Source organism: Schistocerca americana, chromosome 7 (assembly GCF_021461395.2).
Source record: "Schistocerca americana isolate TAMUIC-IGC-003095 chromosome 7, iqSchAmer2.1, whole genome shotgun sequence".
In the NCBI taxonomy this organism is placed as follows: domain Eukaryota; kingdom Metazoa; phylum Arthropoda; class Insecta; order Orthoptera; family Acrididae; genus Schistocerca; species Schistocerca americana.
In genome coordinates, this window is record NC_060125.1 from 484,160,233 (window position 1) to 484,232,321 (window position 72,089).

Consider the following 72,089-nt stretch of genomic DNA (forward strand, 5'->3'; position numbering starts at 1 on the left):
ATAACAATCTTCATATCAGTAAAGTATGCTTCTTCACTTTTTCAACCAGTAATGCCATCTATCACTCATAAAGTGGTAATATCTGAAGTCCCAATCAGAGTTTTCTCAGGTTTTCTGTCGAACTCATCTGGATGGGGAGAGGGGTGGGGGACAAATATTGGACAAAATAGCCCTGAGCACAGCTAAAATTTCAGACATTAACGCTAAGTCATGAAATTTAAGATTTTGTTATTAGAGTGTTAAGTAATCCGTTGAGATCAGCTCCTTACTTAAATGTCATACAAGAAAAGGCACGCAAAAGCATTTCCAAACTAAACCAAACAAAGACTCTTTGAGATATACACAGAAAGCATGTTTGTTAAAAATGTACTGTGGAAAAACTTATCTGTCAGAAACACTTTCTGACACTGTGTTTGTGCTATATTTTATACTGAATTGACATGTCAATGTACAATCGTGTTTTTTTATTCTAAAATCGCTGAAATACTCAAACTCTATATTAATTGAAGCTAAATGACGAAAATAAACTATTGTAGACTTTGTCTGCACCATTCAAGGTGATACTGTAATGAATCATTATAATACAATTTAAAGTCAGTGAGGTAATTATTCTGTAGAGACTACATCACTAGTGTATATTATAAAATCTCTGCAAAATTCGTGGATCATCTGTTTCCAAGAAAAATTGGTGCAAAACTTACCCTTGCGTTTAACTGTTCATTGGCTCTTTTGATTGGTTGTGGAGAGGAGAAGGTTTTGTATTTATGTCGTTAATATACTTGACATTTAAAAATGTATTGTGTTTTATTCATTACTGCCCTATCAATTGTAAACCATTCATTTGATTTCAGCTAATTAATCCTGTTGGAAGCAGTCGATTTGGTGCTATGATGACCACACGCCACCAGCACACTATTGAATGTGCATTTACATTTTCCAAAGTTGAGCCTAGAGTCTAATATTTTTATGAAGTCGAATTATCATTGCTATTATCATGCAAATCACTTGTCGTATTGCAATTCAAGATCTGCATGCTAATGTGACACCAAGCTTTTCAAATCTCTAATAAGAACTTCTGTTACTGGCTATTTCAAGAATTTCAGCTGTCAGGTATTCCAATATTAATTGATGCAATAGGAGTTTCAATTTTATCACTAATACAAAAAATATACAACTCCACAGTGTTACTACACTCCTGCTGCTGTCAATGCGATGTGTCCCACTACTTGAATAGTTACCACACAAATCACATTATCTCACTCTTTACATTTATTTATTTGTTAAAGGGATACATTACACTTGCTCCTGAGCAATCTTTTCAAGTTAAACCGTAAGGAAATTACTAAATGTGACATTTTGCAAATAAGTAATACCTGTTTTTCTTGAGATCATACTTAGTCCCATGAGTCAGCACTGGACGAGACCTCAATAGCGAATCAGCGACATTTTTCCGATTTGGGAATTGAGACAGCTGTGAAATTAAACTCATGAAGAAACAGTACCCACTTGACTAAGTGATCCTGACTCAATTTCTTACACATTAACGACTCAAACGCTCTGTGGTCGGTATAAACTTTAGTAGTCTGGCCACATAAGTAACAACTAAATTTCACAAAGCCCCATAGGATGTCTAGAACCTGAGATTCAGTTACTGAATACTTGCATTCACACTTTGTGAGCGTCTAGCTCACAAAAACGGTAATATGACAGTTCACCACTCCATCTAAACTTCCTGTAATAACTCAGCATCGCGACTCATCTTAGAACTATCCGAACTCAACCAAAAATGCTGACTAAAGCCTGTATGTACTAGAAGAGGGCTTTGCAAAAGAAGCAGTTTATACTCTGAAACTTTGTTTCAGCTTTGGCGTCCCAGTCCCAGACAGTCTTCTTGGCTGTCACTGCACACAAATGTAGCACAGCCATAAATTAATGTTTATAAACCTTTTGCAAAAGTTGATCAAACCCAAAACTAAACTAAACTACATTCTCTTCTTAGGGACAGGAAAGTCTCTGATTGCATCTTGTTTCTATTAGTCAGATACAAATCCCTGAGGTGCATAAGAAATTTCACTTGTTTCTATATAAATCTTCTTTTTTCTAGTTTACATTTACACCAAATTCGTTGAACATACTTAACAACCTAACCAACACCTCATGTAAACAAGAAAGGCTTATTCAAATCTAAAATTGACATCTAATTAGATTGTAATCTTCAACTGGTAACTGTCTAGAGAAAATATTGTCTCACTGGAATTAGGAACAGATTCATATGCATGGAAACAAATTAATAGTGGAGTTTGATAGGATTGCCTCTTACCTCCACATTTGTATCAGTACAGTTGTAAGACAGTGGAGATTAATAATCCAAATAAGCTTAATAACCAATTGTATACAATTCACAATCTTAAGTAATATTTTCAAAACTATGAAAGTCCAAAGACAAAAAGATTAACAGCATATCAAGGAATCGTTTAGTAGTCACTGAAATGAAATTCCATGGGAAAACTGAAGATAACATTTTCTAGATCATACACACAATAAATCCACATCCCAAGAACTTAAGATACCACATATACCAGGTTACCTCTAAGAATAAAAACAAAATTGGCTTCAACATATTAGAAAAATGACACTCTCTAAATTGCATACACACACAAAGGGTATCAGCGTGTCAAATGGACTGTAAAATTCCACTTGGTCTATTATTTGAAACGATGACGAGAATGGAAGTGGAAGGTTGCGAATTAAGGCACAAGGAGAGGATAGAGTTCTTGATTTTGTAGGATGTGCACTACCAAAGAAAATCCAAGTGGCAAATATTTTATAGAGGAACATATCACGTGGGACACGAAATTAATGAAATATATAGGCTAAGTGATCGACTGTTCAGAGCTGCATGAGTAACATTAATGCTAACTGAAGATGTTGCTGATGTGACAGCATTTGTTATTAAAGGCTTGTGAAATCACGAAAGCTGGGATTAGCGAACATACATACTAACCACCAATAAAGATTTTTCTGGTCAACCTGAGCTAATGAAATATTATAAATAGAAGCTGTATGAATTTTTGAAGAGCATACCCAGACTACTAGCTCCACAGAGGAGAGACAGATTGAAGAAATGTATGATGAGATAAGACAAATTATTCAGATAGTTAAGGGAGATGAAAATTTAAATGTGTTGAGGAAATGAAAATCCAAAGGACCAAATGGATGAGAAGTAAAAATAGTAGGTGAATGTGGGCTGGGGTAGGTGGGGGGGGGGGGGGGGGGAGAAATGAAAGAGGGAGCCACCTGCCAGAATTTTGCACAAAGTACGAGTATATTTTAATCATCGGTAACACTTGGTTTAAGAATCATGAAAGGAGGCTGCAGAAGTGGAAACGACTTGGAGATAATAGAAGGTTCCAGACTGATTATATAATGGCAATACAGAGAATTATGAACCAGATTTTAAAATGTAAGACATTCCCATGGACAAACGTAGATATCAATTATAGATTAAAAATGGAAAAGTTGCGAAAAGGTTGGGTGTTTAGGAGATGGAGAGTTGAAAGAATGCAAGGTAGTTGAGAGTTTCAGAGGAGTGTTAAGCGACAATTGGCTAGAACAGAGGAAAGCAACACAGTAGAGAATGAATGGGTAGCTTTGAGAAAAAAAGAAACAAATCCTAGTAGATGTCCTTGGATATCACAGGAGATTTTGAATTTGATTGATGAAAAGAGAAAACATAAACATACAGCATATAAAACAGGCGAAAGGGAATACAAACACCTAAAAAATGAGGGTGACAAGGCATTCTGTCTGAACTACTGATAGCCTTGGGAGGGCTAGTCATAACAAAGCTACTCCATCTGGTGTGCAAGTTGTATGAGGCAGGCGCATTACCCCCAGACTTAAAAATAAATGGAATAATTCTAGTTCCAAGGAAAGTAGGTGCTGACAATCGTGAATATTACCGAACTGTCAGTTTAATAAGTCGCGGTTGCAATATACTACCACAAATTCTATACAGAAGAATAGAAAAACTGGTAGAAGCCAACCTCAGTGAAAATTACTTTGGCTTCCAGACAAATGTAAGAACACGCAAGCCAATACAAGCCCTTCGACTTCTCTTGGAAGATAGGTTAAGGAAAGTAAAACCTACATTTATAGCATTTGTGATCTTTGAGAAAGCTTTCCACAGTGTTGATTGTAAGAACCTTTCTGAAGTTCTGAAGGTAGCAGGGGTAAAATACAGGGAGCGGAAGGCTGTTTACAACTTGTATAGAAAGGGCATGGCAGTTATAAAGAGAGAGGTGTGAAAGGAAAGCAGTGGTTGAGAGGAGTGGGAGGGTTGTAGCCTCTCCCTGATGTTATTCATTCTGTACATTGAGAGGGCAATAAAGGACACCAAAGAAAAATTAGCAGTAGGAATTAAAGTTCAGGAAGGAGAGGTAAAAACTTTGAGGTTTGTCGATGACATTCTAATTCTGTCAGACACAGCAAAGAACTTGCAAGAGCATCTGAATGGAATGGATAGCATTTTGAAAGGAAGATATAAGATGAACATCAAAAAAAGTAAAAAAAGATAATGATGTGTAGTCGTATTAAATTAGATGATGTTGAGGGAATTTGACTGGGAAACAAGACACTTAAAGTAGTAGGCGGGTTTTGTTATTTGAGCAGCTAAATAGCTGATGATGGCCAAATCAGGGAGGATTTAAAATGTAGACTGGCAATGGCAGTAAAAGCGTTTGTGAAGGAGGGAAATTTGTTAACATCAATATAGATTTAAGTTTAAGTTTTAGGAACTGTTATCTGAAGGTATTTGTCTGGGCTGTAGGCATGCATGGAAGTGAAACTGTTTAGACAAGAACAGAATATAAGAAAGCAGCTGTGACATAAAATTTGACGAAACATCCACTAACGGCTTTTGGGATTGTTTAATTAAAGAAGCCAATGAAATAAAAATCACCGATAACACTCTCAATAGAGACGGTGGCCTGCTGCTCAGCACAGGGTGGGATCCAGAGATCGCGCAGTTGAAACGGGTGCATCAAATGCCCAGTCAACATATACCTTTACATGGCAATGCCGTAGGCACCAGCGACGACACAGCCGGTAGCTAGTGTATATAAGTGGCGTATTAGCAGCCCACTGGGATTCATACCACTTGACAGTGGCCAAGGAGTGCTTTCCGAAAGGTTGTGTAATTTTAATCGCTTGACGTGGTTGGAAACCCGAGAACATTTTATTCTAGAAGAGATTATAAGCTTTTGCAATGCAGAGCTACAGCAGAATGCTGAGGCTAACACAAGTAGATCGCCTAACTAATGAGGAGGGGTTGAACATAACTGTGGAAACAAGAAATTTGTGGCACAACTTGACTAAAAGGAAGGGATCAGTTGATAGGACAATTTCTGAGACATAAGGAGATCACCAATTTAGTACTGGAGGGAAATGTGGGGAGTAAAAATCTTCGCGGGAGACCAAGGCATGAACACATTAAGTATATTCAGAAGGATGTAAGTTGCAGTGGTTATTAGGAGATGAAGAGGCTTGCACAGGATAGAGTAACATGGTGAGCTGTATCAAACCAGTCTTTGGACTGAAAACTACAACAATAAAAATAGCCCAGCCTACATAGAAAAACTGGTGCCGACTGATAAAGATTTAAGCAAAGATAGAAATGGGAATGACTCAAATGTCACCGACTGACTCTCATGGTAGCTATGTAACTGTATTTAATAAAGACAAACCAATATGCATCAGAAGATGATTATTGCATATTACACCAACGGACAGCCAGAAATTGCTAGCGGAACTAGTACAGAAAACTTGGTAGTATTACTGTTACTATAGGTACCGATCTAACTACAGTCCATACATGATATAAACGGATCATTAGTAGAGGAGGTTCACATGCAGGGAAAGAACATGAACAATTTCACTCCCAGAATATGTGTAGGATGATCAAGAGGAAAATATTTAAGCAAACTAGGAAAGAAGCTGTTACTTAGTGGCAAATAAAGATGTTAACGGAACTTTCGATTGGTAAAGATGAAAATTCAAGCTGGACACTCAAAAGCAACGCACATCCACAGCAATTTTTTTGCAGACTGTTGCAGACTTTGACACACCGTTGCTTTGAGCCACTTTGTTTCTGCACCTGATGTGAGGCACTGTGAATTCTGCTGATAGGTCACATAAGGCTTTAGTCGTGAGTGTAAGCAATAACAGTTAAGTCACTGTTGTTACACTCCTGCTTCAGTCTTATCAGTCAACATATACAACATACCCACCAACTGCAGACGATGCTTTCTCAGATACACAGACTGAACTACTATTTGTGACACAAAAGCTGTCACGTTACTAACTCTTGTCTAATACTAATAAGCACTACACCAGCTGAGTAAAAACTAGGCAGTATTAGTATCTAATATCTACGAGTAGCAAACTTACGTAAAGATAACTATTAATATGATGGTCATATTACTGTTTTTCGTTCCTTGATTCTGGTGGATAGATATATGTTCTTTCAATTTAAGAGCTTTGGATTTAACTACTAAGATTTTTGTAAATGGTACTACCATTAATAATATAAGCATTCTCCAAAACGTAATTTTTCGGATAGTAAATGCGACTATGATCTGACTGTTATTTTCCTTCAGCTGGTGCAACACACATTTTTAATTTTTATTGATTTCAAAACCAACACCAAAGTGCATTGGTTTAATTACGCTGTCTGATTGCCTAATTACTAATAACTGCCTCCCTAACAAGAAATCCATCACAACAAAAATCACCAACTCGAGTCATCTTAATAAAATTTCATTATTGGTATTGCAAATATTCGATTCTTGTTTATTGCGTCTGCAATAGCAGCTTAAAGTCCTGTCATCTGCTGAAGAGTTTTGTATCCATGTTCTCTAAAATGTTAGATCTGATTGAGAACAAGAGCAACTCTGAAGGTAGGTTTATGTGGACAACACATGAATGACCACAAAGAATTGGACACAAGATAAAGAAATCTTAGCTAGATTATTGATGATCTTAAAAAAAATAATAGTCATATAAATCCGCTAAAATTTTGTGGTTATATCATATCAGCAGAACATATCAAACCTATTTCAGAAAAATAAAGGTAACTAAGTAGTCTTAGAGCACAGAAACAAATTTAAAAAAAAAAAAATTATTTCAGTGTTCACAGAAAATTTGAAGGAATCTGGTAAGTCAGGCAAAATATGACTACAGTTAAAAAGGAAAATTTAGCATTGGTAAAAACACGTTTTTGTAATGAGCAGCCTGTTGTTGTTGTTGCGGTCTTCAGTCCTGAGACTGGTTTGATGCAGCTCTCCATGCTACTCTATCCTGCGCAAGCCTCTTCATCTCCCAGTACCTACTGCAACCTACATCCTTCTGAATCTGCTTAGTGTATTCATCTCTTGGTCTCCTTCTACGATTTTTACCCTCCACGCTGCCCTCCAATACTAAATTGGTAATCCCTTGGTGCCTCAAAACACGTCCTACCAACCGATCTCTTCTTCTAGTCAAGTTGTGCCACAAACTTCTCTTCTCCCCAATCCTATTCAATACCTCCTCATTAGTTACGTGATCTACCCACCTTATCTTCAGCATTCTTCTGTAGCACCACATTTCGAAAACTTATATTCTCTTCTTGTCCAAACTATTTATCGTCCATGTTTCACTTCCATACATGGCTACACTCCATACAAATACTTTCAGAAACGACTTCCTGACACTTAAATCTATACTCGATGTTAACAAATTTCTCTTCTTCAGAAACGCTTTCCTTGCCATTGCCAGTCTACATTTCATATCCTCTCTACTTCGACCATCATCAGTTATTTTACTCCCTAAACAGCAAAACTCCTTTACTACTTTAAGTGTCTTATTTCCTAATCTAATTCCCTCAGCATCACCTGATTTAATTTGACTACATTCCATAATCCTTGTTTTGCTTTTGTTGATGTTCATCTTATATCCTCCTTTCAAGACACTGCCCATTCCGTTCAACTGTTCTTCCAAGTCCTTTGCTGTCTCTGACAGAATTACAATGTCATCGGCGAACCTCAAAGTTTTTATTTCTTCTCCACGAATTTTAATACCTACTCCGAATTTTTCTTTTGTTTCCTTTACTGCTTGCTCAATATACAGATTGAATAACATCGGGAAGAGGCTACAACCTTGTCTCACTCCTTTCCCAACCACTGCTTCCCTTTCATGCCCCTTGACTCTTATAACTGCCATCTGGTTTCTGTACAAATTGTAAATAGCCTTTCGCTCCCTGTATTTTACCCCTGCCACCTTCAGAATTTGAAGGAGAGTATTCCAGTTAACATTGTCAAAAGCATTCTCTAAGTCTACAAATTCTAGAAACGTAGGTTTGCCTTTTTTTAATCTTTCTTCTAAGTTAAGTCGTAAGGTTAGTATTGCCTCACGTGTTCCAACATTTGTACGGAATCCAAACTGATCTTCCCCGAGGTCCGCTTCTACCAGTTTTTCCATTCGTCTGTAAAGAATTCGCGTTAGTATTTTGCAGCTGTGACTTATTAAACTGATAGTTCGGTAATTTTCACATCTGTCAACACCTGCATTCTTTGGGATTGGAATTACTATATTCTTCTTGAAGTCTGAGGGTATTTCGCCTGTCTCATACGTCTTGCTCACCAGATGGTAGAGTTTTGTCAGTACTGGCTCTCCCAAGGCCACCAGTAGTTCTAATGGAATGTTGTCTACTCCCGGGGCCTTGTTTCGACTCAGGTCTTTCAGTGCTCTGTCAAACTCTTCACGCAGTATCATATCTCCCATTTCATCTTCATCTACATCCTCTTCCATTTCCATAATATTGTCCACAAGTACATCGCCCTTGTATAAACCCTCTATATACTCCTTCCACCTTCCTGCCATCCCTTCTGTGCTTAGAACTGGGTTGCCATCTGAGCTCTTGATATTCATACAAGTGGTTCTCTTGTCTCCAAAGGTCTCTTTAATTTTCCTGTAGGCAGTATCTATCTTGCCCCTAGTGAGACAAGCCTCTACATCCTTACATTTGTCCTCTAGCCATCCCTGCTTAGCCATTTTGCACTTCCTGTCGATCTCATTTTTGAGACGTTTGTATTCCTTTTTGCCTGCTTCATTCACTGCATTTTTATATTTTCTCCTTTCATCAATTAAATTCAATATTTCTTCTGTTACCCAAGGATTTCTATTAGCCCTCGTCTTTTTACCTACTTGATCGTCTGCTGCCTTCACTACTTCATCCCTCAGAGCTACCCATTCTTCTTCTACTGTATTTCTTTCCCCCATTCCTGTCAATTGTTCCCTTACGCCTTCCTGAAACTCTCTACAACCTCTGGTTCTTTCAGTTTATCCGGGTCCCATCTCATTAAATTCCCACCTTTTTTCAGTTTCTTCAGTTTCAATCTGCAATTCATAACCAATAGATCGTGGTCAGAATCCACATCAGCCCCTGGAAATGTCTTACAGTTTAAAACCTGGTTCCTAAATCTCTGTCTTACCATTATATAATCTATCTGATACCTTTTAGTATCTCCAGGATTCTTCCAGGTATACAACCTTCTTTTATGATTCTTGAACCAAGTGTTAGCTATGATGAATGAGCAGCCCATACCCATTAAATCACAGCTATTACATATTTTTTTCTGGCACCTAACTTTATTACGAGAATTCCTTGCAGTGACTAATATTATGAATATAGGAGAGTCCAAGAAATCTTTGGACTTATTGAGAATGCGTAAGGATAAGAGAAGAGACCCATTGCCTTTTCTGGTAGAACAGTGAAAATTGGAGTAGCAATATTATGTAAAGAAATGTAAGTGTTCACTACTGTAGGAACATTTCTGAAATTATGTAACGGATATAATAAGATGTATGTTTATCAGGGCCACAGAATATTGTCTATTCTGCCAGACTACAGAATGACACACAGTGGACTGACATTAGTTTTGCAAGAACATAATTTTATGACTAATACCAATCAGAAATAGTGAATGCGGTGACAAATTCCCTGTGCAGACTGACAAATACATAAAGAATGCAGTGAAATCGCCTCATAACACTGGAAATGGTGAAAGTTGATTGGAAAAACAGAAATGATGTATTACATAAAGACAATTTATCACGGAATGAGACAACATTTAGAAAATGTAGAAAAGAATTAGAAATCATATTTGACTGAATATGGGACTGAAGAATTGCCCAGAATGGCTTCTTGAGCTATAGATTACTTAATTTCAGATGCTACAGGGAAAAACTAAGAGAAAATTCTGAACCTGTGGCACAAGATCAAAGCTTTTGGACATAAATTCTGAAGGACAAATTTATACTGTAATCCCCAGCAAACTACTGGATTATAACTCGGTTGGTCAACATAGCTCATCATCTTGAACCAAAGAAGGAAATGTTCACATCTTTATTAGTCTAAATTTGTGAACCTGAATCTGCAAAGAAAAGTTGTAGGAGCATTCTGGTTGAAATGTGGGAAACAAAAGTGTATAAAATATTGGGAAGTGTTTAAAGATGGTATGAACTTATCGACACAGTCAATAATAGGAAAATCTCCAAATGAGGTCTTGTCAAAGAACTATGAAAATTAAGAGTTTTTCCCACAAAGGATGGATACAGCACTAGATTAAATACAAAGACTGTACTGCAAATAATGAAGGCGATGTCAGAAAAGACAAGAGAAAAGGTTGATGTATTGGTGACACTGAAGAAATTCTATGTAGGTGATATAATATTAACCAGAGCTTGGGCCATATCACCCAGATCAAATTCTGTTGATAAAAACAATTTCTGCTGCACATGAAAAAACGTACTAAACTTAAGGATGTTCCTCTCTGTAATGATGGAGAAAATCATTATGCAACCAGATGTTGGTAATATGGTATGTAATACTAACTACCTGAAAAAGTATTACATGATGTGAGTAAAAAAAATCGCTTACCATTCGGAATTCTGCCGATTTATTTGACATTTTGCTTTGTTCACAACTGTGATCAATTTACTTTTTCTTTGAAACTTTGTAACAACAATATAATCAAATATTATATCTTCTGATATTATATGGTACAAAAAGCATAACTTGGTTCAAGCGATGCATGAAATATGTTCCACGAATTTTTCAATTTCATGATGCAACCTTCATCTAAATTTGACTTTTGATTCAAGAATAATGCGAATTTTATTTGAGCAGTGCGTCAGAATCCTGGGAGTATGGCAGCCATGTTCAACCATTGTCACGCAAGGATGGTGAGGTGCACCCACAGAAGACACGAATCAGTTGAAGGGTGGAAGCAAGGTACCAAAGAGGGGCGAAAGCGAGGCACCACCCCTGCCACTGAGCTGTTGGCAGGGACACCATCCTCTTTATCCTCTTCATCAACAATTCCAGGTCCATCTCGTACACTACCGCCTCTATGTACGGCTTAAAAGGGGGAGCGCTACAATATCCAACCACTCCAGTTACGTGGAGGCAGACTCAGAGAGAGGCAGCGATGTTATTTGTGTGGCAGATAGTTCCACTTTCTACACTCGTGACTCTTGACTTCTGGTGATGAACCACTTCGTGTCGGCCATTAGGCCTCTACAGGAAATCTACAGGGTGGTGAGAAACAGTCTTAAAAGCTTGTAAGGTTGCTATAGGATAGATTGTGCTGAGAGAAAATTCTTAAGGAAAAAAAATTGATACTTTGCTTCTTTTCTGAGTTCATTAACATTGAAGTTAGCCAACCAGGTCATAGCGTGCGCAAACTCAAGTGACCCACCAGAAGCAGTATTGCCAAACGTTTTGTTCGTTTGTTTTCCTAATACAGAACAAGAGATCGATACGAAAATTTGACTTGAGACGGTAATAAGGATCGAACGCGAACATAAGGCTGGGCATTAACGTGCATTATCGTCTATGCTATGAGAACAACTGACGCTAATCGTTCCTGGCGGGCCGCTTGAATTTCGCTCGCAGCGGCCTGATTGGTTAACTTCAATGCTAATTAACTCGGAAACGGCGCAACGTATAGGATTTTTTCTTAACGGTTATTTCTCACCACAACGTTGCCCTGCAACACTCCTACAAGCTTTTTCGACTGTTTCTGAATACCATGTATACCAGGCCCGGTAAGAGGATAACAGTCGAAGCTTTTGTTACGCAGATAACCTAAGACGACTGTTACTTCGCTTTTATGGCCTCGCAGCTTAATTTGTAACTCTGTATGATTGTGTGTTGTTTACAACGAGAAAGACATTGTAAATTGGTACAAATTTGAGCTCACGTTACTTGTAGTTATAAAACCTGCTATTTAATATACAAAGCGAAATCAGTAAACCCGTACATCTTAGCCAAGTAAATTCACTGTTAGTTTGTATTTGTAAAGATAAGATTGTGGTGATTAATTCTGCCACTGACATAAACTTACGAAAATACAACTGTCACTGGGTTAAAAAAAGGTAACAGTGCCATTTATTGGTTCTTTGGTGTACTAAGAAACCAAAAGCGCCATCTATTGGTTGCTTGGGGTATTACGCCATGATGATTAAACATCCAACTACTAAGCTTAGTAGACGTTCAAAACTTTAAATTTTGATATCTTTTTTTCATGAGAAATGGTAATGAAATGAAGCCTATACCTTGCCCCAAGCTACGCTCAAGTTACCCGTAAAAAACCCTACGTAAATTCACCTAGTAGGTTTGGGTTTAGTGGTTTCAAACAGACAGACACGATGGTTTTCGATAAAACTTTAATTTACGATATCTTTCTTTCTGTGATAGTATTTTGATGAAATGAAGCTTATACATTACCGCAAGCTGCGCTCAAGTTACCAGTGAATATCCCATGGAAATTTGTAAAGTTGTTTGGGAGATTAGCGTGTCCATAGGACAGACACGACGGGTTTACAGTTTTATTATTAGTATAGATAGATCAATAGAAGCAAATGGTGCACCTGGCTGTTTAAATTTCATTAATAGATGGTTGCTAAATCTTCTCAATTAATGTCAGCATAGCTACAAACATAACACCAACTGATGCTTTACGATCGGCTGTTTTTTTTTTTTTTTTTTCGAGATCCTATGGTGCCTAGGGCTACCATCTGCAACCCGCACATCTACGCTCCACAGGCCAGGAACCGCGCCGCTCATCCACGCTACCACGACATCGCTGGACGCCGAAGTTACTGGCAAGTCACCACCAGGAGCCGTAGGAGGCGTACCGGGAGCGAGGAGCCTCAACAGGCGTAGCCACTGGTCGCTGCAGTACCGCCTAACCACACCCCTGCCAGTCACGTGTGCATGAGGGGATCATATCTCTCCCGGAAAAAAGAATATTTTTAAGCAGACGTAGCGATCAGAGGGGACAGTTCCCGTCGGCAAGAGCTCGCCGCCTCATGGCGCCGGCTACAATGCAGCTTAATAGCTTTCTGCCAGCAAAGTAGACGACGATCCCAACTGAAGCTCCGTTCAAAGTGCTATCAATGTAGATTGTTTATTTTCTGTCTGACTCTTGGGCAGAAGCCAGAGTCAAGATGGTCAGTGTATGTGTCATTCCGCAGGAGGAGCGGAAGGTAGTAACTTTTGTTCTTGGTGAACCCTGCTGAAAGGAATAAAGAAATATTGTGAAGCTTCCTGGCAAATTAAAACTGTGTGCCGAGCCGAGACTCGAACTCGGGACCTTGCGGGCAATTGCTCTACCATATGAGCTACCCAAGCACGACTCACGCCCCGTCGTCACAGCTTTACTTCCGCCAGTAAATCGTCCCCTACTTTCCGAACTTCACAGAAGCTCTCCTGCGAACCATGCAGAACTAGAACACCTGGAAGAAAGGATATTGCGTAGACATGGCTTAGCCACAGCCCGGGGGATGTTTCCAGAATGGGCTTTTCAGTCTGCTGCGGAATGTGCGCTGATATAAAACTTCCTGACAGATTAAAACTGTGTGCCGGACCGACACTCGAACTCGGGACCTTGCCTTTCGCGGGCAAGTGCTCTACCAACTGAGCTACCCAAGCACGACTCACGCCCCGTCCTCACAGCTTTACTTCCGCCAGTACCTCATCTCCTACTGTGAAGACGAGGCGTGAGTCGTGCTTGGGCAGGCACACAGTTTTAATCTGCCTAGAAGTTTCATATCAGCGCACACTCCGCTGTAGAGTGAAAATCTCATTCTGGAACTATTGTGAACTTCTCACAGGGCTAGTCGTTAATACCCAATCGAGGAACACAGTAGTAACACTTGTATCAGACAGTCATTATACAATTGGTATTAAAATATAAATAACTACAAACGTTCAATTTACGCGTAAATTTTTTCTTCATATTCAACTATTCAGGCAAAACAGGTTACAGTTGTTCTTTGTAACATTTAACAGTAAAAGATTCTGGAACCCCCTTGATTGTTTCACTAAAGAAACGCCCCATATGTAATTTTCATTATGGATATTCGTGATCTTGTGAGCTACATTGTGCAAATATTGGTAAGATTGCATGTGAGTAGTCGTATTCGAACACCAAGAGTAGTCTGTCATGATTGTACTCATATACAGAGTTGCACACAGCCCACTACAAAATCCTTGTCAATCATGACGCGTAGTACAACCATAATTTTGCAACGACATTGACTGCGGTCCCTTTAGCTCAGCTTGCTAACATTAAAATGTCGTTAAAGACGTTTGTTTAAATCTTCATTACCTTTTTAAACCTCTGAACCCTAGCATTGGCACACCTCTCTTAACATAGTCTCCTGCCTTCGTTGTCCACTTTTATTACATACACACGATTTTAGATGGCGTTCATGACACGCTCTTGTCTCTGCACCGTATATTTGTTCTCCCGAAGATAAGGAGCAACTATTTGCAGATGACATGCTTCGTAGCACAATATATGTTGACAAATGCTATAAAAATTTCCGATTTTCTACGTTCTTACTTCGATAATTAGGCATAAAATCAAAGGTGGCATCCTGGTACCTTTACATACCCAGGAAAGAAAATTACTTTTGTCCAGAATGTCTTCAATGTTTTTTTTAAATTTTTATCTGTAAAGATTTCTAGTCAGTTGTTTGCAAGCATTAGGTGTCAGATTGAACTTCTGATAATTTTCGTGTTTATCTGTTTATGCCTTCACTGATAGTTGTGTGATAATACATTGAAAATACCATTTAGGTCTCCTATTTTCCAAAATTTCGAGACCACATCAAATACCATTCTGCTTCATTAACACCGAATTTATTGTTATAGAAACAAGGCTTTCATGTTAACTAGGACAAAATTCTCTAATAATTTACAGTTGTCTGAGAGATACGTACAGGGTATTTTAATCATATTTTTAAGCCTACAGAAAATCAATGCATTTCGGGTAATTGTCTGCCAGATAACCAGTAGACTGTTTTATAACATTTTTAAGCCTACAAACATTCAGTGCGTATCAGGTAACATTATCAAGTCTAACTACATTTTGGCCTCTTTTGTACTTAGATTACAACTGAAACAGGCAAGAAGGTAACCACAGCTGCGTCTGGTAATGAATGAAAATATTTTATGACATGAAATGTCGCATCCACTGTTACACAAATAATTAAACACAAGCACCATAATATTAAGCCCTTTAAAAGTGGTAGAACTAATAACTGAGTTTCGAAATAACGAAATTAGTTTCATTAATCAATAAATAGGTAAATATATATTTTGACCACATGAACAGTAGGAAATGTTCCTCACATGACATCATCAAACATGTTCAGCCACGTAGCACCACGATATCAGACTATTCATCACCGATTTAATAGACAGTTAAAATAATTTACACTTCCCATTTAAAGTTATGTATGTTTTGTCAATACGTCCCTCCAGCATGTTCATGACCTCTTCTGTTTCATATATGCACGTGGTAAGCTTCTGCAGTAACAAATTGCCTTGTACAGCAGGTAGACCAAAATGGACGCCGTCGCAACCATGAAGACGATGACGTCGACCAACAGCAGCTGCCACCAGCTCAGGTCGAGGGCTGCAGTGCGCAGATGTGGGGCACCATTGTGGCGGATCACGTACTCGATCCACCAGACAGCCTTGTCCAGTGATCCCTCCTGATGCTCACGGAATACCGCCGAGAACCGCTTCATGTTCTCCTTGTAGCTGAGAAAAAGTGGTACAGCTTAGTATCTTACTGGAAAAAAAAACAAAAATAAAATGAGAGTTGTAGAAATGGACTATCTCAGAAGATCCTATAGAATATCTCAGCGAGATAACGTAAGAAATACAACGATCATGGAAGTGACCGAGACTCAAGATGGTTGTTCCAGCTTTCTACATACGAAGAGTTATTTATTACTACGTCCATGATATTAAGTTGCCATTCGTGTAATTAAATTTCATAAATATGGTAAAGAAAAGAGACTACAGTTGGAAATACCATAGCGGCAGACATTGGATACCTATTCGGTAGACATATAGCCTTACGTCTTTTTTTCGAATCTATACCATCCATCCAAGAAGTTCCGAGACTAATTTTATTATTGCCGTACAAGCGACGACTGTGCAGTTAAGCACGGTGGCAGCTTGAACGACCAACTGTAAACAACAATGTACATCCGATCAGTCAGTTATGAGAATGTAGTTTTAAACTGTAGACGTGCAGCCGACTACGTCGTTATGTTACGAATTACAGTGGAGGGTTGGGTTGGGTTATTTGGGGAAGGAGACCAGACAGCGAGGTCATCGGTCTCATCGGATTAGGGAAGGATGGGGAAGAAAGTCGGCCGTGCCCTTTCAAAGGAACCATCCCGGCATTTGCCTGGAGCGATTTAGGGAAATCACGGAAAACCTAAATCAGGATGGCCGGACGCGGGATTGAACCGTCGTCCTCCCGAATGCGAGTCCAGTGTCTAACCACTGCGCCACCTCGCTCGGTAATCGCAGTGGAGCAACATCTCTAAGTCAAGTGTTCGACATTCACCAGAATGTTTTGAAGAGGAGAAAAGTGTGTGCAAATTTTATCCCACAAACCTTGAGTCCCGAACAAAAATGACACATGGACACCCGCCACGTTCTGATTGAAACCAAAAATACAGAAAATTCCCTTCTGGAATGGAATTATTGCGGGTGATGAGACTTGGTAACATAACCGACATGCAAGCCAATACGACGCCCAACGTGAGCAACACCCAAAATTATGTCTTTTGCGACAGTTTCACATGAATGTATGAGCATTCTGTGCTTTGTACTCAAGTGGCGGGAGATTATGCAGCACAAACGAAGCATTACAATCATGATCTTAACTTTTCTCTGTTTATTATTAATATAGTCTCAAAGCTTTTTGGGCTGATTAAATATTTTATGGGAACCTGCAGTATTTTGACACTTTTAATTGTGAAGAAAATGAAGCAGTATTGAATGAAAGCCACAGAGGACTTTGCGTAAAGCAGGCATTTAAAAAAAATTTAGTGTACGTGATAATGCACGATAAATATTTTAGTAACTTAGAAAGAGACGCGTGATTTGAGAGATAGACTTCTCAAGTTAGTATATACATTTCTTCAGTTGTACATCGACGTTCGTAAAATAAAGTACAGGATGGAAGGAAAATTAGGTTTTAGCATCGCATCGATGACTATATCGTGAGAGACGGATAACATTATCCGCATGACATCCCTATTTTAATCATCAGGGGCACGTATATACAAGGCCATACTCACATGTTAGTGCTTTAACCTTATCTGAAACACTTCGGCTGCTTTCTTATGTCGTGATGTTATAAGCTTTAGCTATTAGATACCTGTAGAGAGGCGAGATAAATTCTCAGTATAAACCATTATTGCCTCTGTCTTTGTCCAAACAAGAGTCCAGTTACTGGAGCTAATCATAAAAATTTATTATTTTGCTGTAGTATCTGCAGTGCAGTTGGAGAACACAATTTTCGAACAACTTCTCTTAATTTAAACATACTATATGTTAAACATTTTTCGTGATGGAGCATTCTAGACGAAGTTTAATCTTATAATCTACCGTGTAATGTTGCCCCTCACCACGAGATTATTATATTGAAACTTGTGATCAACTGAATCAGAGGCATCTACCTAGTACCATGTACCACCCATCCTTGCCCTAATCACTGACTGCCTAGACTGGTCATAATATACACTCCATGAAACACTGACGATACTGGGAAAGTGCACCAAACGGCCGACACCATACACTATGAAGTAGGTCATAGCCAGTAATAAGGCACACACGCCTCTCCCAGTAGCCACCCAGGTGTCTTGAATAGGACAGAGGTCAGGTAGCTTGCGAGGAGAAAAGGAGGTCAGTAGATCTGCGCAGAATCATCCACAGTTCCATGAAGTTTTTCTCAGTTCTGGAATTGGTTGGGAAGTGCATCGCATTCTGGAAGCTATCAGTCACCTGCATGACAGTCCAGGTGAAAAAATGGATCTACGCACTTGAATGTTCTCAATTACTTGGACGATTTCTCATATTGCGTGAGCATTAGTATAACGTTGTTGGAAGAGTTCTGGGAAAGTGTGGTGCATCTAAAAAGTTGATTTGCCACAAGATGCTGCTAAGACTAATTCTTGGTTACCACTCGAGTACTTCCAGTCCTTATCAAGTAGACTTCAGTAATAGGGCAAGGGTGGCACCAGCACATTTTGTTAGTGCGGGTTACCTACATCAGGGACAGGCATGCACTCAGGGGTACTCTTATTGTTCTCCTTAGATTGACAGGTCGTTAACCTATTGTTGTGCTAAAAGGCTCCTTCCTTTTGATTCACAGATCCTTAACCTATTGTTGGCCCACCCCCTACCCCCTGCCCCACCAACCCAGGAAACCTTCAACCCATTTCCTCCCCATCACTGCTACAGGTACACTTTTAGGTCTGAGTTATTGAAATAGCCCCTCTCAGTCTTATCAGTTTGATTGACTGCATAATTAAACTGATTAATTAATTAACCCCTCCCCCCTTTGGTAAACCGCCTCTGCTCCCACCCTCCCTCCTGGAAATTGGTGGGGAAAAGACTCAGTTGATCAGACATTTAAGGGAATTCGATTGCAGTTTATGGAATATCGTTTAAACAATAGAGACAATGTACAGAATATTGCTTAATTATCTATGGCAGTGTATGGAATATAGTTTATTTATTTAGCTAAAGAATTCGTCAGGAAATAGATTGTGGTGTATGGAATGTTGTTTAAACTGTTTACACAATGTGTGGAATATTGTTTATTTAAACAATTTATGAGATTCAAGTCAGTGTATGGTAGTTCTGTGGTGGAGAGGGAGGATCTCATAACACGAAATTCAGAGGTATATTGTTTATTTATAAAAAATTCAGTTTGCGGGGGTCGAATTTCTCTTGCTCATCATTCTCTGCTGTTTGTAAAGATGGGTCTTGTAAGAAATAATTACAAAGGGCAAACATGTTGCATAATGTAATGTTCACCACTGTACTCTGGGTGTCTTAACTTAATGTTTGGCCCTTTGTCATCACTTAACCTATTGTTCTGTGAAGTAGTTTACCATGTCAAATCTATTTTCGGGTATACAGTTAGAATTCTTTGAGTGTTATACTGATGTCACATGTCTGTGTAAATAACAGCCAAGTCTCCCTCTGGACGTGCTATAGAAATCTGTTGCAGTGCTTCACAGAATAACACAGTTTGAAGTCTCCTAGTGATCCTAATGGGATATCCCATCCCACATGAGAGATGTATCGGCCATGTGCACCTGTTTACCTGTCCAGTATGGCTGATGTGTAGATGCAAGATGTGTGTGTAGTGCGGCTGGAATTTTTGATGTCCTACACCTACTGGTCTGGAGATGTCCTAATGCCACAATGGCGGATGAGAGACACCATCATGCCACAGATGGATGGCATGCTTCAACATGTCCTTGAACACTTGAACAAAGATGAAAACATCACACTACTCTCAGACCTTTCCGTAGATACCTTGCCCCCATCTTGTTTGAACCAATCTGTAGAGGCTCCTACGTCCCAGCACAAAGGATGTCTTGTGAATGAATGGAGCATTCTGATTGGCTCTTACTGAATTTACCCGCCAAATTACTGATGCTGCCAGTGTGGAAACACTCTCCATCTCTTTTTCTGCAGATGAGACTTTCAGTGGCAAAAAAATATTTTGTACAGATAGCCATATTGCACTGATAGCTAGACCCTGTAAAAGTGATCTACAGATTGTCAAATATATCCCACAGTGAGTGGGAGGACATAGCTAATTACTTAATTTGGTATCAAAGTCGATACAATAGTTTAGGGGGATGGTGGTGACATGGAAAACCACTTAACAGAACAATAGGTTAAGTGTCAACAAAGGGAGAAAAACGTTAGTTTAAGACACCCAGAGTACAGTGCCAAACAATAGGTTATGAAACATGTTTGACCATGTAATTACTTCTAACAAGACCTACATCTTTCCAAACAGCAGAGAATGATGAGCAAGAGTAATCCTACCCCCACAAACTGATTTTTTTATAAATATACAATATACCCCTGAATTTCCTATTATGACCAATTTCCAAATATTCCATACACTGCCTTGAATCCCACAAATTGTTTAAATAAACAATATTCCACACATTGTCTAAATTGTTTAAACAATATTCCATACATTGCAATTGATATCCTGACCACTTCTTTAACTAAATAAATAAACTGCATTCCATACACTGACATAAATAATTAAGTAACATTCTATACATTGTCTAAATTGTTTAAGCAATATTTCATAAGCTGCAATCGAATTCCCTCCAAGTGACTGGTCAACTGAGTCTTTTTTCTGCCAATTTTTGGGAGGGAGGGTTGTAGGGGAGGGGGTTTACCAGAGGGGGGATGGGTTAAGTAATTGATCGATTTAAGTAGGTAGTTAATCAAATTGATAAGACTGAGAAGGGTTATTCCAATAACTTGAAAGTGTACCTGTAGCAGCGAGAGGTAGGGGATGGGTTGGAGATTTCCTGAGGGGTTGTGGGGGTGCAGGGGGAGGGAACAATCGGTTAAGGACCTGTCACTCAAAGGGAAGAATCCTTTTAGCAGAACAATAGGTTAAGGACATGTCAATCAAACGAGAACAATAGGTTAATGACCTGTCAATCAAAGGAGAACAATAGGTTTGCCCCTGAATGCATGCCCACTCCTGATGTAGGCAACCCACGCTTACAAATCGCGCTGGTGCCGCCCTTGCCCTACTACTGACATCGAATGAGTTCATAATGCATTTGTAGGTATAACCTATATTAAAACCAAAGAACTGAACTGGGAATCATTACAACAAACACAGCATAGTTCTCACTAAATGTTTTTGCACAAATTTGAGGAAGAGTGAGTGACTGTTGTGGTTGTATCTTACTTAGGGGTACTGAGAATAACATATCAGAGATTATGAGGGGTACACAGCACCAATTTCTCTACATAGGCTGGGTTGTTGTTGTTGTTGTTGTTCCTGCTGCTGCTGCTGTTGTGATGGTGGTGGTGGTGGTGGTGATGGTCTTCTTCCAATGACTGGTTTGATGCAACTCTCTAAGCTACTCTATCATGTGCAAATCTCGTCATCTCAAATAATTACTGAAACCCACATCTATTTCAACCTGCTGCTTTGTTCATGCCTTAGTCTCGCTCTACAAGTTTTACTTCTAGCACTTCTCTCCAATACTAAATTGCTGACCCCTTGATATCTCAGAATGCGTATTATCAACCGGTCCCTTCTTTCAGTCAAGCAGTGCCACAAATTTTTTGACTCCACAGTTCTCTTCAATGTTTCTTCATTATCCTCCTACTCTTCACCAGTCTTATATAGCACCACATTTCAGAAGCTTCTATTCTCTTCTTGTCCAAACTGTTCATCGTTAACGTTTTATTTCCATACATGGCTACTATCCAGACAAATGCCGTCGGAAAAGATTTCCCGACACTTAAATTTATGTTCGAATATTAACAAATTTCTTGCCATTGCCAGTCTAAATTTTATATCTTCTCTAGTTCAGCTATTATCAGTCATTTTCATTCCCAAAATAGCAAAACTAATCTACTACTTCAAGTGCCTCTTTTCCCAGTCTAATTCGTCAGAGTCACCTGATATAATTCGGCTACATTCCATTGTCCTTGTTCGCTTTAGTTGATGCTCATCTTATATCTTCCTTTCAAGACACTGTCGATTTCACTCAATTGCTCCTCCAAGTCCTTTGCTGTCTCTGACAGAATTACAGTATTATCGCCAAACGTCAAAGTTTTTATTTATTCTCCCTGAACTTTAATTGCTACTTCAAATTTTCCTTTGCTTTCCTTAACTGGTTGCGCAATGTGCAGATTGAATAATATTGGCGATAGGCTACGATCCTGTCCGACTCCCTTCTCAACCACTGCTTCCCTTTCATATCCCTCGACTCTTATGACTGCTGTCTGGTCTCTGTACAAGCTGTAAATAGCCTTTCAGTCCCTATATTTTACCTTTGCTATCTTCTGTATTTCAAGGAAAGTTTTCCAGTTAACATCGTCAAAAGCTTTCTTAAGTCAATATATGCTATAAACGTAGGTTTGCCTTACATTCACTTATCTTCTAAGATAAGTCGTAGGGTCAATATTGCCTCGCATGTTGCTCTGTAATCCTAACTGATCGTCCTAGAGGTCGGTTCCTACCAGTTTTCCCATTCTTCAGTAAAGGATTCGTGTTAGTATATTGTGACCATGAGTTATTAAACTGATAGTTGGGAAATATTCACATCTGTCAGCACCTGCTTCCTCTGAAATTAGAATTAATACAGTGCTCTTCAAGTCTGAAGGTATTCTGACTGTCTCAAACATCTTGAATATCAGATGGAATAGTTTTGTTATGGTTGGCTCTCCCAAGGCTGCCAGCAGTTCTGATGGAATGTCATCTACTCCTGGGGCCTTGTTTCGACTTACATCTTTCAGTGCTCTGACACTTCTTATTTCAGTATCATATCTCGTCTTCAACTAGGTCCTCTTCCCCTTCCATAATATTCCCTTCAATTTCATATCTCTTGTATAGACTCTCTATGTACTCCTTTCAGCTTTCCTTTCTTTTCTTAGGACTGGTTTTCCTCTAAGTTCTTGATATTCATACAGCTGCATTTTTTCTCAAAAGGCTTCTTTAACTTTCCTATAGGTGTTATCAATCTTTCCCCTTGTGAAATATGCTTCTAAATCCTTACATTTGTCCTGTAGCCATTTCTGCTTTACGATTTTGCACTTCCTACCAGTCTCATTTTTTAGACGTCAGTATTCCCTTTTACCTGCTTCATCTGCTGCATCTTTACATTTTCTCCTCACGGCAACTAAATCAATATGTCCTGTGTTATCCAAGGGTTTCTATTAGGCTTTGCTTTTTACTTATTTGATCGTCTGCTGTCTTTCCTATTTCATCTTTCAAAGCTAACCATTCGTTTTCTTATGCATTTCTTTCTCCTGTTTTTGTCAATCTTTAACGAATGCTCCCTCTGAAACTGTTAGCAATCTCTCGTACTTATAATTTATACAAGCCCCATCTTCTTAATTTCCTATCTTTTTGTAGTTTCTTCAGTTTTAATCTGTTGTTCATAACCAATGAATTAAGGCCTAAGACTGCAGCCACCCCTGGGAATGTCTAGTTTACAGTTTGCTTTCATAAACTCTGTCTTACTATTATGTAATTAGCGTGAAATTTTTCTATGTCTCAAGGTCTCTTTAATGTATAAATCAAGTTTTAGCAACGATTAAATTGTGTTCTGTGCATAATTCTACCAGGAGGGTTTCCCCTGCATTCCTCTCATCCAGTGCATATTTTCCTATTCTTTTTCCGTTCTCGTCCTTCTCCTATTATCGAACACCATTCCCCATGGCAATGAATTTTTGTCTCCCTTAATTACTGAAATAATTTATTTTATCTCGTCATACATTCTCCCAATCTTTTCATCATCTGTGGAGTTAGTCAGCATGTAAACTTATACTACTATAGTCGGTGTTTGATTTGTAATTATTTGGACTACGATAACGCGTTTTCTATGTTACTCATACTAACTTATGCGCATTCTTACTTTCTTATACATGTTTAGTCCTACTCCTCCACTCCCCCTATATGATTTTGCGTTGATAACCTTTCACTGTCCAGACATCAAGTCCTGTTCTTGCTATCACCGCATTTCACTAATTCACACTACTTCAACGTTTCTATTACTCTTTTTAGTTTCTTTAACCTACCCATCCGATTAAGGAATTTAGCTTTCCACCGTCCGGAATGGAGAACGTTAGTATTGTTTTTTCTGATGACGATATCCTAGATTTCCTTCTGGGTAGTCCTGGCCCAGAGTTTCGGAATGGGTTCTATCCCCTTCTCCGGAATACTTTAGCCAAGAGAATGCCATCATCATTTAACCACACAGTAGAGTTGCATGTCCTGCTGAAAAATGTTTGCTATTCGCAATACTAGTGCTCGAAGGCCATGTAGGCTATATTACGGAGGCTGATGAGTTAATCATCCAGACTGTTGCCCCACCGACTATTGAAAAGACTCTTGCCCTGATCCTTGGTTAGTCCGTCCTCTCCTCATATCCTCCTCCGACGTTGCTCCACCTAGAGCTCGGCCTATCTGTATGAGTCATGCACGCAAGTCACCTCACCCCACCTCGGCAAGGTCCATGGTTCATAGGGAGTGTATTTTCCCCTCACTCTGTATGCTATATGAACTGCGCAATGAATCGCTAATGATGTTAAGGTCCTCCATCACACACAGTATTCTGGTGTGCAGAATATACGCGTTCATGTATCGTGCACCGGTGGGAGCCGAAAGCACATCTTTGAGAGATGCCATTTCCCCAGTGTAAACATGCCTTACACGAGAGATCTGTCGCCACTTGCATGAACTGTGCTCTGTTAGGTACACGACGTATTTCCATGCTTTAAGGTTTGGAAGGCGATGTCCTAGCACCGACGCCGAACTCTGCGTCCTATGTCTCACTGTGATCAGAGGCAACACGCATGTGGCAATGGCTTCTGCGCCCCACAGATCTAAGGCGACTTTGGATGCTGTCATTGCACTCCCGTTGCTATTGCCCATAATTTAACTGGCAAATGGTTTGCTGCAATGTGGCCGGCCTTTCTGCTGTTACAATCCACATACGTCGACAGCGAGCCCTATCATCAATATGTTACTGTCTTTGCGATTTTCTTTGAACCTAGATATTCAGAGGTACAACTGCCGCGGCGATGGAGAGTCCAATGCGCTGTGTTGGGCACCCATGTTCTGGCCATGATGAGTTGCTTACTTAGCTTGTGTGCGACTGTCATGCCAACTGGCACCACTAAATTTGGCGACATCTCAGTCATGTGACATACCAAACTGATCAGTTAGCTATGGTGAGATTCTCTGTCTTTCTAACACAGCAACCATCTTTAACACACTCTCAAATCAAGAGTGTACATAACGCATCCTTTTTTTAAATTAATGAACATTTGTTTCCTTAAACTTTAAAACGCTTATTCATACAGTTCTCATTTCCTTCGTAGCCTTAGAAATGTTGCACCCTGTGCCAGAACTGAAGCAACCGGATATGATGTCTGTCACTAAACAGAGATTAATACGTGACAATAGATTTTTTTTAATAGATCTCTTCATGCCACGTGTGGGAGAGCATTATAAACGTGATTAAGTTTCAATAAAACTTCAATTTCTTTCATATACCTAACCAAAAACTTACAAGGATTGTACAACACAAATCTTTTCACAGCGTGCTCCACATCCCTACATACCTCACATTCTATAAATAGCCTAACTTCTCGAGTGATCTTCCTGCCACCAGTATAGTACAGTATGTATGTCCTCATAATAACCTCTCTTCCAAGCCGGAGCTTTTCTATTATAACTTCATCACATAAATCTCACAATCATACATTTTCATGTGATGCATAGGATAGGACTTAATAACTTTTCAAACAGAGACAGTTGCAAAGGTTGGACAAAAATATGAACACACCACGAGAAGTGCACGCTTGAACAAAAATGCAGATGCTAGCCAAGCCCTGCAGGTTGCGCTGTTCTACAAACATCAAAAAAAGTTTTACCTCACCCCGGTTCCCAGAACTCGTGGAGATAGACGTTGACTGTGGATATTGTATCACAGACACAGTCCCTTTGACTGTTCAGAGATGTCACTAAACCAACCAAAAGATGTAAATAACCATGCGTGAGCAGCGCCTATTACACGGAGGGGGTCCGACAGCCGATCAGCTCCAGTGATTTCACCAGGAAGGACGTACACGGCTCGAGTTGTCTGTAGATCAACCATGGCAAGACGGTCAAGACGGTTCGATTGCGTCCGCATTGTTACTTTGTGCCAGGAAGGGCTCTCAACAAGGGAAGTGTCCAGGCATCTCGGACAGAAGCAAAGTGATGTTGTTCGGACATGGAGGATATACAGAGAGTCAGGAACTGTCGATGACATGCCTCGCTCAGGCCGCCCAAGGGCTACTACTGCAGTGGATGACCGCTACATACGGATTATGGCTCGGAGGAACCCTAACATCAACGCCACCATGTTGAATAATGCTTCTCGTGCAGCCACAAGACGTCATGTTACGACTCAAATTGTGCGCAGTAGGCTGCATGATGCGCAATTTCACTCCCGACTTCCATGGAGAGGTCCATCTTTGCAACCACGACACCATGCAGTGCGGTACAGATGAGCCCAACTACATGCCGAATGGACTGCTCAGGATTGGCATTACGTTCTCTTCACCGATGAATGTCGCATATGCCTTCAACCAGACAATCGTCGGAGACGAGTTTGGAGGCAACCCCGTCAGGCTGAACGCTTTAGACACACTGTCCATCGAGTGCAGCAAGGTGAAGGTTCCTTGCTGTTTTGGGGGGCGTACGCCGCTGGTGGTCATGGAAGGCACCGTAACGGCTGTACGATATGTGAATAATATCCTCCGATCGATAGTGCAATCATTTCGGCGGGATATTGGCGAGGCATTCGTCTTCATGGACGACAATTCGCGCTCCTTCGTGCACATCTTCTGAATGACTTCCTTCAGATAACGACATCGCCAGCATCTTCTCTAGACACGAACCCTATCGAACATGCCTGGGATAGATTGAAAAGGGCTGTTTATGGACGACTTGACCGACAAACCACTCTGAGGGATCTACGCCGTATCGCCGTTGAGGAGTGGGACAGTCTGGACCGACAGTGCCTTCATGAACTTGTGGATAGTGTGCCACGACGAACACAGGCATGCATCAATGAAAGAGAACGTGCTGCTGGGTATTAGAGGTACCGGTTTGTACAGCAATCTGGACCACCACCTCTGAAGGTCTCGCACTATGGTGATACAACACGCAATATGTGGTTTTCATGAGGAATAAAATGGGTGGAAATGACGTTTTTATTGATCTCTATTCCAATTTTCTGTGCAGGTTCCGGAACTTTAGGGACAGAGGTGATGCAAAACGTTTTTTGATGTGTGTATTTAACTATGAACGGCACTTCTGTAATGTTCTCAATACGTTGCAAAGTCAGTCGCGTTGACAGTGTTTTGTGGAATTGTGAGTGTATTATATCGGAACTAGGCGTAGTATTCGAACGTAGGGAAATTTTTGTTGCTCGTGTGGTGGACGCTTACGTAAGCTAGTGGGCCGAAGTTTTTGGTGTTTGAAGACGCTTCGTATCGAAGATTTATATCGCATAAGGGGGAAGCAGAGAAACATCGACCGCTAAGTCACAAAGCAGTTGAAGGTGCGTGTTGCGTGATCTTGACATGACAAATCATCATTCAAGAGTTTTTTCATGACTAGCAGGAAGACTATAGCAGCAAGAGTCACTGGAGAACTGAATGTCGTACTCGCGAAGCCTGTCAGCACCAAAACAACACGAAGGGAGTACCATAAGCGGTGAATTACAGGGAGAACTGTAACTCCAAACCCGCTCGACAGTGGTGAAAATGCCCGTAACAAGATAACGTGGTGCGGAAGCCATAAAACCTCGACTACGGAGCGATGAAAGAAAGTCCAGTGAACGAAAGTCATTTGGCCGGAAGAGTCTTTTTTCGCACTGTTTTCCAATTCTGGCCGAGTTTACGTCCCATGAGTAAAATATGATCGACGTTCGGTGGTGATTTGGGTAATCATATCGTCGTATTTCCTGGGCCCGATGGTTATTCTGTAAAGTCGCATAACCCCCAAGGATTATGTGGCCATTGTAGCTGATCAGCCCTATCCTATAATACAAGGTTTGCCCCCCCCCTCCCCCCAATTGTGAAACTGTGTTCGGAGACGACGAAGCCCCTGCTGACATAGCTCGAATCGTCCAGAACCGATTTTTTTTTGTACGATAGTGAATGGTCGCATCTTACCAGGCCACAATAGTCACCATATTCATTATTTCTGAGCCTCTGCGGTCTACTTTTCCATCATCGTTACTTCAACTCGCTACTATTCTGCAGGAAGAATGACATAAGATTCCCTTGGAAACCATACAGGACCTTTATTTAGACATTTTGAGACATCTCGAAGCTGTTTTCAATGCCAACGGGTTTCCTGCACCATATGAGGCATGGAAATGTGCAGTGTTTTTGGTGTTTATAATTTTTGCCCAACCTCTGTACCTTGGTTAAAAATTTAACTGTTTTTCGATTCGTAAGTCTGTAGCATAACTAGAGATCGATGTGTATCTCGTTCGGGAGTCTCGAGAGGGGGAAAAAAACAGAATTCTCGACTATGTGAATTGCTCGGGTATGTAAACTAACCTAACCTAACGTACCTTTGTATAAGAACTGCTTCCTAGAAGTGATTGGTCATCAGAATAAGCCACTAACATCTGTGAATTCTTTGAGACTACATACGCCCAATAGCAGCATCTGCGTTTCCTGTTCATATGCCAGATCATCTGCCGTCAGTTAATTGTTGGTCGTTCACGGTTAGTAAAACAAGCTTTACAGTTGTTCAGTCAGACCTTGATAAGATTTCGATGTGAAGCATAAAACGCAGAAACGTAGTATTGTATGACCACAATATCAATTTGTTGTAATTGGAATTAATCAATTCATACAAGTACATGGCTGCCACAACTAATGTAGATACTAAATAGAAAGACGATAGAGGATCAGTTGTAAATAACACATAAGGATGATTCCAGTCTATTGGCTTGATACAGGAAAAATGCAGATAGTCTGCTACTGGCATGCTTACGAAACATGCTGTAAAATATTGGTCACATTGGAGGGGCACAAACCAAAGTGGACTAACAGGGGATATTGAATGTATACGACGAAGGACAGAACGAATTGCTAAATCACTGACACACGGCAGAGCAACATCAAAAATGCTGAAACACCTTAACTGAAAGACGCATGAGCCTTGAAGACTGACGTCAATTATCCAGAGAAAGTTTCCACAACCATATTTGAGTGAGAAATCTAGGAAAATATTACAGGCCTCCGTACATCGCTTCCTTAGGGATCGTGAAGATAATATGAGGCCAATTACAAAGAGCACAGCGGCAATTAGGCAGTCATTGCTCCCTCGCTCCATTAAAAAATGGAGCGGGAAGAAACCCTAATATACGATGCAGCGGTAAGTACGTTCTGCCATTCACTTCACAGTGGTTTGCAGAGTATGTCCGCAGTACTAGCGCAGACCAGTCATCATTAAAACAAAGGCGTTTTTCGTTGCTGCGGAATCTTCTCGCGAAATTTCAGTCACAAACTTTCTCCTCCGAATGCGAAAATATTTTATTGACGCCGACCTACATAGGGAGAAACGTTCATCGTAATAAAACAAGGGGAATTACAGCTCGTTCGGAAAGATATAGGTGTTCATTTTTTCCACGCGTTGGTCGAGATTGGAATAATAGAAAATTATTGTGAAGGTGGTTCTATGAACCCTCTCCCGGGCACTTGTGTGTGATTTGCGAAGGATCCATGTTGATCTGCATATAGAGGTCGCTCCCATCAGCCACCGCGGCGAGTATCAGCTTGGACTGCGCAAACAGTAGATGTAGTGCAGATTAAACGTTTCATAATAGGATATAACCGCATACGCTTCATCAAAACGGTAATCCCTTCCTGTTGAGTACTATGTGGCACTTCGGGAACTGGAGTGGTGGAATAAATACGAGGGTCATTTCAAAAAGTCTGAATAACGTAAAATTATGGTTCGATTCATCTTTTTTCACAAAGAGACTTTACAGGTTTCCATGTTACCTCTAGTCTTCTCAACAACAGCGACTCAGTCCCTTTGTAAGTACTGTATTTCCGTTAGGGTACCATGTTTGTTGATCTGTCTGATTACTCAGATCATAGCGTCAGAAGCTTCATCAATGGTTTGAAAATGTTTCCGTCGGAGTGATTTGTTGAGTTTTGGAAACAAACCAAAGTCTACTAGGCTGATGTCAGGACGCTAGGGTAGATGGGGAAGGATTTCCTATATCCGTAATTCCCCAAACTCTGTGAACAGGTTCGGTAATACATGGTCGTGCATTATCGTGCAGAATGAGCACTCCAGATGAAAAAGTGTAGGACTATCTTTGACGAATTTTTGGCCGCAAAACATTTCTAGAAAGCCCGTGTAGTGATGTCCCGTGGCGCTCGATTTGTTTCTAACAGTTAATTACTGTCATTTGCCATAATCATACTTGGCATTTTTTTGGTCGAGGAGAGTCGGGGTGTTTCTACAGGAAGAACTGATATTTCAGTTCTGGCTCAATATCTCGAACCCATGTGGCAACAATCATTTTAAACGCTGATCTTCCTCTGACTCGTAGCGCTGAAGCCGTTGTTGTGCAGTTATCTTACGATTTGTATTTTACTCTGTTCTTACATGATGAGGAACCCACTTTGCAGTGACCTTTCTTTTCTGTAGTTTCTCGGTTATGATTCTGTACACCAAAGAGGCAGACATGTTTACTTCACTTGAAATTTCCTTGCATGAGACCCGCCAGGATAGCCGAGGGCGCTAACGCGCTGCTTCCTGGACTCGGGTAGGCGCGCCGACCCTGGATCGAATACGGCCGGCGGATTAACGACAGGGGCCGGTGTACTGGCCATCCTGGATGTGGTTTTTAGGCGGTTTTCCACATCCCACTAGGTGAATACCAGGCTGGCCTCCATGTCCCGTCTGAGTTACACGACTCGCAGACATTTGAAAACGTTCGCACTATTTCAAGGCTTCCAGTAGACACAGACAGCTGTGGTACACTTATTTCATCCCAGGGGGTGTGGGTTGGTGACAGGAAGGGCATTCGGCCATCCTCCGACAGTAACATCGCCATATCTATAGTAACAAGGCCGACCCCGCGTTGAAGTGGGACAAAGGACCAAAGAAAATGGTGATGATGATGATGAAACTCCTTTGCATGTTTTGTGTAGACTTTCTTGCAAATTATTTTGGACAGCGGAAGTGTAGTCTGCTGCAGTTGCTGACCACCCATCCTTGGTTGTCTTCAGTCCTTGTCCAGCCTTTGCGAAAACTGTAAACCCACAGTGACACGTGCTTCGATCCAGATCACTATCTCCACAAACCTCGACTGGAGCATTGTGAATTTCGGTTGATGTGTTCCCCCTTAAACTCTCAATTTTAATGTAAGATCAATGGTCACTGCGCGAGCTTTGACTGAGTTATTCTCTCCCTCCAATTCAAATCACAATTTCTCGCTCAAAGCACAAATTATCGTAACAATGAAAACGCTTGCTGAAGGTATGGCTGGCAACTTAAGCTGCCACTATCTCCACAAACCTCAACTGGAGCATTGTGAATTTCGGTTGATGTGTTCCCCCTTAAACTCTCAATTTTAATGTAAGATCAATGGTCACTGCGCGAGCTTTGACTGAGTCATTCTCTCCCTCCAATTCAAATCACAATTTCTCGCTCAAAGCACAAATTATCGTAACAATGAAAACGCGTGCTGAAGGTATGGTTGGCAACTTAGCTGCGCACACGGTACTCATTCCACTGTTATGAACGCGCTTACGTGGGGTGCAGAAGTTTTCAAGCGGTGCTCGTATTATTGTCGTATGTTCTTACCTTTTATCGTCAAGGATGGTGTGAATGGCTTTGAGAACGGTATCGGTCGTAACATCCTTAAACTGCAGCCGGTATGCCACTCCAGCTTGTACCATTTTAGCTACATTGTGCTGCTGGTCCCCCATGAAAGGAATTCCAATCAAGGGCACAGCGAAGTAGCTTGCTTCATTCATGCTCTGGAGTCCTCCCTGGGTGATGAACAGACGAATGTTCGGATGTGCTGAAAAAGCGAAAAGGGAGGTAAGACACACAACTTCTATGAGATTTTAATTACAGGATTGGTGAACTGTAGAGAAACTTACCCAAGACGTCCTGCTGGGGCAGCCATTTGGCTATCATGACGTTCTCCGGCTGCCCAGGGAGGTTATCCATCTCCCACTTCCACAGAACGCGCTGTGGAAGCTGCGAGAAAGCCGACAGGAAGGCTCGCCTCTTGTCTTCTGGCATCGCACTGGCTCTCACGTTGCTACCGAGACTGAAGTAAATCACTCCGTCTTTTGCACCGTCGAGGAAACTCTGAATATTCTGCAAGATAGTTGGTTACTGTAAAGTGTCCAATGTGTCATTCAGTTTAGGAATAAATAAATTCTTTGTACTTGCCTATATGCAATACGCGTTCACTATCTGATCAGAAGTATCACACACTATCAGTATGTGGAGCCTCCTCCCTTTGCCTTTATGACGGCTTGAATTCGGCTGCTGAGAATTCTTCCGTGTTGTATGGCCGTGGTCCATGGAACTCTTCTGTCCCTGACGTTTCGTCCAAGGCTACGTTGGACATCTTCGGAGGTGCTCCTGGTTGTGCTGAGTCTTGCCGACTGACTACTCGGACGTCGAAGAGCGGCCTAAATACCGTGGAAAGTGGCCATAGTATGGATTTCACGTGATAGCTGAGACAAACCTTGTCAAAGATAACAAATTTTAAACTATCGATCATAGCACGTCAAAGATAAAAACTTCTTGGATGTCTTCGTCATGAGACAGACTGATGGCAGCTTGAAACATAAAGTCTTTCAAAAGGTTACACATACCAACAGATACTTGCATAAGGATTCCAATCATCATCCACAACAGAAAAGAGGTGTAATTAAAAGTCTAGTGGACAGAGCTAAAAGGATTTGTACCCCGGAACACCTGGACGCCGAGCTAAAACATATAAAGCAGGCTTTTGAGAAGAATGGGTATTCTAGTATTCTAGTAAGGAAATAAATAGAGTTTTGCGACCGAATAACAGGAGGCCTAAGGACAACGATAGGACACAGCGATAGAAAAACACGGTTTCTCTACCCTTCATCAAAAAAGTAACGGATCAGATCGGCAAGATTCTAAGGAAACATGACGTTCGATAGATTTTCAGACCAAGTAAGGAAATAGGCCAAGTACTTCGTTCCGTTAAGGATAAACGTCCCCCTCTGTCTGCAAGTGGTGTATACAAGATTCCGTTTACGTGTGGCAAGGTCTACATTGGAACTACAAAGAGAAGTGTAAATACACGGTTGAAGGAACATAAAAGTCTATGCCCACTAGGGAAAACAGACAAATCAGCCGTGGCGGAACATGCTCTTCAAGCAGGTGATCAGGTAGCGAAATTTTCGGAAACTGAAGTTCTATGTGCTATGACGACCTATTATCCACGGTTATATGGAGAAACAATCGGAATCTATAAACATGGGGATAATTTTAACAGAAAAGAAGAAGCCATGAAACTCAGTGATATATGGACTGTCGCGCTACAGAATCGATGAGAAGTTTTTATCTTTGACGTACTATGATCGATAGTTCAAAAAAATTTTTATCTTTGACAAGGTTTATCTTTGCTATCACGTAAAATCCAGACCACGACCACTTTCCACGGTATTTAGGCCGCTCTTCGACGTCCGACTCGTCAGTCGGCAAGACTCAGCACAACCAGGAGCACCTCCGAAGACGTCCAACGCAGCTTTGGACGAAACGTCAGGGACTGAAGAGTTCCATGGACCACGGCCATACAACCCGGAATAATTCTCAGCAGCTGAAACATCCGATCGTGAAAGCCTTCATTGTTTGGCTTGAATTCAGCTAGGGACACTTAGAGCGAGGTGATTGAAGGTCTGTGGAGAAATGGCAGCCACATCTTCCACAAGAACTGTAATCGGAGAAGGTGGTGTTAGATGCTGTGGGTCTGGAGTAAAATTGCCGTTGAGGCTAATCCCAGAGGTGTTCCATTGGGTTCAGGTTTGGACTCGTGGTAAGCCAGTCCATTTCAGGAATGTCATTGCAAACAAACCACTGCCTCATATTGGTTTATGACAGGAGTCAATATCATGATCATACCAACAATCATCGTTTCGACAGTTCCTCTGGTAAAAGTAGGACACAATGCTAGTAAATGTGTCCATACTCTTCTGCATTTAGCGTTTACATAAGCACAGTACAGAGACCACACAGTAACCACTAGAAACATCTACAAGCTCGTACACCGCTTCCTCCGTACTTCACTGTTGGAGCTACATGTGATGGTAGATAACGTTCGTTAAACCCAAACTCTACCATCGGGTTGCCACAGGGTACAGCGTGACTCATCATTCCAGATCACTCGTTTCGTCATACACTACACCACTTCAGGCGTCGCTTAGGATTGTCTACAGACCTGTGTGACACATGACGAACTATTATGTGAATGCATTCACATAATTTGATTGGCCTGGCTGGGCAATGGATCCATCTTCTTCAGTGCGGATGTACAAATACGTCCGACCTCCTGTGGGAATGTCAGAGTAGCGAGCATGGAGGAAATGGAGAGGGAATGAGGATAGGTGGCGCTCGATGTGACTGGGAATCTGCCATGAGGCGTGCAGAATAGTCCACGCAGTTGCGATAAAACTGTGTCCCGGATGGCGCAGTGGTTACCGCACCTGCCTACTAAGCAGGAGCCGGCCGAAGTGGCCGTGCGGTTAAAGGCGCTGCAGTCTGGAACCGCAAGACCGCTACGGTCGCAGGTTCGAATCCTGCCTCGGGCATGGATGTTTGTGATGTCCTTAGGTTAGTTAGGTTTAACTAGTTCTAAGTTCTAGGGGACTAATGACCTCAGCAGTTGAGTCCCATAGTGCTCAGGGCCATTTTTTTTTTTTAGTAAGCAGGAGATCCCAGGTTCGAATCCCGGTCCGGCACACATTTTCGCTCGTCGCAGCTTATTCCGCGTCACGACCCGATGCAGCTGACAGCAGCGATCCGCTCCCTTTACTTTCCTCTCTTCCCCTCTCCACCTTCAGTTTACATGTAATATAATGAACTTTCTATTCCATTCTTTTTAACTCCCTAAGCAAGCACTGTTGCTGGCTGGGCTACTGGTAGCTCTTTGGAACTGATGGGTGATCCCTTTCGCTGATTTTTACAACCACCCTCCGCAACGTTCGACGGTCTCTTGTCCGCCAGTACACGTGGTCTGTCTGGTCTAGATTTAGTTGTGGTTGTTCCTTTGTCTTTAAACTTAATAGTCACATCACCAACAGTAGACTACGGCAGGTTTGCAAGGCTTGAAATGATCCTGATGGAATTGTTACTGAGGTAGCACCCAATATTTAGTCCACGTTCTAAATCACTTACCTCTCCTGACCGACCCATTCTGCTCCTAATGCAGCTCTACCGAGAACACAATACTCTGCGCCTCCTTTGATAATGGCGGGTCCGATTCTACTGACATGCAGTGGCTAATTTCGCATTACATTGCGGTGTCCGAATACTTTTGACCAAATAGTGAACTCCTCCACAGCGTGTTTACTGCTATTCGAGGTAATTTCAACCCAGAATCCAGACTAACAAAATTATTTACTCATATTTGCACAAAATGTATTCAGTACTCCGCGTCTGCAGTACAGTGACAAATGGCAGAATACTCTTAATGTACGGTGTTTAATAGAGCGTTTTATCCCACAATTTTGTGATTTCCTTTGTTGTTATACCTAAATGGCGGCGAGACAGATATACGGGTAGAAAGTAAAGTACACAATCTATATGACTATTCCGCAATTCACGCTGAAGTGCTTGGCAGACGGCACATCGAACCATTTTCGGACTATTTCGCTACCTTTCCACTCTTGAATAGCACGCGGGAAAAGTGTATACTTAAATCTTTCCGTGCCAGCTTTCATTCTCTTATTTTATTACAATGATCATTTTTCTGCGTGTAGGTAGCCCTCAATAAATCATTTTCACATTCGGAGGAGAAAGTTTTTGATTGAAATTTCGCGGAAGGATCATGTCGCAACGAAAAACGTCTTTGTTTTAATGATCGCCACTCCAGCTCGCGTGTCATACGCGTGACGCTCTCTCCCCTGTTTCAAGATAACACAAAACGAGCTGTAGTTCTTTGAACTTTTTCGATGTCCTCCTTCAATCTTCTCTTATAAGCTTCCCACACCGCGCAGCAGTACTCGACAAGGGGAGGGACAATCGCAGTGTATGCAGTCTCTTTAGCAGACCTGCTGTGTCTTCTGAAACTCCCTATCGTACACCCCTCAGATTCAGTGGTAAGGTGGTCTAGTGGATGGCCCGTCAAAAACTGAACAAAGATCAAGCGTCAAAACAGGAAGAAGGTGGTTTCAAATGGTTCAAAGAGTTCTGAGAACTATGAGACTTAACATCTGGGGTCTATTTTGCTTTTTCTCACAGTCCAGTGCACCTTCTTGCTGCTTTCATGTTTTATCTGTGTTCAGTTTTTGACGCGCTGTCCAGTGGGCCCTCTTAACGCTAAATCTGGGGGGGTGCGATGGGGATTTCCCTTGTGAGTGTCATACATGTTCAAAACAACCAGGAGTTTGACAAGGAATGGCTGTAGCTTCATCCAAACGGGCAACCAGCTCTTTTGGAGTGTCTGTCGGTATCTCGTACACTATCTCCCTAACAAATAGAAATCCAGTACTTTAAACATAGCTGCGCTACAGCATCGGTTCCACGTAAATCAGACTAAGAGCAGCCGACCAGTTGCAAAGGATAAAGTAATCTTTACCTAAGTTTCAATAGATATAAATCTATCTTCTTCAGAAGACGGCAGTATTATAACAACATGAAGTGATATGTCCTTATCGTTTAGGCAAACATCTGCATAGTTACATTAATCATATAAAATATAGCCCTGAAAACAGGGTTTGCCAGACAAATAAAATAGGTACATAGAAGTTGCAGAGTTTCCCAGACAAATAAAATAGGTACATAGAAGTTGCAGAGCGCTCTGCAACTTCTATGTACCTATTTTATTTGTCTGGCAAACCCTGTTTTCAGGGCTATATTTTATATGATTAATGTAACTATGCAGATGTTTGCCTAAACGATAAGGACATATCACTTCATGTTGTTATAATACTGCCGTCTTCTGAAGAAGATAGATTTATATCTATTGAAACCTAGGTAAAGATTACTTTATCCTTTGCAACTGGTCGGCTGCTCTTAGTCTGATTTAAATAGAAATCCATTGCATTGAGCTCCACCACACTTTGTCATTGACATCATCGGGAACATCTCTAGTACAATTACACGGCAGCTTGAACTCCGTCTCTCAACATCGTAAGTGTCGAAACCTTCACGGATGTGTCACGGTGAACCTGTGATATGTTTTGTCATATAAGAAACTGTGTTTCTTTTTATCTCCTCTAAACACTTCAAAATTCTGTACATGTAACTTTTTACACTTTACTTATATATATATATAACTGTAAGTCTCAAACTTGTTATCACTTTCGTTACACATTTTCTTCTGCCTTCTTAGAAGCCAATTTATTCTTAAATCTGACTGTAGGTCAATTATTTTCGACAATGCCACATTACGATGCATCAGCATCCATTACGATATGTCCAAAATCTTAGTGTCACTCGATGTTCCCTCCTACATCCTGAACGCTTTTGTCATTGCGCAGCATATTTGGGTACGGAGGCGAAGTTGATAATTGGCTGGTGGCCCGACTTAAGTTGTAGCTTTTGTCGACTGCAGTACCTGTGTGCATTATATTCTAAATGCTCTCACTTCACAGGTAACGAAACCTAGATACACACTTACAGGGACATAAACAAAAGAATGTCCTTACTAACAACACGTTAAATATTCACTACTTACCACGAAGAAATTTTTATTTACCAGTTTAGCCCATGTCTGTTTGGTACTATTGCCATAAGAGACTCTCATGTTTGGAAAGTAAAACGAAGGAGCTGTAGTTTACAGTACGGATTTGTCTTACAACGCTCCCTACCCAACTTTGGAAAAGACCCAAAGAACATAGTACTTCCTTCCAATCACTGACAAAGTATAACAACCTCGACCTCATTGCTTAACGCACAGGCAGTCGTTCCTTGTAAGGCTAATCCGTGGACGGAGGAAGAAAGGGAGAGGAACACTGGTTACATTAGTACAAGATGTGTAACTCGCTAAGCAATCTGACACAGCATTGGTCTCTCTACGGATGGCCGCGCGGAGTAGCCGCGCGGCCCCGGGCGCCTTGTCATGGTCCGCGTGGTTGCCCCCGTCGGGGGTTCGAGTCCTCCGTCGGGCATGGGTGTGGGTGTTGTTCTTAGCATAAGTTGTTTAAGTTACATTAAGTAATGCGTAAGCTTATGGACCGATGACCTCAGTAGTTTGGTTCCATAAGACCTTACCACAAATCTCCTAAATTTTCTCCACGCAGCGATGATGTCACCAGGCGCGAGGCGCCATATTGGAAACTACCGTCTCTAGCGACTTGTAACTGTCTTGTATTTCCGTTCGATGTCCCACTCGCGATGTCCGGCGCTTTGACTGATGTTTAACTCCGAAGATCCGCGAAAAATTAAGTCCTGTCAGAGACGACTTTGGATCCGGAGAACCAGGTGTGTGCAGTAAGTATTCTCTGTAAATGTGGCAGCACTTACAAACTATTCGCACCGTCACCGAGTTCTGTGGGGATCACAGGGATCGCATAAAACAAAAAGCATATATGCTAGTGATACGCCACAGTACACAATTTAAGGGGAAGAGGATTTTGGTCCAGGTGACTAAGTATTGCGATTCTATAAAAGAGGGAACTGAGATTTGATTATGGCGCAGTAGCTTCAGCAGAGAACAGAGTTATACTGTTAGATCAACGGTTTCCAGCGTGGGGGTAACTATCCCCTAGGGAGTAAAATGAAGTTTTCTTATGTGTAAAAAGAAGTAACGAAGTAAATTATTTTTAAAAGATCATCGCTACCATCACTATTACGTAATACTGATTATATAATATTACTTATAATCCGTCTTGATTGCATTCACATGACTGGTTTCGGTTCCTCTAGAACCATCTTCAGATCTGAAACGATAATGATACCAATTTGCTATTTCCCAAATGCAAACCTTTTTCATCCTATCCAGTCAACATCAAATGTACCAGAACATACCTGCAATTTCGGTTACAGGAGTAGCTCATCACCGGCCCGTGTGGCCGAGTGGTTCTAGGCGCTTCAGTCTGGAACCGCGCGACCGCTACGGTCCCAGGTTCGAATCCTGCCTCGGGCATGGATGTGTGTGATGTTCAAAAATGGTTCAAATGGATCTGAGCACTATGGGACTTAACAGCTGTGGTCATCAGTCCCCTAGAACTTAGAACTACTTAAACCTAACTAACCTAAGGACATCACACACATCCATGCCCGAGGCAGGATTCGAACCTGCGACCGTAGCAGTCGCGCGGTTCCGGACTGCGCGCCTAGAACCGCGAGACCACCGCTGTGTGTGATATCCTTAGGTTAGTTAGGTTTAAGTAGTTCTAAGTTCTAGGGGACTGATGACCTCAGATGTTAAGTCCCATAGTGCTCAGAGCCATTTGAACCATTTTTGAGTAACCCGTCCACACACAGCAACCTTCACATGCTGCGTCACATAAAATTGGTTGGCAGAATGCACGTCATTTGTATTAATTATAAAACTATTACCGACAGGTGGCGTCTGGTACATTTGTTACATTACATATGGACATACTATATTAAGTAGATTTTTCTAATTTACTTTTACCTCTAAAAATACTTAATTACAATCTGTAGGCGTCAAGTTTAAAATCTCTACTTTTCAAAATTAAAATACACAGTAAAATTATCATTTTTGTACGATCTAAAAGCAAAGGGCGATTTCTATATCCATGGCGCTGGTGTAGACTTGTTTTCCTCCATGGTCTGCTTCCGTGGTTCCCGTCATTTCGGTGTTGTGCCGCGAGCCGATCAGTCGTCTGATACCCATCGCCGTGGGTAAGAGGTACGTGCAGGATGTCCCCGTCAACGACGTTAGGCGCTGCATGCACCTTCCAACTTTTTCACCATGCACCATCTCTCATCCATCGACTTGCACTTCTATACGCAACAGTGATCATCTCAGTAAGTCGTCATAAATACTAAAATAGGCGTTATGATTGAACTCGCTTTGCTCGTCGAGGGTTAAATCCGGATCTTTCTTTTTGTGGGTGTATATTTCAGTTTCTTCCAAAATGTTAAGAAACCGCCCCTTATGAGCACTATGCAGGATGTCTAAATTTTGTTCAGTGTTCGTGACTGAGTGCTTTAAGGTAGCCATATGCGCCCCAAACGCTGTTTTGTTTTGAGAGTAGGTGTGCTCCCTGAATAGTTCCTACCAGTTTGCCCTATATATTGTTTACAGCTGTCATTACACCTGAATCCTGAAATTTATTCCTGCTATTACATATTTTGTAAATAGTATCATTATCGTTTCAGATCTGAAGATGGTTCTAGAGTATCTGAAACCGGTCATGTGAATAAACATTTTTGCAATCAAGACGGATTATAAGTAACATTGTATAACCACTGATTGCGGTATCCCATCAGACATTATGTCTGTCTTTGCAAACTGATTATATAAGTTAACAATAATCACTTTTTTTCAAATACAGTAGAGTCTCTATATTCTGATTCTCGGAATTACGAGTCTCGAAAAAAAAATTAAAAAAACTTCAATACAGCCTATGGAACCTCGATGCGTTTCCCCCAGCCACTAATGGCACAAGACCTGTTCAACGACACCACACATATGCTCTCCCGGTTTTTAATTGTTTACATAAGCATAATTTTGTTGAAAATGGTGTCTTAGGTTTATCATTATCAGTAAAACACAGTGTTGATTATTTTGCCTGTACACCTAAAATGATTACTGCAACAAACAAAAGCAAATTAGTGCCTCTAAATGTTAAGTTAGAAGCACTGAAACGGCTCGATAAAGGAGGATTGCTTTCGAATATAGGCACGACGAAGTTACTGTTGGTGACTGAGCAAGCAACCGACTGAAACTGAGACACTTTTCTTCAATTAAATGCTCTGAAGAGTCTCTCAACCGAAAAATTACGAAGAAGTCGGAGTTTGAAGAAGAAGAAAAGAAGCTAGAGAGGCATTCTTCATGTGGTTTACTCTTATAAATATGACTTTAAAGTTCGAGGTGGTCCCGTTCCCGTTGACCTCGAATCATCGAGACTTTACTGTGTCAGCATTAACGCTTGACAGTGTGGTGGAGGTTACAGCTAGTGAAACGAATGTATGAACAACATCTCCACCTATGACAGCAAAATTGAGACATATGCATTAGATATGTTTAAATGTGTCATGAAAATGTCTTATCAGAGTTGAACGTAGTTCCAGCAACAGACCAGAAATTGCTTCATTGTTCACCTGGGAACAATAACTAAACTAACTGACAGCTGAGCGCAACAATAACTATGTAATGGCTAGTGCGTTACTTAGGACCTATTCATTATTATCATTATTATTATTATTATTATTATTAGTAGAAGTAGTAGTAGTATTTGTTGTTGTTGTTGTGGCAGTGATCAGACACAAAGCAATGGCGGCCTGAAGTCTTCTAGTTTGTGCCAGTTCATAGGTAAGGAGTCTAACAATCAAATGATTAACAAACAGTAGGGGTAAGTACAGTGAACACATTTCAACTTGGTTGATCTTAAATGGAGGTGCAGCATGTGGGTGAAGAGGAAGCATGTTTTGTAACAAGTGTCTGTCCTCAATGTGGGTAGTTATCTTTCTTTCCTGAGAAGGAGTTGTAGGTAGCATTATCGATGCACGGAGGACTGCTTCATCATTCAATAAAAAAAAAGGTTGTTAGAAACAACCAGTACCGATTGCCCCATTGGCTCATTAGTTCGTGGTTTAATGAAAACCCACAACAACTTAATGTCATTTATCTTCCGTCATTTTAAAAATGAAAGTGTCAAAGAAAATTATTGTTCATTATAAAGTTTAGTTAAGACCTAATTTTAATAATGGTGTGGGAGGGGGTGGTGGGGGTTGATGGGGGTACTGACTAATATCTGATCGTGCTCAGAGGCAATGGTCTCCGAAAGATTGGGAACCACTGTGTTAGAAGGACATGGGGTCGAGTTTGGGTATCAAACGGAAACTCAAGGAAGCGCTTGATAGTGACTGGGCGGTGGAAGCAGTATTTTCCAATATTGCTCCCGACTTTTGCACCTACTGACCTCATCGAACCTGTTTGGGGTCGGTGCTGTGAAAGATTGCTTAACTCACCCTCCCCCGAAATGCGTAGCTGTCGCGCGTTTCCAGACTGAGGCGCCTAGAACCGCTCGACCACCAACGGCCGGCTTGACCTGGATGGCCAGACTGTAGGAAATCGACGACTGATAATTCCAACGTTCCCAAAATGCCTCTGCAGCAGCCACTTCACTAGCTGTACAAAATGCGGAGGAGCGCCTTCTTGCATAAAAATGATCCTACCCACACATTCTCGCTGTTGAAGTGTTGGAATGACGTTGGTGCGCAAAATACTCTCCTAGCATTTACCAGTGACGGTACAGGTAACAGGACCCGCATCTCCTCGAAAAAATACGGTCCTACGATAAACATGCCGTCAAGCCGCCCCACACAGTTATCTTTGCAGTATAAAATGGTACCGGTTGATGTGCGTGAGGATTTTTTATAGCCCATATTCTGCATATCGACATGTCGTTGGACATGGAAATGAATTGGCCATTTATTGTCCATTTCCACGCGAGCAAGAAATTCCAGAACGAACGTTTCTCTTGCTGGCAGCTCAGCAGGAAGCAGCTCCTTAACATAGATGATTTAGCGTAGATAAAAATGTTTCATAGAACGTACAACGTTAGGACTATTATCCATGCAGCGCATGTTTGCACACCACCGATTGGCCGCTTCTGCAGTGTTGTGGCCACGTCTTCACAGACGTCAGACCAACTGTTTACCTCCTTCTGCCACACTGCATTTCAAAACAACCTGTCTTATCGAATATTGTAATAATTTTCTCCAGACCCTTAGCAGATACCGTACCAATGTATTTTTTCTTGCCATTGAGCGTCCCGAACTTCTGCATTGCTGCTGGCACACAGTCACAGTTCTTGTAAAACTGCCTAACCAGCAGCGCTTTCTTTCATGAAGACAGCCATATTGAGCATCTCGGACGCAAATTAAGGGACAACTGCGTGCCGCGCGTCTGTAGGTGTACATATTCTGATGTTTACAGCGCCATCCATTGGTCTAATTTTCGTAATTTCTTTCCACTACGTTTGTCCCCGCGTCAGTAATTGCTGTTTAAATTTTGACGTCATTTTGAGCAGTGGTTCTCTTTCTACAGCGTTTTTAAACTGTAACTTTAATTATGGGCACTCTTTATATAAGGAGCACTCAAATGAAAAGGAGACATATGGAAAAGAAGAAAGTAAACTGTTTATTATTTCCAAAGTAATCGCCATAACTGTTAACACATTTATCTCCCTGTAAGACAAGACGGGCAATTCCTTCATAGAAAAGTGTTTGCGGTTGCCTTCGGAATCATGATTGTACGCAGACTTTGTCCGAAGTAAATCTACGGTCACGTATATGAACCCGACACTGCTTCGCAATTGCTAAATAAGTATGGGTATTGGATATACATGCTAACCTCCTTCTCCTCCTTTATATTCTCCTCCCCCATCTCACTATCTTCTCGTTCCCAGTCTCTCTGATCATCTTCTCCTTCACTGTCTTCCTCAGTCACCACTTCGCCTATCTCCTCTTCCCCCTTCTCTCTGACCTTAACCGTTGTTTATTGTTATTGCCAATTCCGATTCCGTAGTTGTATTCTAAACATAAGACAGTAAGCCACAAACACAACTATCCCGTTTCCTGTGAAAACAGACTGCGAGGAGGAAAACAAAACAGCACACTGTTCTGATAACAGTTGTTGTTTAAAATGTATATAACGAGAAAGAATACGTATGGGAAAAACAATTTGTCGAATAGTTTAAGGATCCTACTATCATAGTTCAAACAGACAACAAGGAATAAAAACAAAACGCACATTTTCACAGCGGAGCACAGTATAGCATTTCCTTCCTTCCAGTCGGTTTTAACAGAAAAGCACAGTGTAGTATTTTCTTCCTTAAGTCGGTTTTAACAGAAAGCCTGTAAGTTGTTGTTTAACAAAATGTAAACCCTATGTCTGTCTGAACATTTATCAGAGTGTCGAATAAAAATTTGAAGTCAGTTGGTCAAGAACTTTTCGACATTTTGTTCTAACAACGTTTCCCATTTATATATTACATATATTAAATAAATATGTAGAACATGGCTGTCCAGATGTTCATTAGAAGTAAATCGATCAAGTACTTTTCGAAATTTTCAGTAACAACGTTTCCCCTTTCTACATTAACTAAATATTTCTACAGTACAAACATTAAAAAATACATATGTTCATCTGAAAGTTCATTAGAGTATCGTGTAAAAATTTGAAGTAAATCGATCAACGTTTCGAGATTTTTGATACCGACGTTTCCCCTTTATGTATTAGATATATATTCATTCTATTCATAAATTAAAGAAACGTAGCCCATGTCTGCCTGAATGTTATTTAGAGTATCATGTAAAAATCTGAAGTAAATCAGTCAACGGATTGTCGAGATTTTTGGCAAAAATGCTTCACTTTCATACATTACATTAGCCTAAGTCTCTCAAAATGTTAATTACACTACTGTATAAAAATCTGACTTAAATCGATCAAGAAATTTTCAAGATGATTGGTAACAATGCTTTCCCTTTATATATTACACATACATTTATATGTTACATATATTAAAAATATATAGCCTGTGGTAATCGAAATATTCAATTGAGTGTCATATAAAAATTTGAAGTAAATCGATGACAAACTTTAGAGATTTTTTGTAAAAAAGTTTCCTCTTTATGTACTACATATGTATTTATATATTATACATATTAAAAGTGTGTAGTGTACGTCTGTCTGGTTGTTCATTAGAGTACTGTGTAAAAATTGGAAGTAAATCGGTTAAGAAGTTTTCAATACTTTCTGTAACAACGTTTCTATGTATTACATAGATATTTACATATTAAGGAACATATAGGCCACGCCTCTCCATATGTTCATTAGAGTATCACGTAAAAATGTGAAGCAATTCAGTAGAGAAATTTTGAGATTTTTGGTAAAAACGTTTCCCTTTATGTATTATAATTGTATATTATATATATTAAAACATATAGCCGCTGTCTGAATGTTCATTAGACTACCGTTTAAAAAATTGAAGGAAATCGGTGAAGATCTCTTCAAGATTTTCGGTGACAGTATTTCCCACTTATATACATTACATATGTATTTTATACACTAACAAGTATATAACCTCTGTCTGTTCGAATGTTCATGAGTATTGTGCAAAAATCCTAACGGATACGTTCGTCGTATGTCCCACAATTGACTGCTAGGATTATTTCACGCAGTGTTGCTTCTCTGTTAGCACTGACAACCCTATGTGAACGCCGCTACTCTCGGTCAGTAACTAAAGGCCATCGGCCAAGGCGTTGTCCATGGTAAGAGGTAAAGCCTGAAATCTGGTATTCTCGGCACACTCTCGACATTGTGGATCTCGATGTATTGATTTCCGAAATGAAATGTCACATGCATCTAGCTCGAACTACCATTCGGCATTCACAGTCTGTCAAACCCCAGCCTGCGGCCATAGCCACGTCAGAAGGCTTTTCACACGAATCACCTAAGTACAAAGACAGCTTCGCTAACGCACTTACATTTTATACCTTGTGCACATGACACTATCATCATGTGTATATGTGCTTATCGCTATCCATTGACTTTTGTTACCTGTGTGTGTATTTAAAAAATTTCGTAGCCTATGTCTGGCCTAACGCTTTTTGAGTATTATATGAAAACATGAAATAAATCAGTGAAGAATTTTCCGGTATTTGGGTGCCAGGTGTGTATGTATGTTCCACGTCTACTACTAAACTACTGGATAGACTTCAACCAACTATGGTAGACATCCTACTTACTATTCGAAAAGAAGTGCTGTGCAGGTAAATTCATCTAGCTCCCATAGGACTGGGGTCGGCGTGATTAATTTCTGGTAATACTTCATATCCAGGCTGCCCTGCAGGACTAGTGTGTTGTGCGAGCAGTATTGAAAAGCATCCATGAGGTACACATAAAAATTTGGATGCCTGAAGAGCAAATATAAGGAAGGAGATGGATAGTGAGAGGGAGGATGAGAAGGACAGAGAAAGAGGCAAAGGTGATTGCCAGAGAAAGGGGGAGAAGGAGATGGACAGTTAGAGACGAGAGGGTGAAATGTACAGAGATATAGGATGAAGAAGGAGATTTACACAGGGCAAGGAGGACATGAACAGAAAAGGTGAGGAGAAGATGGATGGACAGACATCAGTAAATGGTCATGACATCCTATGAAAGAGGAGGATTACTACTTGCAACACCAGAGCGTAGTCCTACAACTTGTATCATAAGGAGGTAGAGCCACCAAGTAGAGATGTACGAAGAGATAGGTAGGAGATCGACAGAAATAGGAGGAGATGGACAGAGAAAAGAGGAGGAGGAGATGGAGGGAGAGATAGGGGAAGAAGGAGGTGGAAAGAGAGAGGGAGGAGGAGAGGCACAGAGAGAGGGGCCAGGAGGAGATGTATGCTATAAACGTGTGGTACACTTAACGTGTATGCAGGCAAAGCCGCAGGTAAAAAGCTAGTATACATGTATTAATGATGTGTTATAGTACAGTCGTGAGAAGAAAAAGATAAGAGCTTTGATTAAATTGCTGAACATTAAATTTATACATACCTGTGGAAGTGGCTTCCGCTCTCTTTCTAGATGCAGTCCCGTCAGCTCTATCACACCAGGCAGTCTCGGTCGTGGATAGTTCATGCTGAAGTGATTGTTTACAAGAAGGAGGCTGAAGTTTCTCTCAAAATCACGTATAGGGGGGAGATCATCGCCGAAATGCTTTTTAAGTACCTCTTCTTGATCTGATATCATTTTATAATTCCATATGTAATGGAAGCGTGCTGTTACGTACGCATTATACAGCCTCTCCCAGAAGGACATGTGGTCCGAGTATCCGACCATTATATCAGGGGAGCAGGAGGGGTTGTTGGGATTTCCCAGCGCTGCTAGTGCCGGGCTGGGAGCGCCCAGAGAGACGAAGCCAACCGTCGGAGGGGATCCCAGCTTGTGCACCAAGCCGTAGTAGCAGTGATGCATGAACCTCTCTAGGATAACCACGTCGAAAGACATCTGGGACCTGCAAACAAAATTAAGATAGCGGACTTTTTCAAATGCCCTCTTGATTATGAAACTTTAAAAAATCACGGATATCCTCACATAGATGCTTACTTACTGAATTAAATCCTTCATCTGTTGGGATCCTAGCTGCATTTCACATATATCTTTTCTTGTCAGAGCGCAGATGCTCAGTAGTTCAATAGGACTTACATCTGAGGTTGAGGTAAAGTCGAATGAGGCTTTCCAGTAATCATACGACATTGACAGGTCAATTTCAGTATAATTATGGATATTTTCCTGCAGGAAAGAAAAGACTTTTTTGATATAATAGCCAGTAACAGTAATCTGAAAGTTGTACAGAATGTGCTTCCATTTGCTTGTTATAGTACTGTTCATGCTTGATTCGCACTCTTTAGATCTTTATAGTAAAACTGTCAGATGTAAACACATTTCTTCCACAAATTGCTATAAACGTGGATCAGCAACATTCGTTTATGTATCAAGTTAAGAACTGGTAAGATATCAATAAACCATACCGAAAATATGTTCTGAACTTCAATTAACAGCCAAACACTAATTTAAAGGACGTAGCTTGCAGAACACTTGTAAAAGACATAAAATCGGTTTTGGTTAGACAGAATATCCTAAATCGCCTCTGTAGCCGAAAGATAGGTGTTTTATGTAGAACGTCGCAACGTCGCAACACTAAAAATTCTGCACAATATAATGCAGACATCCTATGAAAGAGGAGTATTAATACTTGTAACATCAGAGCGCATCCTACAAGCTGTATCATCAACGAGGTAGAGCCACCAAGCAGAGAAACACCAGTTGATGTTAACCTCGTCAATACCCATGTCATACACCTACGCTCATTCTTCGTAGAGAACAGCTACAGAGAAAAATCAGTTGCACGAAATCCAGCAACTAAGAAGATAAACACTGAAGTGACAAAAATCATGGAATATTCACTTTCGTGAGCACTTGCTCAACAAAAATGGCAAGAATTCATACAAGTTCTCCAGAACATCTCAAAACAGAGAAACACACATTTCCTCCGTCATCTATGCTTGACATACGAATTTTACATATAGTGGAAAGTGCTACTAAATGAATATTTTCGAAGAATTTGAAAAATATAAACATTCTCACGTAAATTCAAAACACGACTATTTTCATTGCATAGTATCTCATATAAAACATGAAAATTAGTCAATTATTAGAACTACATGTCATGTTCTTTCATATATATATATATATATATATATATATATATATATATATATATATATATATATATATAGGGTGAGTCACCTAACATTTCCGCTGGATATATTTCGTAAAAATCAAATACTGACGAATCGATTCCACAGACCGAACGTGAGGAGAGGGGCTAGTGTAATTGGTTAATACAAACCATAAAAAAATGCACGGAAGTATGTTTTTTAACACAAACCTACGTTTTTTTAAATGGAACCCCATTAGTTTTGTTAGTACATCTGAACATATAAACAAATATGTAATCAGTGCCGTTTGTTGCATTGTAAAATGTTAATTACATCCGGAGATATTGTAACCTAAAGTTGACGCTTGAGTACCACTCCTCCGCTGTTCGATCGTGTATATCGGAGATCACCGAATTACGTAAGGATCCAAAGGGAATGGTGATGGACCTTAGGTACAGAAGAGACTGGAACAGCACATTACGTCCACATGCTAACACCTTTTTATTGGTCTTTTTCACTGACACACATGTACATTACCACGAGGGGTGAGGTACACGTACACACGTGGTTTCCGTTTTTAATTACGGAGTGAAATAGAGTGTGTCCCGACATGTCAGGCCAATAGATGTTCAATGTGGTGGCCATCATTTGCTGCACACAATTGCAATCTCTGGCGTAGTGAATGTCGTACACGCCGCAGTACATCTGGTGTAATGTCGCCGCAGGCTGCCACAATACGTTGTTTCATATCCTCTGGGGTTGTAGGCACATCACGGTACACATTCTCCTTTAACGCACCCAACAGAAAGAAGTCCAGAGGTGTAAGATCAGGAGAACGGGCTGGCCAATTTATGCGTCCTCCACGTCCTATGAAACGCCCGTCGAACATCCTGTCAAGGGTCAGCCTAGTGTTAACTGCGGAATGTGCAGGTGCACCATCATGCTGATACCTCATACGTCTACGCGTTTCCAGTGGAACATTTTCGAGCAACGTTGGCAGATCATTCTGTAGAAACCCGATGTATGTTGCAGCTGTTTGGGCCCCTGCAATGAAGTGAGGACCAATGAGGTGGTCGCCAATGATTCCGCACCATACATTTACAGTCCACGATCGCTGTCGCTCTACCTGTCTGAGCCAGCGAGGATTGTCCACGGACCAGTAATGCATGTTCCGTAGATTCACTGCCCCATGGTTTGTGAAACCCGCTTCATCGGTAAACAGGTATAACTGCAACGCATTCTCCGTTAGTGCCCATTGACAGAATTGCACTCGATGATTAAAGTCATCACAATGTACTTGCTGATGTAGCGACACATGAAACGGGTGAAAGCGGTGACGATGCAGTATGCGCATGACACTACTTTGACTCAGTCCACCGGCTCTCGCAATGTCCCGTGTACTTATGTGTGGGTTCATGGCAACAGCAGCTAACACACCAACTGCACCCGCTTCTCCTGTGACGGGCCTGTTACGGACCCGTTTGCGTGCTACGACCATACCTGTTGCATACAGTTGGCGGTTGATGTTTTGCAATGTGCGGCACGTTGGATGCTCTCTGTCCGGGTACCGTTCTGCATACACCCTGCAGGCTTCAGCTGCATTTCGTCGACACTCGCCATAGATGAGTATCATCTCCGCCTTTTCAGAGTTCGAATACACCATGGTCACAGTTCCTACAACACTACACTATCACAGACGTCTGGTAACACGGTGTACTACAGTTAGTCTGCGGGCGGAGACGAATGCAGAATAACAATAGCAGCAAGCGCTACATGCGGACACTGCGACAGCTAGACCAAACCACAACAGTGCACTACAGCCACACTCGTAAACACGGTCGTCATCGTAAACATGTCCATGCAGACGCTGCTTGCCGAGCGTGGCCCGTGTTTGTTACAACACGCAACTGAACGTCGGAGGTTTCAAGCGTCAACTTTAGGTTACAATATCTCCGGATATAATTAACATTTTACAATGCAACAAACGGCACTGATTGCGTATTGTTTATGTGTTCAGATGTGCTAACAAAACTAACGGGGTTCCATTTGAAAAAACGTAGGTTTGTGTTAAAAAACATACTTCCATGCATTTTTGTATGGTTTGTATTAAACAATTACACTAGCCCCTCTCCTCACATTCAGTCTGTGGAATCGGTTGGTCAGTATTTGATGTGGTTTACGAAATATATCCAGCGGTAACGTTAGGTGACTCACCCTGTTTGTATAACTTAGTTATATTTACTGCTAGCACAATACTCGTAGATACGTAAATGTCATTCAGATACTGTAAATTGTCAATCAGTATTTAAAATAATCACATACAGTATGTATATTTCTGGACATACCATGGAATTATGACATCTGCAAAACCAAAACAAAGTATGTTTCTGTAATATACTTTTCATACATCACGTAAATATACAGCCGAAGTCTAAGGATTTATATCATCCCTAATTTTGATGGCTTCTGAAGATGACATATTAATTTGTAGAAACCGGTAAAATATAACAAAATTTATTTGCAACAGATGCCTGAATTTTATCCTGGGAAGAAAGTACCTCCTAATATCCTGTTGGACCTCCTCCTGCCCGCAGCAGCTCGATGTGACATGGTTACAACAGGTCATTCGAAGTCCACTGCAGGAATATTGAGCCACGCTGCCATAATTGCGAAAATGTTGCCGGTACAGGATTTTGTGAGCGAATTGACCTCTGATTATGTCCCATAAATATTCGACGGGTTTCGTATCAGGCGATCAGGCTGGAAAAATCAATCGCTCGAACTATCTAGAATGTTCTTCAAACCAATCGCGAATAATTGTCCCTGTGACGGAGCGCATTGTCGTTCATAAAAGCTCCAAACGTTGTTTGGCAACATGAAGTCCATGAATGGCTGCAAATAGCCTCCAAGAATCCGAACCTAGGTACTTCCAATGATCGGTTTAGTTGAACCAGAGGACCCAGTCCATTCCATGTAAACGATGCCAACAACAGACGGATGCCAACAACAGGCAGATTAAAATTGTGTGCCGGACCAAGACTCGTACTCGGGACCTTTGCCTTTCGCGGGCAAGTGCTCTACCAACTGAGCTACCCAAGCACTTTACAGAAGCTCTTCTGAGAACCTTGCAGAGCTAGCGTTCCTAAAAGAAAGGATATTGCGGAGACATGGCTTAGCCACAGCCTGGGGGATGTTTCCAGAATGAGATTTTTACTCTGCAGCGGAGTGTGCCCTGATATGAAACTTCCTGGCAGATTAAAACTGTCTCCGCAATATCCTTTTCTCAGGTATGCTAGTTCTGCAAGGTTCGCAGGAGAGCTTCTGTAAAGTTTGGAAGGTAGGAGACGAGGTACTGGCAGAAGCAAAGCTGAGAGGACGGGGCGTGAGTCGTGCTTGAGTAGCTCAGTTGGTAGAGCACTTTCCCGCAAAAGGCAAAGGTTCCGAGTTCAAGTCTCGGTCCGGCACACAGTTTTAATCTGCCAGGAAGTTATATATCAGCGCACACTCCGCTGCAGAGTGAAAATCTCGTTCTGGATCATTATGGAACAACCACCAGCTTGTACAGTGCCTTGTTGACATCTTGGGTGCATGGCTTCATATGATCTGCACCACACTCGAACCCTGTCATCGTCTCATACCAACTGTAATGGGACTCTTGTCACCAGGTCACAGTTTCCCAGTCACCTATCGTCCAACTGATATGGTCACAAGCACAGGAGAGGAGCAGCAGACGATGTGCAATTACAAAAGGCACTCGCATTGGTTGTCTGCTTCCGTAACCCATTAATACCACATTTCGCCACACTGTCCTAAAGAATATGTTCGTCGCACGTTTCACATTGATTTCTGCTGTTATTTCACGCAGTCTGTTAGTTTTCCAGAACTGACAACCCTATGCAAACACCGCAGCACACGGTCGTTAAGTGAAGACCATCGGCCACTGCGCTGTCCAAGTTGAGAGGTAATGCCTGAAATTCGTTATGCTGGACACACTCTTGACCCTGTGTATCTCGGAATACTGAATTCCCCAACTATTTCGGAAATGGAACGCCCACGCGTCTAGCTCCAACCACCATTCCGCGTTCAAAGTCTGTTAGTTGCCGTCGTGCGGCCATAACCACGTCGGAAACCTTTTCACGTGAACCACCCGAGTACAAATGACAGCTCCGCCAGACCACTGTCCTTTTATACCTTGTGAAAGTGATACAACCGCCACCTGTATACATGCGATTCGCTATCCCACGATTTTTGCCACCACAGTGTGCAATGTAATATGCTAACAATATACGAGCAAAATGAGATTTTCACTCTGCAGCGGAGTGTGCGCTGATATGAAACTTCCTGGCAGATTAAAACTGTGTGCCTGACCGAGACTCGAACTCGGGACCTTTGCCTTTCGCGGGCAAGTGCTCTACCAACTGAGCTACCGAAGCACGACTCACGGCCGGTACTCACGGCTTTACGAGATACTGGCAGAAGGAAAGCTGTGAGTACCGGGCGTGAGTCGTGCTTCGGTAGCTCAGTTGGTAGAGCACTTGCCCGCGAAAGGCAAAGGTCCCGAGTTCGAGTCTCGGTCGGGCACACAGTTTTAATCTGCCAGGAAGTTTAATATACGAGCAATGTTGAAACTTAAAATAGCTGCAAGGACTGGAAAAAATATGGGCAATTAACCATAACCCATTGATCAGTTCAGTGGCACGAGAGCAGGGTTAGCCTCGCGGTGTGGGCACGCAGTTAGTGGCGTCATGTCACGGATTGCGCGGCCGCTCCCGCAGGAGGTTAGATTCCTATCTTGGGCATGGGTATGTCTCTTTGTTCTTAGCATAATTTAGTTTAAGTAGTGTGTAACTCTAGGGACCGATGACCTCAGCAGTTTGATCCCTTAGGAATTCAAACAGGGCTATCCAGCAAAAGATTCCCACGAACAGCAGACTACATAGCCCTCGTCAACGTATACTCGCTGCAACATAGAGGATATGATACGTCATTGCGTAAAATGTTGTGAGAAGCCTGAAATTTGGCAATAGACGCGACAAAATTTGCAATCTTAACGCTTACCTCGCCGTCCACGTACAGCTAAGAAGAGATTCTATTCCTGCACAAGTCCTTTTATTCAATAATGAAACACAACGTATCTCTCTGCCTCCTAGCCATCAGTATCAACTACTCACTTAACAAGAAAATCGAAATTAGTCTTGATTACTGGTATTACCTGGAAGTGGAGCACAAAAATTGCTACATTGCACGAAATACAAATATAATTTCTCCCGATTTTTGACCGTTGAAGGGCAAGGCAGGGTAACGTGGCCCGGATGGTAAAAGTAGCCATTGCATGTTTTTTGCTCTGAATAGTGCTTCTGCCTACCGAGAGGTGGTCAAAATAGTTCCAATGTACACCATCATTTTTGTCAGTGAGTTTGACACAGGAAGTTTGTTCCGCTATATTTTAGTAAAAACTTTTCTGATTGTCAGCCGTCTAATGTGATGTAAGGAAGGTATTCTAGTCTTGTTGCTTGACTTACATTTAGAGTAATACTTTTTTACCATACCACATGTTTCAACAAAGTCTTTTGGGCTACAAATGTAGTTCCTTTTTGTTTGTTCCTGTTTGATAGTTTCATCTGTGAACTGTTAATGCCAGTATGGTGTCCGATCGGGAATAGTGGCCACATTACTCTTCGGAGAAAGTGCCCAAGTTGTTTACCCTGCAACCGCACAGGAGTCAGTAATTATTTGTTCTTATGAAATTAATTTTAATTACAAGAAGAATATCCTTTTCACGAGTAGAAAGTATATCGTTTAACAGCGGGAGAAACTGTAAGTAGGCTGTTTAGGTTTTTATATTGGTAACGCCATGTAGCGCTCTATATGAAAATCACTGGCTGTGCTGTGTGCAGTCTGTGGTTGGGTGGCATTGTTGTAATATTCGCCTTGTAGTGTTGGGCTGTTGGCTGTTAACAGCGCATAGCGTTGCGCAGTTGGAGGTAAGCCGCCAGCAGTGGTGGATGTGGGGAGAGAAATGGCGGAGTTTTGAAATTTGTAAGACTGGATGGCATGAACTGCTATGTATATTATGATTTTTCAACACTATTAAGGTAAATACATTGTTTGTTCTCTATTAAAACCTTTCATTTGCTAACTATGCCTATCAGTAGTTAGTGCCTTCCGTAGTTTGAATCTTTTATTTAGCTGGCAGTAGTGGCGCTAGCTGTATTGCAGTAGTTCGAGTAACGAAGATTTTTGGTGAGGTAAGTGATTTGTGAAAGGTATAGGCTAATGTTAGTCAGGGCCATTCTTTTGTAGGGATTTTTGAAAGTCAGAATGCGTTGCGCTAAAAATATTGTGTGTCAGTTTAAGCACAGTCATGTATAATTTTTCTAAGGGGACGTTTCATATGTCGACCCTTAGCCGAGGATACCTCACTGGAATCTTCTGATTTTTTCTTGTAGTTTGTGTAATTAGTGTAGATTTTGTTTATTACTAGCGCGTAATTGTAGAGAGAATCTCCTTTGTAGTTGCAGTCTTTCATTGTTGTACATTAAAACAGGTGTGGCACGCATGTAAATTTGCACCAAGTATTTCGCAGCTGCGCTTGCCATTAACTAGATATTATTTTCAGTGCTATGTTAATGTGTTCTCTTATTTTTGCTCTTCAAATTGTGTTTTTATGAATTGTCGTACGAAATATTGTGACAATAATGGCGTGTGAAAAACGTAATACTTGGCTCCAAAGTAAACTGAGAAATGACAGTGAAGACGAAAGCAGTGTGTTAGCGCCACCATGTAATGAATTAACTAATGTTCAAAGCAGTAATTTGGTAATTGTGCATAGGGAAATGGAGCGAGCTGCAAATAATGGTGTAGGCAGTGAAGCAATTAGTGAACAGGGAAGCATTATCGATCGATCGGTCGGCAACAGCTCGCCTCAGGATTCCGAAATGACAGGACACAATCTTTCAAATACTGTAGATCAGGTTTTGCGTCCTCACCGTTTTCTCAAATAAATCAAGACACATTTTCTGCTTTTCAAAATGCGAATATTGTCGGTTCAAATGCACTGCCGAATAGCACTGAGGAACATGTTTCAGACACCAGTGCACTATTATTACAGTTAATGCAACAAATGGGACAAAGGTTACAAAAGTTATACACAACGCTTGAACAAAATCAGAAACAAATGGGACAAAATCTTCAAAAGTTAGACACAATGGAACAAAATCTTCGGAAGTTAGACACCGCACTTGAACAAACACATGAAGATTTAACTACTGAGTTACATAACATTGAATCGAAATGTCAAAAAGTCTGTAATGACGTAAAAACATAAATTTATGAGCATTTCCAACCTATTTTTTCGCGTCATGAAAATGCATTATAGAATCACGAAGCAGCCATAAAAGAACTGCAAACTATTGTTCATGAAAATCACGACACCTTGCAAGCTAAAATTGACTCAGTTGCATCTAACGATTCGGTAACGCAACTTGCAAAAACTCAGGAAAACTTAAAGAACACAGTAGATACGATTTCAAAACAAATGGACACTACGAAACTTGGTTCAGAAAAACACACACAGGAAATAATTTCACTAACGGATAAAGTAGCCGAACTTTCAGATCAGTTCACTAACTTATCTACAAAGGTAGATGATGATCTGAATGACACAAGACCTGTAGCCTTCACGGACACTGAAGAGTATAGAAATCCGGGAAGTACAAGATCAGTTGGCACAAGTAATACAAGAATTACATATTTTAGAGGACACTCGCGCTCCAGTATGGGAAGAGGGACATAGAAATACGGAACAACCACAAAATAATAACACAGGACACTTCGGAAATTATGAAAGAAATTGGCAAGGCGCATTGGATTTTGAGATGGAACCGCCGAAACGAAGTAACAATGAGCGATGTGCGACTCGCCGACACGATTATTTTGACTATAAGCTGTTCATTACTACATGTAAATTCAAAACATTTCAGAATTCTGACAACGACATTCATCCACAAGCATGGCTTCATCAATTCTCTCATTGTTTTCCTCCCAACTGGTCATTAGAGCACAGATTAGAATTTATGTGTGGCTACTTAGAGAATGAACCAGCTGAAAGAATGCGATCGGTCATTCACGATTGCCACAGTGAAGGAGAATTTTATCATACCTTCCTCTCAGCATATTGGTCTCAAGCTACACAAGACCGAGTAAAACATAGCATCATAATGACGAAACATTTCGAACAATCTGAATTTTCCAGTCTTGTGAAATATTTTGAAGACATGTTGCACAAGAATCAGTACCTGTCAAATCCATACAGCCCCTCAGAACTCATCCGCATTTGCTTAATCAAATTACCTGAACATTTACTACATATTATTTTGGCAGGACGTTGCAAAGACGACACTAAAGCTTTTCAGGGACTGTTACAAGAATTGGAAATTGACACTGACAATCACGGGACGAGAAAACAGGAACACAACAATTACAGGTCACATCCATCATGATTCCGTGATGAAAAAAATAATAACTGGACACGACAAGGCTATTCTTACAACGTAAGTCATGACCAAAACAGACACCACCCGTATTACAACCACTGGCAGAGTAATAGTTACAGAGAAAGATCGCATTTCCGTAGTAATGAATATGACAGAGACAATCATAGAAACAGACAATTTGGCAACCAGAACTATTATTATCACGGGAGACAGAATAACTTCAGACGCAATGGTCCACCGTGCAGTGATAATTCTGGGAGAAATTCTCCACCACTTAACCGACAAGAAAGAAACTACAGGAACTACCGACATGACGACAGACGATATAATCATAACGACTGACCTGAATTTCATCAGAACTGGCGGGATTCAAACAGGGCACGGCCCTCTCGACAAGGTGAATTTGTAGAAGTTAGACCTCCAAATCCCAATAACGACGCGCGCCAACAAAGAGGCAGACAATGACCTGCACCGCAGGCAGCCACGTGCACCGTCTGGCTCAGAGAAAAATAACATAGATGCTAACCTTGAGAAAAATTCTAGTATTCTTTACCAACATATACCACACGATGATTCCATTGAAGCTGGAGCTCTGCATAGTAGTAAGAGTAAAGGCTTGAAACCACATTTCACATGTAAAACCGGTTATTGAAAGATAATCTGCTTTTTAACTTTGTCTTTGCCATATAACATTTACTTTATATTACTAGTATGCTTTGTCAGACTTAGAATCTGTTAACATGCAACAATGTTTGAAGTTAAATATCCAGTCAAGAACCAAGAGGACTTATTTAAACAGAAATTACGAATGCATTGTTATTGTGAACAGACGACACAGTGTTATTGTATGTGTATATTCTTGCTTGTTAGTTGCACGATTATGTAACGACTATAAGGCTCACATACTTAGAACATTTACCAGTACTGCTAATGAGATTTTAATGCAACATTTTGGTTTACTTGAAAATACATTCTGGATTTAAAGTACTTTCTGTGATATAGCAGATGACACAGTGGTTAGTTTTGTGACAGCTACACGATTTTATCACGACGCTACTAATGAGTGACAATTTACAATGTTGCTTTCGCGGTGTATCTGTTTTATATCTGCACAGTTTTTCTGAATTCTTCTGGAAAGTAAAACATGTTTTAGTAGTAACTTTTGTGGTATAGCTACAAGGAGACAGCCTTTTCCATAGCACAACAATACGTTACAGCACAGTACTTTCTTCATCATGGCAATAAGCGTAATAACTAAGATATCTATACACAAAGCATTTCACTTTTGTTTATCATGAGGTAAGTACATTGACTTCTGCAAAACTTAGCTTTCGGAGGACGATAACTACGACACTTCCACAGAGTTTATCTTACAACAAGATGCACAGTTTAGCGCTACAGTACACGTATTTGAGTGATTAATTTTGTACTTAAAACATTTATTTTTAAAGATATTTGAAGTACAATGATACAAAGTTTTTCCGTGGTACATTTCATTCCATTGTAATAATCTGTAACACCTGAGGGTATAATTACATTAATCCTCAGGGGGGTACACGCTTACTTTGTGTACCATGTGTCTGGCAAACACAAGGAGCCCTAGCTAATATGGTATTTGCTTATACAACTTTACACATCGGTACCATATTTCTCTAACACATAAATTACACAGCTATCTGATCATTTAACTGAGAGAGACAAATATTTTTTTTTACTATGTCAGTGACAGATGTTAACGCAATTACACAGCTGGATAACTCCACACTTATGAAATTGTATTTTGTCTGTACTGTGTGAACCCTTCATATTTTTCGGAACCATTGTGATACTATGAGAGCTTTGAATGATATATTTGGTATGGGATCATGATTTTTAAAGTACGTTTGAGGTAGATGACACTATTGAAATTATTGGAGGAAGCTACAACGATTTTGAGAATTGACTGAGATGTTATGATATTATTACGACGACGATGTGTATTATGCTGTTGAGATATGTTTATGATCAATAAGATGATGCTACCATATATGAGGAATTTGATTATGCTACGTATTTCTTATGATGAAATATTGAAGAAGTGTCGACGAATATGTATATGTATAATAAGGTAAGCAATAATGAATAGTGGTTAGGGACTCAGATTTGTGCAAAAGGATGTTGGAAACCAAGAATCGTACTTTAAGAATTATGAAATATGTGTACATGCGTGAATGCATTACAATGCTGTCGAAAATTTTTTGGACACTGTTGTATTTATAGGATTTTATTTTCTACACATTTGTAATGCAAATTGTCAACCTGTGAAAATATTTTTATATGAGACTGTCACTGTAGTGGAAACTGCTGTCGTAAATATTTCAGTAAGAAAGGTAAGTGACCTTGACGTAATGCGTTTTGGGCGCCCAGCTGAGAGATAGTCATCTGACAAAAGAAAGCCATTAGGTGGAGAAAAAAAAAAAAAGAGACCATTATCCTCGCTATTGACATTTCTTAGTCGAAAGTATCACAAATACGACATGCTCAAACTGGAAAACATATGATTACACTGTGGAGCTCTTAATTTATGATATTTACTAAAATACCAAATGAAATGATGAGAAACATTTTACATCTATTGTCTTTGCAGTTGAGAGATTGCTCATTTTGTTTAATATCTAGTTTCTAGCTGCACTGCAGCATTGGTTAAAATAAAATTTTATAGATGTACTAAAATAAATATTTTATGCCTACAGATCCAGTAAATAATAACTTCATAATCTACTTCAAAAAAACGATGGAGCACAAAAAGACATTTCCCTTCACAGGAATTGCATACATAATTTTTGTCAATGACTGGGTAACTTATTTAGTAGTGTAAATCAAGGTGATGCATCACTCTAGTGTTAAGATGTGACATAGGTATTAGACATGGCCATCTTTACTGTAATATTTTTTATGCTTGAGCTTTGTCATAATTAGATATAAGTTATTGCATTTGCTGCTGCTGCTTGCTTTGCCAATTTCCATTTTTTTGTCATTGCTGTTTGTGTTAATTGTTTTGTGCTGCTGCATTGCCTCATCCCTTAGTATATATATATCTGAGCTCAGTAGATTTAAGTTAGCTTAAAATGGGGTAGGCTGTATAAGAGAACGAGTTGTGATGAATTGGAAGAAATGCATTGAGAAGCTATAAGAATATGGTTTGGCCAAAAAAAGTATTTTGACAGAGGATACGAACAAAAAAGTAGGGTTTAGAGACAACAAGTTTAGGTAGGATTTTCTTGGAAATAAATGATGTAAGATAATGGAAAATAAATAATGAGGTAAGAAATATGTGAACATATAAATACAGAAAGCATGCTTGGATAGTATGTTTTGGTGAAAACAAATGTTGAAATAAGACGAAAGATCTATGGAATGAAGTTTTGGGTTGGACTGCAGTACCAAATGTTACACTGAAAACGAACCCTGTCCTTTCCATTGTGTTATCCCCCTATGTGTCTGTGTACTCTTGTATATTTGTGTTTTTCCTGTCTTTATGTGTTTAGTTAATAAGATTTATGTTGTAGAATTTTTCTAGTACTAAGCTACATTCACTACGATGAGGAATACTGTTATCCTCAAATATAATTTGCATTTATAATATGTCATTTTCTTTGTAAAGATGTTTACACATTATTAATTCTGTTCTGTTTCAATTCTCATATGTGAAATTAATGTTTCGAAAACTATTCTCATTATTTTATATATTTACTTATGTCATAATTCCTGTAACACTGATGTATATCTTTATTTCTATTCTTTTGTAAAGCCTGTATTACTACAAATATTATCTGTATTATTATGTTTTAATGAGGTTTTCTGTATCTTTGTAATTGCATTCTCATTTTATAAAATAGTAATGGACACCAGTTCAGCAAATTAAGTAACTTGTAAGCATTCATTTCAGTGCACATATTTCTGTTGGTCATAGTAATGCACAATATGTGAGAAGTTGGGACTGTTAGTGTTGGCACGTGTGTTAATAACTCAGCAAGGGACTGAATAACAGCATTGCTGGTTCTAAGGACAATTCCAAAAACTTTGTGAGTGCACAAGTGGTGGCTTATGGACTTGCTATATTGTCTGCAAGACTCTTCGATGGTGATTGTGCACCTGCACAGTCGCACAGATGGCTGCTGGCCGTCTCTACAAGGACTGAAGTGGCTGCACCTTCGATGGCCCACCAATACCATTATTTCTACAAGGACTACAGTGGGTCAGCACCCCTGGTGGCCCACCAATACCATAATCTCTACTAGGACTACAGTGGGTTTGCTCTGTGATGACCTACCTACCAATATTCTTCAAAACTTCGACTGACTCTGCTGTGGGTTTGCTCTGTTGTGGCCCATTACCTGCCTGCATGTCAAGAGTCAGCACTGTCTTTCCGTTAGAAGGACAACACTACTTCTTCAAGACTGCATGGAAATCCACTACTTCCGTTTGCATTTTCTTTTACTGCTCAGACTTTGAGAAAAACACTGCTATTTTACTGTGGTGAACGATCAGGACTGTCTTTATGGACTGTGAGAAAATTTTAGCTTTTGACCAACATTGTATCAATGAGTGGGTGCATTTGATTTCTCTGTTATTGTAATTGTGCAAAAATTTTAACAAATATGTATTGGCCAGTGCCCAAAACAATTTGTAAAATTTTTTTGAGGGACCATGGGGGCTATGTAAGTAGGCTGTTTAGGTTTTTATATTGGTAACGCCATGTAGCGCTCTATATGAAAATCACTGGCTGTGCTGTGTGCAGTCTGTGGCTGGGTGGCATTGTTGTAATATTCGCCATTGTAGTGTTGGGCTGTTGGCTATTAACAGCACATAGCGTTGCGCAGTTGGAGGTAAGCCGCCAGCAGTGGTGGATGTGGGGAGAGAAATGGCGGAGTTTTGAAATTTGTAAGACTGGATGGCATGAACTGTTATGTATATTATGATTTTTCAACACTATTAAGGTAAATACATTGTTTGTTCTCTATTAAAATCTTTCATTTGCTAACTATGCCTATCAGTAGTTAGTGCCTTCCGTAGTTTGAATCTTTTATTTAGCTGGCAGTAGTGGCGCTCGCTGTATTGCAGTAGTTCGAGTAACGAAGATTTTTGGTGAGGTAAGTGATTTGTGAAAGGTATAGGTTAATGTTAGTCAGGGCCATTCTTTTGTAGGGATTTTTGAAAGTCAGATTGCGTTGCGCTAAAAGTATTGTGTGTCAGATTAAGGACAGTCATGTATAATTGTTCAAAGGGGACGTTTAAAAACTTTAGTTTCACAGAAGAAGATATTTACTTTTAACTATTATACCACAAAGACAAAGAAACAACAAAGCTAGTCGTAGAAGGCAAAGAAACAAATAAAAATAAAAGCCAAAGAACGAAGAGATGATTAGATTCGCCACTTTCGATGCGGGTGCATCCAAGTTCAATTCGCGGTACCTCCTCGGATTTTGTCTGAGTTAGGAACGTCTTGTACGGGATCAATTCAGCCCTTGTGATGCCAAATGAGAAGCTGCTTGGATAAAGAAGCAGTGTTATTATCAGGATTCGTCTAATGGAAATTACGGCTGGAGGGACTGGCGACGTTTCGATCACATGTCCCACAGTCATAGGCCGCTCCTCGTACCACCTTCTAGGCCGCAGTCGGGTAGTTACAGCAGGTCTAAGGCCTAATCCTCGAATGATGTTCACGTTTACGTTTAGAATATTGTATCTTCCTGCTGTCTAACATTTTCCCAAGATGACGGTCTCCGCTTTCTGCCGGCCGCGGTGGTCTAGCGGTTCTAGGCGCTCAGTCCGGAACCACGCGACTGCTACGGTCGCAGGTTCGAATCCTGCCTCGGGCATGGATGTGTGTGATGTCCTTAGGTTAGGTAGGTTTAATTAGTTCTAAGTTCTAGGCGACTGATGACCTCAGAAGTTAACTCGCATAGTGCTCAGAGCCATTTTTCAGCTTTCTGCTGGTATGCAAAGATATTACCCGGAATATCGATCCTTGCCAGTCGGCAGCAGAGCCATGCTTACGCCCGAGAAACAAGGAGAGGAAGCAGGAGCACACTACACGTCAGTCAGCAACTGTCCCTTTTCTGTCTCGTCTGTCCCATAGAAGATGTGGAGCTTTATGTGTCGCTGCGTTCATTGGCCTCTTGCGAGATACCCATTTCAAATGTCCATTGTACCATTGCATGCAGTCCCCTTCGCAAAGCTCCTTTGGACTCTGGATGAGATGAACCTGAATTCCTTAGCTGTAGAAATTTTTGCCTGGTTTAAAAATGATTGCCATTGACAAGGCATGACACTCGTCTTCAATCTCTGTTGGTTGGCATCTTTGTACAAGCACTGTTCCTTGCTAGGGACCGGAAAAGCCAACCTATGAAAACCGATACCAGTATTTTAGCTCTAAATAACATAAATTCTTCAGAATTTTTAAGATCTTAATTATAACAGTATTTTTATGCTTTACTAATAACTGAGGTCTCCTCCTTGTGACGGAATAAGTAGTACATGGATGTGTCTTTAAACCATGTGAGAGACTCAGTCTTCGCGGTTTGGAAGTATCTTCCAGGCGTAGGACATTCTAGGGGAAGTGAAGCTTGTCAATGGGTCCACAGTTTCGCCATAGTGTGCAAATATAAGGCTGCACCTCTTGCTCTTACATTTATAAGTTCCAGTCTACCTCCAAACAGAGGGAGGGTGAGAGGGTGAGCGTGTGTCAGCGGATTTTAAATAGGAAGCTTACTGCTAATCCAAACACCGCCTTCAGTCTGCATGTCATCGCTGTAGGTAGTAGGACAACCTGAGCTATGTATGTCATCTTGTTCACCACGTGAAAGTTAAGGTGCTCAAGATGGTGTAGTACGTCTGTGTGTCAGAGTTGATTTTGGTGGACTTCTGTGCATTTCTCCTGCAGTAGTTGTCTACAGACCATGATAGCCGTACAATGCATGTCCTGTGCGAAAATAATTCCCAAATATCTACTCACATCCATCTGTGGGATGGGCAGTATGTAGTCCTCCTGGAGGCTCCTTCCAATATGCATCACCACCGACTTGGCTACGTTAATGTGGCTTCTCGCCACCAACCCACAAGACTTGATCCATTCAAGCACTGTAATGACCTCATCAGCTGATTGGGCCAGCAGTAGAAGTTTAGCAGCATACATTCTGCAGTGGACAGTGTGGCTCCTCAACCTAATCACCGAGAGCCTGTGTTTCAGTCCTCCTATGGTCAGTTCCTTTCCGGTCGCTTAAAAGGTTATGGAGAGTGAGCATCCTTATCGAACAGAACGTCAGATCGGTAAGGGACCCACTGTACGCCCACTTACCAGTACATTGGATGATTCTCCGTGTTGTGAGAGATGGAAAACTACGTCGAAGAAGTCATGTGAGAAGCCAGAACTGACGTAAGAAAATTACGATGCACTCTGTCGAAAGCGTAGTCGAAATCAGTTAAGATCACAGCAGCTCGAAGGTATAGGATGTGGCGATAGCTATCAAGTTTCTACAATCGTTGGTGGCCGTTTGCATCTTGGTCTCTTCTCCCAGTGTCGTTTGCTCCATTGAAAAGATTAGTGGTAGTAAACACTTTACTCGCGTCGCCAGAAGCCGGGAAAAGATCTTATAGTCCGAATTTAACATTGTAATCAGGCGGTAGTCCTCGATCGTTCGTCCTCTTGAATGCTTGCGTATAGGAAAGAGTAGTCCATCGACGAAGGCAGCTGGCATGCTGAAACTGGGGGACATCATCTCTCTCGGTGCATGGCGATCCAACATGGCATCTTGTCTAACATGTTCTCTGCGTCCTCCTGCATAATTTCCGTTAAATGCGATGATGCTGCTGTGACGTTGAGGGTGCGTGACAAGTACTGTAAAATGTCGTTATCATCCCCCTCCAACATATTCTTTTCCTGGTAAAATCGTATAATGGTCTGCAGCGGTTTTCTCAATGGCCGCCTGCATCGTTAAGGATCGACCATCCGATAAAGTGAGGTCCATGATTAATTGTTGTTGGCGCCAACGGCTATCGAGCACGATGTTACCCATAGATGGGGTTTCACTGCTCGCTCGGTCTTGACACCGCGACCACACAACCTCTTCCAATTTTCGCCATGTAAGAGAAAATATTGTGTCTTTAATACAGCGTCTTACTATCTGTGGGTGAAGTAACGTCTAATAAAAGCCCAACAAAGTAAGACGATGCCACGAAGCTATATCCTTTCCATATTGTATTAGCATCATACAGAACGCCTGTTTCGCATATTCCATCCACCTTGCCAATGTCGAACTATCATGGAAGACTTCGCTGACAGTCTGCCTATATGGCGGCGATAATCTGACGGAATTCTGGGTCCTGGAATGTGCTGCGTTCATCTTACAGATCACAGGGCTGCGCCATACCCATTGTCGCTAGAGGGTGACCACACATACATGAAGGCACTAGGTTAGAGAAGGCAAGTGGCCATCGTTCGGCGTCCAACACTCCTGGCGCAAGATCGTGTGAAACGTAGATGCGATCAAGATGAAAGGCCGAGTGACTGGTGAGATACGTGTGTCCAGGGCGGTCACGTTGCACTTCCCCCCCCCCCCCCCCCAGTAATGATGAGAAGCAGGTCCCGCACCAGTATCCGAAGTTCCTGACAAGTTGAAAAAAAGAGACCCAGTCGTTGCGGCGGAGAAAACTGTTAAAATCGCCACCGAAGTATATTAATCGCGATCAAGATGAAAGGCCGAGTGACTGGTGAGATATGTGTCCAGAGCGGTCGCCTTGCACTCCCCTCTCCCCCCCCCCCTCTAGTAATGATGAGAAGCAGGACTCGCACCAGTATCCGAAGTTCTTGACAAGTTGAAAAAAAAGGGATCCAGTCGTTGCGGCGGAGAAAACTGTTAAAATCGCGACCGATATATATTAATCGTAGCGACCAAGAAACAGAGACGATTTCCTCCAAGATGAACTGCAATCTCTCGCAGCGCTTGTTGGTTCCTGATGGAAATAATCGTTAATAGTATGTGTGCCTAGTGCCACGATCGCCAACCCCTTAGCTGAAGGGAGGTAGGTCACATCTTCGATTTCAGTACCATCATGCACTAGTATCACACACTGCTGCCAGTCCGATGCATCGATGTCATGTCACATAACCATAGAAGTCAGGGAGGGATGCTACGCGAACTTCTTGCAATAAAACAGAAGCATCTCTTGCAGCATATGGAACCTGACCATTATTCCAGTCATATTGAGGTTAACTGTGGTGATACGATAAACCTGTCGTAGAACTGCAGGTGCTAACTAACTCATTAGGTCAGAAATATCTCTTGAGCATCAAGCTACATTGTTTTCAAACTCGGCTGGGCCCATTCCTAAAGTGCCCACACCACTGGCACGGGTTCCTACAGTGTAAAGTCCTCCACCCACGTTGTTGAACGTAGAGCAAAATCATCTTCCATCGTCTCCTCAGGTCACAAGATGGTTGTGTGGGGGGGAGGGGGGGGGGGCAGTACCCATCTCACAGACTGATGGCTGATTGCTCAGCTGTGGGTAATACTTCCTCAGTCCCATTCTGTGTTCCCAGACAGCAGCCAGTGGTGGCTGCCTAGATGGGAGCAGTGTCCTGGCATATGGAGACCTCATCCTCCAGCTAATGATCCCAAGTCTTTCTGAAGTTGCTCCACGCCTCTGCTTACAGCGCTTAGGGTATCGCTGATTTTGGGCATGTCCTTCTGTGTTAGGTGAAGACTTGACTCACGATGCTCTTGCACGTAAGCCACAGCTGGCAATATCAGTGAGCCTGTCGCCATTCTTTCGTCATGAACCTTGTCATCTGTCAGTAGGGACGGTGCTGTCAGAGTGGAGTCTGCAACGCGGATAATCGACATTTCATATTCCCACTGCATCAGAGGATGCTGTGTTACATCATCAGAGGGTGTCAGATGCTATGGTGAAGTGGCAGCAGTCGTGAGGGTGGCAACGTAAGTCACGGCAAGCTGTGTCAGCTGTCATGGCAGTACCGGGACCGCCAGCAGCAGTTGTGTGTTCCAGCATTGGATGAATTCGGATCAGAGGTGCCCCTCCTTCTCACTTCTAGAACAGGGTTTTGGTTGTCTGACGTAAATGACGATGGCACAGCAGCCTCCAATACACAGATTTGTGGGAACATGTCTTTTAAGTTCAGACCTCTTGGACTCCGCTCAGGACAGGATATGTTTGGAATAGTGTCCATCTTTCCTTAACATGACTATGCACCGTGCCGTACGGGCAAAGTGCCAACTCGATGTCTTCTGCTGGGAGTTCAAATGGAAGTTCAAATATGCTGATTATGCGGAGTCCCAAACCAGCACCATCGACTTCCATAGTACCCTCATTGCCATCAGCGTGGCAGAAGTGAAGGTCTTGTTTCGTTTCCCAAAGGATCTGTTCCCAAGATGTGTTGTTGATTATCTGTACATATACTATACTACTCACGAAGGATAAATGTATTCTGCTGGGATTCTGATCTCTTCTCCTAAAATTCGTTCTACTTCAAGTGCTTTTGGTCGTACAGATTTGTTTTGGAACGTAAATTTGAGCTTCAGTTTTCTGTATTGGCTCGCCGGCGCCAACCTTGCGTGAATGCTCTGAAAAGCTAGTCATTTGCATATCACAGCATCTTCTTCCTGTTGGTTAAATTTCGCGTCTGTAGCACGTCTTCTTCGTGGTGCAGCAATTTTAATGGCCAGTAGTGTACTTCTGTTATTAAACTTGGTCTCTTCTTCTTATAACTGTATCCATTCATAAAGTAACTGTTTTCTTAATGGGTGCCAATCTATGCTTTTCATGCTCCAGAGGTAGTGTGCACTGTCCATTTAGCGGCAAACCAGTTGACAAATCTTTCAGTCTAATGTCAGTCCTGGAGGCTTGCTACACTCATGGTTTTAATGTTGGCTTTACAAGATAACTTTTACTTATCTGAGTTGAGCACTTTAGCTCAGATGTTTTTATTATATCTCCATGCAATGTTAATTTATGTAAATAATACTTTAAACAATTTTTATACTTCTAGTATTGCTTGATGGTTTTTATATGGTTGTTATTCTCCTGTTTTGATTTTAAAAATTGATAAGCAGCTGTAACTTATTCAGTTGAAGACACCCTCTGTTGGTATCGAAAACAGGTCAGTGTAATAAAATGTGTTCAACCGGTGGGCAGTTTTTATCCTTCATTAAAAAATTATTGAATATTATCTTTTTAAAATATATGACCAACTGGCCATAATTCTACTTTATTTGGCTTAGCTTACCGCAATAGAGAACGAGTAGCACTCAGCATATCCTCGTTCGGGGCCACTTCTCTACATACACAGTGTTTCCATAATAGTTTTCACAAATGTACGAGTAACAAGACATAGAGAGTGCTCCACTGAACAGTTCAAGATAGGCAGCCTGGAGTCGGAGAAGCCAGTTTAAGGAGATACGGAAGTAAACTGTTCTACCGCTTTGTTTAACATTATTGTTTTCCAGCTTATTTACAACTAAGATGCGTACAAGTTTACACATACTGTGCTGTTTATTTACATGTACTTTCTTTATTTCCTGCAAGGAAACGAGGAGGAGGAGCATGATTACCAGGAAGTCATGATGCAGGTTTTGTTTACTTTACTTGTCCATAAGTTGACTCTGTTGAGTCATACTTCCATTTTCCCATGACAGAAAGTGCTACTAATCAACAACAGACTCATTCATTACTCAATGCTGTTCAGAGACGTACAGTACAATACAATGGATCAGTATTGGTACAGTATTTCCTGGTCGCTGAATTGAAGGGGAGGTCCTACTCCATGGCCTGCGAGGTCACCTGCCCTGAATCCTCTTGATTACTTCCTAAGGGGATATCTAAAGTCACTTGTGTATGAGACCCCAGTGAATACAGAGATGGAACTACACTCATGCTCATAAATTAAGGATAATGCTGATATATGGTGAAACAACGCTCTGGTGGGCAGTTTGCGGATTTAAATCCCCTTGGGGTATGACCAAGCGGTGCATTTGACCTGCGGTCGACGCACAGTGGCGCTGGCAGCAGTCGACAGACACAGTGGTGTGTTGGTACATGTCAGAGTACGGTGCAGCAAGTAAGTGTGCAGGCGCTTTCAGAAGTGCCAATGATGACTGTGTGTTGAAAATGGCTCAAAGAACACACATTGATGACATTACGAGGAGTAGAATACTAGGGCGGCTGGAGGCTGGTCAAACACAGCAGGACATAGCATGGGCCCTCTGTGTGCCACAAAGTGTGATCTCAAGATTATGGCAACTATTCCAGCAGACAGGAAACGTGTCAAGATGCTACATTATGGGACGTCCACAGTGTACAACACCACAAGAAGACCGATATCTGACCATCAGTGCCCGCAGACGGCCCCAGAGTACTGCAGGTAGCCTTGCTCGGGACTTAACCGCAACCGCTGGAACAGTTGTCTCCAGACACACTGTCTACAGACGACTGAACTGACATGGTTTATTCGCCCAGAGAGCTGTAAGGTGTATTCCACTGACTCCTGGTCACGGTAGAGCCCGAAAACCCTGATGTCGAGAACACAGTACATGGTCATTGGAACAGTGGAGGTTATGTTCATGGACGAGGCCAGGTATAGTCTGAACAGTGATTCTCGCCGGGTTTTCATCTGGCTTGAATCAGGAACCAGATACCAACCCCTTAATGTCCTTTAAAGGGACCTGTATGGAGTTCATAGTTTGATGGTGTGGGGTGGGATTATGATTGGTGCACGTAACCCTTGCATGTCTTTGACAGAGGAAATGTAACAGGTCAGGTGTATCGGAACATCATTTTGCACCAGTATGTCCACTAGAAGTAGAATACTAGGGCGGCTGGAGGCTGGTCAAACACAGCAGGACATAGCATGACTCTACTCTATAAACTCTATGTATACATTACATTTAGCATAAATACATACAAATTTAGCATTGGAGGGCAGCATGGAGGGTAAAAATCGTAGAGGGAGACCAAGAGATGAATACACTAAGCAGATTCAGAAGGATGTAGGTTGCAGTAGGTACTGGGAGATGAAGAAGCTTGCACAGGATAGAGTAGCATGGAGAGCTGCATCAAACCAGTCTCAGGACTGAAGACCACAACAACAACAACAATGTCCACTTTTTCAGGGGTGCATTGGGTCCCACCTTGCTCCTGATGGATGATAACACACGGCCCCGCCGAGCTGCCATCATCGAGGAGTTACCTTGAAACAAAAGATATCAGGCAAAGGGAGTGGCCTACCTGTCCTCCAGATCTAAACCCCATCGAGAACGTCTGGGATGCTCTTGGTCGACGTATTGCTACACGTCTTCAAACCCCTACGCCACTTCAGAATCTCCGACAGGCACTGGTGCAAGAATGGGAGGCTATACCCCAGCAGATGCTCGACCACCTGACCCAGAGTATGCTAACCCATTGTGCGGCCTGTGTACATGTGCATGGTGGTCATGTCCCATATTGACGTCAGGGTACATGTGCAGAAAACAGTGGCGTTTTGTAGCAGATGTGTTTCGGGATGGTTTTCTCAATTTATCACCAATACCGTAGACTTACAGATCTGTGTCATGTGCCTAAGCTGTTAGCGCCAGTTTTGTCTAGTGCTAAGTTGTGTGGCACCACATTCTGCTATTATCCTTAATTTATGACCATGAGTGTAGTTGCCAGAATTGTAGCTGCCTTTGATGTGATTCGAAACACACCAAGGATATTTGTCAGTGTGCATTAGAATCTTATTCGCCGAAGTCATGCTTGTATTGAGGCTGAAAGCCATACGTTTCACCACATTTTACAACATACGGCACAAACTGTACATTCATTGTGTCACTGATGGTATTTGCAGTTAACTAATGTAAATAAAAAAGTAAATGGTAATGTGATTTTATTCCTATTATTTCTTTAAGCTGGCTTCTTCGACCCCAGGTTCCCTACCTCAAATTGTTCAGTGGAGCATCCTCTATGTCCTGTTAAATTTTTGCATGTCCTTACAGAAACCCACTGTACGTATCATGCAAAATATTGTGCGTTGAGGTTACATGCATGTAGAACGTTCTCCTGCCATTGACAACAATGTAAATAATTTTTCGGTAATGGATATAGGTATGTACAGTATTTCTAGGAGCGCCTAGTGTCATGTAATAAGCTTCTACCTCAACATCTGAACAGTGCACTTGAGTTCAGCCCTCAGTACTTAGAAGCATTTTTTCTTGGTTTGAAGACTGTAGTAGGATTCACTATGCCTCGTGTGACAGTTGTGGAGGTCTGTCAAAAAAACACATAAACAGTGGGTAGAAAACTTGTTAAATGCATCCATCCATTCACATAATACTCTGAGCAGAAGACAAAGCAATTGGCAGTCGGAAGCAAACCATGATCTGCTGGGCCTGATCAGGTATTAACTTATAGTTCTATTTTCCATACAGTATCTACTGTTATCTCGTGGATTGGTGATCCTTGTAACTTTAGCTACAGGTTAGGTTTTATGGCTGCCGTGATCAACTATAGCAGCGTAACCAATTTAAGGCAAGTACACGACCTAGAGTTTTGGAGCAGCTCATTAGTCGGAAGTAGTTCAGTCATGCACTGTTGCTTTAAGCCCTTTTATAGGTATGGTTCAATCGAGAAGCACATTAATTAGCAAAAAATTTAGCAAAGAATAAATGGAATAAATAATAATGAATATAATTTGTTGAAGGATAAACACCAATAAACAATCCGATAGGATGATAATGTGGCCAATAACAGATGG

General features: G+C 41.2%; 1 protein-coding gene across 1 annotated transcript; it reads right to left on the reverse strand.

Moving 5' to 3' along the window:
- Nucleotides 1–15,876: 15,876 nt before the first annotated feature.
- Nucleotides 15,877–47,595, reverse strand: LOC124623030 (UDP-glucosyltransferase 2-like). Its single transcript, XM_047148822.1, has 4 exons — nt 47,143–47,595; nt 32,348–32,561; nt 32,046–32,265; nt 15,877–16,153 (listed from the first exon to the last, which is right to left on the reverse strand). Exons 1-4 carry the CDS (start codon nt 47,593–47,595, stop codon nt 15,877–15,879), a joined length of 1,164 nt encoding a protein of 387 aa, XP_047004778.1.
- Between the last annotated feature and the right edge of the window lie 24,494 nt (nt 47,596–72,089).

Excerpts from the sequence above, each read along its gene's own strand:
- LOC124623030 (XM_047148822.1), bottom strand. The coding sequence starts at position 47,595 with ATGTCTTTCGACGTGGTTATCCTAGAGAGGTTCATGCATCACTGCTAC. Across the intron at positions 32,266-32,347 it reads GCCCCAGCAGGACGTCTTGG|CACATCCGAACATTCGTCTG; the intron begins GTAAGTTTCTCT and ends TCGCTTTTTCAG. Across the intron at positions 16,154-32,045 it reads ACCATCCTTGACGATAAAAG|CTACAAGGAGAACATGAAGC; the intron begins GTAAGAACATAC and ends ACTTTTTCTCAG.